At 45.1% G+C, this 71,414-nt stretch overlaps 4 protein-coding genes across 5 annotated transcripts in view; 1 reads left to right on the top strand and 3 right to left on the bottom strand.

Moving 5' to 3' along the window:
- Positions 1-6,423, bottom strand: part of GNAZ (G protein subunit alpha z) — a 52,141-nt gene extending 45,718 nt beyond the window's left edge. Inside the window, exon 1 of one of the 2 annotated variants that reach the window (XM_059408924.1) lies at positions 6,206-6,423. The gene's annotated coding sequence lies outside the window, so the exon portion shown is untranslated. Of the gene's footprint in view, positions 1-6,006; positions 6,084-6,205 lie in introns of those variants that run through there. The other variant, XM_059408925.1, reaches the window with a different exon arrangement.
- The window catches only part of RSPH14 (radial spoke head 14 homolog), a 76,767-nt gene extending 59,915 nt beyond the window's left edge, over positions 1-16,852 (top strand). Inside the window, exons 5-7 of the mRNA XM_059408940.1 lie at positions 12,656-12,881; positions 14,638-14,774; positions 16,579-16,852. Of these exons, the coding sequence (XP_059264923.1) occupies positions 12,656-12,881; positions 14,638-14,774; positions 16,579-16,817 (602 nt within the window). The 3' untranslated portion in view covers positions 16,818-16,852. The remainder of the gene's footprint in view (positions 1-12,655; positions 12,882-14,637; positions 14,775-16,578) is intronic.
- A 7,423-nt stretch (positions 16,853-24,275) lies between these two features.
- LOC132023772 (sodium/glucose cotransporter 1-like) lies at positions 24,276-69,981 on the bottom strand. Its single transcript, XM_059409913.1, is given in 13 exon segments — positions 24,276-24,380; positions 26,840-26,974; positions 26,976-27,051; positions 30,082-30,173; positions 30,175-30,247; positions 40,663-40,813; positions 42,283-42,393; positions 45,093-45,158; positions 45,161-45,212; positions 51,971-52,170; positions 66,103-66,181; positions 69,259-69,290; positions 69,960-69,981. Coding segments are annotated over 13 exon segments (1,194 nt in total).
- Positions 32,586-33,548, bottom strand: LOC132023858 (heterogeneous nuclear ribonucleoprotein A1-like). The gene has a single exon (XM_059409980.1). It carries the CDS (start codon positions 33,546-33,548, stop codon positions 32,586-32,588), a length of 963 nt encoding a protein of 320 aa, XP_059265963.1.
- Positions 69,982-71,414: the final 1,433 nt, after the last annotated feature.

Below are 71,414 nucleotides of genomic sequence, written 5' to 3'. Positions count from 1 at the left end.
GGTATTACTAGCTCAGGTCATCAGGACTTGATGGAGCCAGGGTGAAGGCTGTAGGTGTCAAGTCCTCTAACCCTTGGTCAAGGAGGGTCTTCAGAAGTCCCTCTGGGCAACTGGAGCAACTTCCCATGTTCGCCCTGGTGAAGCTGCGTGAGCCGCCCCATGGCTAAGGTTTGACACAACCACCTGACCCCACGGGATGGTCCCCTGACCCTCCTTTGTCATTCCCTCCTTCTGCCTGCACTGTCCTCACTGCTACAACACCATTTTTGTGGTCACCTGGGGTCCTAATTCCAGACAGCCTACTGCCTGTCCTACTGCCAGGATCTTGACTTGCTCTCTTAGGACAGCTTCCCATGGACATGCCACATGTCACGACCATTTGAAATGCCCATGTCTGACCAAGGCCTCATCCAGGCACACCCCAACACTGCAGGGCCAGGTGTCAGCCAGAGGCCTCTGATTTCCAGTGGCAGGGACCTGTGTCTGTGATGGCAATTTGAGAAGCTGGACAGCCACCTGTCTTGGCTTGGGAGTCAACCACAGTCGGGCCTCACTGGCGCCCAGCCAGTGGTGTCCTTCTGTAGGTGGTTTGTGTTTGTCCGTCAAACCTAAAGCCCGATCACACATTGGGGACCCAAAAGCATAACTGGGGAGTGGAGGACTAAGCTAGAGCAGTGGTTCTCCAGTGTGAGGGCTCCAGCCATCTGGGGGTGCCCAGCCTCTGCATGAATGTGGCACAAAAGCTCCTGTTCGCCCTGTCTCTTCACCAGTATTTACTTCCCCCTCCAACGGTGATTTGCTGAGACCCTACTGTGGCAAGGCCAGGCTCTGGGGGCTCGATTGACAGTGGCAAACAGCAGACAGAGGTCTTGACCTCCTGGAGCTTACATTCAGATTCAGGAGAGATGGTAAACACAAATAAGACAGGTAGTAGGTGACGTCATGATGAATGCTAAGGGGGCAAATAGACGCAACCACCCACCGGGGAAAGCCACCCTATCTTCTCCCCATGTCTCCATCTCAACTGTGAGGACAAAACTGAGGTAGAATTCAGCCCCCTCTTGGAGAAACTGGTAGTAGAAGTGAGCCGAAGGCACCTTCCCGCTGTACTCCACAGCAGATCCCGCTGCTGTCCCAGTGAATGCTTATGTCTGGGCTCTGGGGGAAATGTGCACAACTGAGCCCACTGTCCTCTGCTCCAACACCACAGCTTTGACCTCCATGACCCAGAGTGGCATGGGGCCTTGCTGAGGGTGTTAGGGCTCAGGTCCCAGAAGCTGGTCTGCAGCATTCTGCATCCCAGGGGTTGGGGAAGGCTGTCAGTGGAGGCAGGGTCTCTTTCGGAAAGGTTTGCTCAAACCACTGTCCGTTCTGCCGGGAGAGCCACGGTCAGCCTGGACGAGCCCTCAGGGATGAGTGTGTTTCTGGTTAGAGGCTGCTGGAAGGAATGTGGGGCTTGACACTGTGAGGCCTCTCCCTGCACCGTGGTTTTTAACAGTCTCGCTTCTTAGCACTTTTTGATGGATTCTCCAGGGATGTCTCTAAGAGAGAGTTATACCTTAATTTAGAAGCAAATAACTTAAAACTCTGTGATGTAGCAGATTCCTTTGGAAAAGAGATGAACTCAAGGAAGCCACTGTTGTGTGAAGCCACCCGCCATGCTCACCTGGGTCCTTCCAACGGACTGCCCAGCCCTCAGCCCTCAAGTTGCGCCCCCTGCCCAAGGCCACAGGGGGTCAAGGGACAGAGAGGGCAGAAGCAACACTCACAGGAGGCCAGGGTGAGGTTCGCAGGCTGGCTCCGACTGACCCTAGTGGCCCCAAGTGCTAAACACAGCCCACATGCCCCCATGGCACTGCCCTCCCAGTGCCAATGCTCTGTTGTCTTGAAAGATTTAAAACTTAACAAGGGCCCCACAAATTATGTAGCTGGACCTACCCACCATGTTGCTTAGTCCACATGCACCCCACACATACCTCAATGTTTGCCTCTAGAGACCCGCCCCCTTGGGAACATCCTCTTCCGCACTGCCCCCACCCCCCTTGGCAGCAACCTGTCCCCCATCATGTTGCCACCATGATAGTGCTTCTACCTTACTTGCTCATCCATCTTTCTAAATCTCTACTTTCTGGAAGCTCCTTCTCAGCGCATCTTCTCAGTGGTGAGGGCCTCGAGGCCTGACTCAGTCCCTCTAGACCAACTTACCCTTGATCTCCAAGTACCCTTGGCCAGTCCCACACACCTGGTGCCAAGGACTCCAGGTTTCTACCTCCAGCCTTGCTCTCTCCCCTTTGACCACCACATAACAGCCATGTCTACCAGGGTCTAAGCCAACTGCCAACTTCCCGCGTCTTTCTTCTCTGCCAATGCCACTGCCATCCCTCCAGAGCTGTCCTTGCCTCTTCTCCATCAGCAAGTCCTCCTTAAAATAAATCCTCAACCAACACTCTTCATGACCCCTACTGTTTCCACTGCCCTGTGTCAGCAGCCTCCTCCCCCCAATTGCTGTAACGGCCCCTCATGGCCCTCTGGTCTTGCCCCCATGCCCATCAGCCACACAGGTCTTTTAACAGTGGAAGTAGTTTGAATCTCTTCTCTGCTCCAAACCACCCCAGGGCTTCCTGCCTCACCAGGGCCTGCAGAGTCCTACCTGAGCCACTCCATAAACCACCCCACCCTATGGGGCTCTGGCTACCTGGCTTTCTGGTGGGGCCCCCAGCAGCTCCAGTGCCTTGGCACCTGCCCTCTCCCTCCGGATGCTCCCCCCCATCAGTCACAGCTCACCTGCTGCTCTCCATGGTACTATGCCAATGGCCCCTCCACACAGCGGCCCCCTGACCCTCCCTCCCTGTACTCTCTTCTTTAGTTCTCTTCATGACACCTACCTTACCTGGCAGTCAGTCACACAGGTGTTGTGCAAGCCTCCCTGAGTTTCCATGAGGGCAGACACTGTGTCTGTCCTGCTCCTTACCTTACCCCGTGCCTGGCACAGCACCTAGCACCCGGCAGGTTCTGGTAAATATTACCCAAAGGAATGAATGTATGCACGAACCATTTCCGTCACCTCGGGCTCTGGACAGAGGGCTGACATCTCCTGTGTGTTCCAGGAGTGGTCAGACAGTCCCTGTGGTTAGTTCCTGTGAGTTTACTCCTGTGAAGCATCTCCCCTGCCAGTGTGGACCTGTGTAAAGGGGCGAAATCCACAGGGAGGACCTACGTAGGGACTGGTACAGGGACCAGGCAGGGAACTCCCGGCTCTGTTGATGAATGAAGACAAAGGAACTTAGTCAGGATAGGGGTGACAGGACCAGGGCCTGACCCATGTCTTTGGAGGCCTTGACTGGAGGCTCTCCCCTCCCCCAGGGGAGTCTGGGCCTTCCCATGTCATTCCCCGGTCTGCCTAAGCTGTATCAGGCCACCACTGTGGGGCTTGTCCTCAGCATCTGCCCTGATGCCTCTATCCATTTCCTTTTGCCCTCTTTCCTGCCAACCACAGTGCCTGTTGGCCTGCGCCTGGAGGCTCAGTTACCCCAGGTTTCCTTCCTGGGGTTGTGGGAGAGCAGTGTGCTAATCTACCTCTTCCAGAGTTCCTGCAAGCCCTGCTATAGTCAGCAGCAATGAGAATGCCCTAGGGCCACATGTCATTTTAGGTCTTCTGAGGGCTGGCAAGGGGACAGTACAGGGCTACCTCATCCTCGCATCCAGGGAAGGAAGGCACAGTACACACTGTCATCACATGTGTGTACCCATGAGAAAACCACACAGCTAGGTTGAGGCTGCTGAGGCCACACCCTGAGTGTCAGGCCAGCCTTCCCACCATGCTGTTCTCTATCCCATTAGAGTCCTACAGGGGGTCTGGGTAGCCTTGCCAAGTCCACCTGGTTACCCAGAAGTTCCTGGAACCACCCTAGAAGCTCCTGAGATCTGGACCAAGGAATTCCTGAGATTCCAGGAAACAGAAGAGCTGAGAAGTTGGGGTCAAAGGGAGGGATTCACTCTGTGTCCCAAATCTAGAATCCCAAAGCAGGTGCCCAGAATGTGGCCTGGCAACAGGGACAAGAGTGAAGCGGCTCTGTCCCTCTTGGTCTGGTCCGTGCCCCTACGGGGACAGGCAGGCCCTGCTTTCACCACAGCAACATGAGCCTTGGCGAAAAGACTAAAGTAGGTGTGTGTTTGGGGGCTGGGGGATTGGCTACACAGATAAGTAATAAACAGCCCCTTCAGAGGGAGAGTGAAAACATCCCTGGGAGCAAGCAAGCAAGCAGATCTAGGGTGGGAAGTGATACTGGCCTTCCAAGGGAGAGAGACTATGTCTTATTCACCTCCTGTTGCAGAAGATCGACGTCTGTTAGAGAAACACACCAGAGTTTTAAATCAAATGTCAGAGTCTTATCCCCGGAGCATGAGGAATGCTGAAGCCACACCACTTCATCCCATGAGATCAGCCCCTAACTGGAGGTTCTCAAGCCTCTTTGATTACTATTCACAAACATCCACGCCCCAAAGGGGCAGAGTCACCAGCTAAATCTCATTCTCCATCCTGGCTAGGAAGTGGGCCAGGCTGGTTAATCCAGTACCCTGACCCTCTCCATGAGGCAAGGTGCCTGGAAGGGGAGTCCTAGGCTGCAAGGAGCCTAGAACTGGAGTCTTTCAAGCTCTTCCCAGGCCCACACCAGCCCCTAGGTCACAGAGCTGCTCCTCTTTACAGGTGAAGAAACTGTGGCCTCCATCAAATAGCCACTGCTAACAAGAAATGGGATGTTCCATTTCCCCAGCTCCGTCAGCCCCTGGGCATCTCCCACCAACCCTTCCCGCCATACCATCTGTGCTTTCCCAAGCACATCTTATGCTCCTGCCAGACCTAACTGCCTGAGTGCCCTCTTTGCGCTTTGGTCCATTTTCTCCTCTCTGTCCACAGTGCCCACCCCAGCTGTGCTCACATCCTTCAAGCTCTAGTTCAAATGTCACTTTGCCCATAAGCCTGTCTAACTCCAGCCCAGGTCATCTCTGAGGTCCCTCCAGAGGCCACCAGCATCCACGCTCAGGTTTGGGTTATCTGAGCAGAGATGTTTCTCCCCTGTGGGGTGGTGAGTCAGTCCTGGGAGGGCAGGCCCAGTCCACTCCCACCTCAGCGCCAGGCTCTGGGGGAGCAAATGCTCAGTAAATATTTGTTTAATTGAATTTGGCCAAGAAGCCTCCTCCAGACAGAACCCAAGGCAGCAGGAGTGAGTCCCCAGGGCAGGGAAATCACTTGGGCAGGAGGGAGCCCATCAGGGGCTGGGCTGCCTCACCAAAACAGGCAGACCTCGCCTACCAGGCGGGTCCTTAAATCCTGAGACAGGGACTCCAGGGAACCCTGGTCGCAGCACTGCCTTCCCATCCTCTTCTCTCTTGTGACAGAGAACCCCAATTCTTGGCCTAGGCGGATTCCTGCCATCATCACCCAGGCAGGCTCAGCACCGCCCTGCAGACAGAGCCCCCTTGGATCTCCCGCAGGATATGGAGCCCCAGCTCAGAGGCCCTTACATCTCTCCCCCCAACACCCCCTAACACCCCCACCGCCTTTTAAGGGAAAAAAATATTGAGCCAGGAACATATGACAATCGCAGCAGGTCGATACTCATCTCTTGCTCTAAATGCCTCCAAGGAACCTGTTCTCTACAAGACCGATGACGGAAAACTGCGAGCCACTCGGCCCCGGGCCCAGGCCTCCGGGGCCCTCTCCTCCGTTTCAGCCAAGGCCACGCGTCGGCGCTCCAGCCGCCCAGGGTCGCATCCTCCCCGCTCCCCTGGGAGAGAGACCCCGCCTCAGAGCCTCTCCTGCAGGTCGTCTGGCCCCGTCTCCGCACCCGCGGCTGTTCTGGGCGGGGGGGGGGGGGGGGGACACGGCATCCCTGGCAGCCCCTGCCCACCTCCCGGGCCCGCAGCCGTCCCATCCCTCCGGCTCCTCGGCCGAGTGGTGCCCCTTCCCAGCACCTGCCGGGCCTGCGGTCGCCCCCTGCCCACCTCGCGGACATCTCCGTCCCGGTCGCCCACACCCCGGTCAGGCATCCCTTTCGCTGCTCCCCGGCGCCCCCAGCCCGGGCGGATCCCTAGCACAAAGGCCCGGGCGGGGCCCCGGGTGGGGGTGGGGTGGACGCCCCAGCCGCTCCCCCAGCACCCCAAGGTTCTGCCGCGCGCCGCGGCCGCGGGTCCGCTCACTTACCTCCGGGCCGCCGCACGGTGCATCGGCCGAGCTGCTCCGGGTGGGGCGGGGCGGGGCGGGGCGGCGAGCGCGGGCCGCGGCGCCCTCGTTCCGCACTACGCGGGCGGCGGCACCCGCGCGGGGACGTGACCGGACCACGGGCGGCGCACACCCTCCGGCCGGCTTGGCTCACTCCGCCCGCTCTCCCGCGCCGCCCGCCGCCCGCCGCCCGCCCGCGGGTCCACCCGCCCCGCGCCGCGCTGCCGCCGGCAGGGGGCGGAGCCGCGAGTGCAGCGCGTTGCCGGGCCAACCGCGGGCGGGGGTGCCGCGCGCCTGTCGGTGACCACGCGCTGGGCGCCACCGCCCCGCCACAAGCGCCGGCTCTCTTCTCATTGGGCAGGAGTGGCTGACGGATGCATGTGAGGTCCAATGGCAACGGGTAGGGGCGGGGCCGTGGCTCCGGCGCGCCGCAGTCCGGCACGCGCTGCCCGCACCGGCGTCTTTGGGAGTCTGCTGCGCTGAAGCCGCGGAGCTGACCCAGCGGGACCGCTTCTCGCAGAGCCGGAGACTGAGCCTAAGAGTGTCGGATGGCCCAGGCACCCTCCTCCAGCCGCTCGTCTCCCTGGGTTTGAATTCGAACGCAGTTCGGCACTTTATGAGCTCCGCGACCTTGGGCAACCAACTGACCTCTCTGAGCCTGTTTTGCAAAGTGGGGCTAGTGGCACCGGCTTCTTTGAATTGTCTCGACAGTCCACTAGAACGCGTAAAAGGCTATGCAAACCCTTAAGGTATACACCGGTGAGGCTGGTGCAGCGATGGGAGGGACATTAGTCATCTTTGCTGCACATTCCCCCAGCGTGTAGGGGCTCTTCAGGGTCCCTGGCAATCCTGGCTACGGAAGGTTGCCTTGAAAAGGAGGAGTGGGAGAAGGGCCCAGGATATGTCCCCCAGATCAGAGAGGTGGGAGGCAGCCGGCTCCGGTAAGACCAGGATCCCCCATTGCCGCCTTGGAGAAGCTGGTAGAAGGTAGAAGTCATCCCATGGCCAGCAAAATGCACCTGAGCCAGTCTGCCAAGTTTTGCTTTCAATTTCAGCGGGAGCCCATCTGTGGGCCTCAGAGCCAGGAGGGCCCTTCACTCCTGTGCTTAAAAGACTTTGGCCAGAGAGCCAAGATATTAATGCCTCTGTCTTTTCCATCATTATAACCTGAATCTTTCTGTATTCTAGAGCATCCCTGGTAAAAATGTCAGATTCCCCCAGTTAACACCTTCCTTATCACTTTACATCCTCATGGGCACATTATAAGGATCACCCCACACTGAGCAGGAGCACTGGAATTGACCATTGACAGGGGCAGATTGGGTGGTAATCCTAGTCCAGGTTTGTGGTCAGAAGGCAGGGCTAGGGGTCTGGTTCGGCAGGCTGGGCACTGTGGCATTGCAAGATTATTCCATTACTGCTCTGGGAATGTTTCCTCTGCTGAGGATGAGATGAGAGACTGTTGAGATGGAGATGTTGAGATGGCGACTGTTGCACTACTTGCCCCCCACCCTCACCCCATGACTGACATACCCACCTGTGAATAAGTTACCTAAACTGTCAGGGACAGGACAGATGCTAGTGATGGGCATCGTGAGGCGAACCTAGACCTGGCACAGTGCTTGCTGGGGGGGCCAGTGAGAACCAAAGGGAGGTGGCCAAAAATGGAGGGGGGCTTCTCTGGGTGTGTGCCTTCAACCCCCCTGGTTGGGTCAGACTGGGCCTCTGCTCACAGGACCACTCAGAGGCCAATGGCTGTGATACCAGTTAGATGGCAGGCACAGGCCCGGCCCTGGTGTGGATCAGAGGTGAGAGGGGGTAGGAGGGAAGCATGGACTGGGCTCTGTTGCCTGTACACCCTTGGGGTGGGGTTATTTCACCTGGATGAGCCTCAGTTTCCTTCCCTGTTAAGGGGGACTCTAGTAAAGGGTCCTTGGAGAGTGATTCTGAGGGGAAATACATGTGGGCACAGGATTAGAGAGGGGTAAGGGCAGTTTCTGTTGTAGGATCAAGGTCCGAATGGAGCTGTTTGCGGGCAAGGCTAGAGGTCAGTGTAGGGTGACCCTCTACTGCAGTCCAGGGTGAGATCAGCAGCTAGCCCATGAAATAGCCTAAAAGGGCTTGCTGCTGCCTCCCTCACCTGAGTCTGGTGGCCACCAACGATCGCAATTCTTCATACAACAATCATTTACTTTGACCTCCTCTGCACAGGCACAGTTCTGGGATTTAGACCCCTGCCTGGTAGACCTTCCTGTCTGTGGGGCAATAATCCACCATTATAGTTGTGTGCAGCCTCATGGAGGAGACCCACTAGGGCCCTGGAGACATGTGGCAGGGGGAGAACTGGGCACTGGGAGACACCAGGATGGAGGTGGCCTATGACCTGGGGCAGCGGAGAAGCATGTTTCAAGGTGGGAAATGCACTGGGTGTGATGGAGCCATGATGCCTGCAGGAACCCATGGAAGCTCAGCTGGAGTGGGTTGGAGCCAGTAAGCAGGTGTGGGTGCCAGAATACAGGGCTGGAGTGGGGACAGTCACACCAGGCTAGTGGCCCTTCTGTGAGATTGGGGATGTCAGCCTAAGAACCACTGGAGAGTTTTAGGATTAGTTTTTTTAAATTTGGGAAGGAGGATGACAAGTTTTGCTTCATATTTGTTTGCTGTATGTGTGGTCCCATTAATGTACATTGTCCTAATATACAGAATCAAGTAACAAAATGTCAACTAGTCAGCCCTCAGAAAATAAGAAAGCAGAGATTCTCCATGAAGCCAAGTTCAGTTTAGAGTTGTAGAATCACTGAGCGACAGCAGGTGTATGGCTGCAGCCAAGATAGAGGGATGGAGTGGGGGGCAGAGTGGGGAGGGCGGGGGCCATACAGGAGGCCCACATGATAGGAGATGCTGGAGGAAGGATGGTGCTTGCTAAGCAGATGGTGGACCAGTGGGAGAGGTGGCTGGGAACCAGCGAGTAGAGGGTCCTGGTACCTTGGGAATAGAGTGTCTTGAGAGGTGAGATGGGGTCAGCCACATCATATGCTATGAGAGGCCACATAAGCTAAGGACAGGGATGTGTCCCCAGGAGCAGAGATAGGCACAGGAAGGGGGTGTGTTGGCATGCCACCAATTCAGGGAATGGGGGCCACATGATTCTAACCTTTGGTGGGTGGGTTGCAGTGAGGTCTGGATGCTCTGAGGCAGGGGCTGGCACTCTGTCCTCAGTCCTTATTGGCCAGGAAAACAGGACCAGGAGACAACAGTTGGGACCCTTTTGATGGAAAGAGGAAGGCCCTGTTCATTGAGCCTCATACTTCACCAATCCAGCAGGGACAGATGGCCGAGCGGCCTCTCTAGGTGCTATCAGGCTATCCTCCAGGAAATGACCAAACCTCAACCACAGGGCATTTTGTGCCCTGGGCATCATGTCCCTTCAATTCCAGAGGGATTGGTGGAGCTTTCTTGGCCATCAGCCAATGAATCCATCCTGATGCACCAGCCATGCCAGACCCAGGGCCTTCCCCAAGTACATATACCTCATACCTTTGCCCTGCTGCCCCATGGATTCCAGCCTGCCTGGGCCTCTCTTCCTGCATGTTCAGAATCCCTAGGACCCTGGAATTCCTCATCTACTTGAGTACGAACCTGTGTTGTCATGACGGGTCCTGGCCGACTGCCATTTGTCTCCCCACTACCCAAGGATGGGGGTGGTGGCTTCTTGCTCATCTCTCGATGCCCATAGCACCATCCTTTCTGGCTCTTCTCCCAGCTTGATCTGCTCTCCTAAGCCCCGCTGACCAATTCTCAGGCTGTGGCAGGACTGAGTGGGTTTCTCCACTTTGTTTCCTTGGGGTCTGTGCAGCCCCCCAACCCCAATTTGAACAAGCCATTGCAGATCTGGGTTAGTTATAAATAGCCAGGCCTGCAACTCTCCTTTTAGCTGAAAAGCAAAGTGAACGAGTAGAGAGGCACACCCGGCACGCGTTTTATTTTTAATCTTCTCCCTCTGTCTCAGAATGAACTTGGGTCCTGGTGCTCAGCATTTCTAGGAGTGGAAGCCCAAGACAAATGCCTGCGGGGAAAAAAAACCCAAAGTAGCCCAGGGCCCTAGCTTTACCCCGGTCTGCTGTGTGACCTCAGGCACTTGAATTGCTTCTCTGGGCCTTGGTTTCCTCACCTAGGGAGGGAGCAGTGGAGGTGATGGCCTCCAGCAGTTTGACTTCAACTCTTCCTCACGCTCCTCCTCTGAGCCTGTGCCCAGCAACACCTATGGGAGGAGGGAGTCTCTGGAAAGCCCAGATCCAGGTGCAAGTGAAGCCACAATCAAGCTCCTGTTTGATTATGCACAAATTCCTCATCCCCAGGCCTTTGCTCAGGTGTCCCCCAGCTAGGAAATTTCTCCCTCTATGCAAAATCCTTCCAGGCAGCAAAATCCTTGGCAAGTCCAGCTGTCATCTGCCTGCAGTGAGTTGGGGAGGAGCTGTCTGGGTCAAGTTGTGGTAGAGTCAGACCAGTGGCTGGGGGAGGTAGGGAGCCTGTGGGGCAGGTGCCCCAGTGGGCAGTGGAGTTAGAGCAGAAGGCCAGGTGTGTGGTCTGGCTGGGGCCTGATGGGGAGGGTGAGGCTGAAGGGGAGAGAGGGGCTGTGTTCCCGCAGGGCAAGGGTGGTTCAGCTTTTGTCTTTGCATCCCACTCCTCACATGCCTTTGCTTGTAACTGGGTCTCAGTGGTGGTGGAATTCCTTATGATGCTAGGTCCAGATGTTCTGGGCTTATGTGATAGTCCCTTCCAGGGAGCATGCTCCCACCAATCATTACCCCTTGGCATTGCCCAACTCCTTGCCGGCTAGGCTGGTTTGCATATCGAGGAAAACAGGCTCCGGGAGGTTAGGTAACTTGTTTAAGATCACACAGCAGAATACATTAAGGAGACCAAGCCTGGCATTTTTTGAAATCTGCGTGTATTGAATTTTAAAAAGTGCAGTGCTCTTAAAGCAACGGGTAGCTGCTCTTCCTGTGTTGCGAATGCCCTGAGAACAAATGTGGCAGAGCTGGTTGCTGTACTGGGACACCCCAATGAGAAGCTGGTCAGGGGCAGAGGGAGCCACTGGACATGCATCTATGCCCCTCCACCTCCCTCACCCTGGGGCACCTGCCATTTGATGTCCTCAGGAAGTGAGGGAGGAAGGTGGAGTGATGTCTTCAAAGAGGAAATCCCTGGTGCTAATTGGCACTTAGAGACCTTTAGGCTAATTAACCTGTTGATTTGTCTCTCTAGAGTAAATTAGAGGGTTTAGCTGGGGAGGCGGAAGAGAGAGATGTTGCTGATGGCCACCTCCATGGGGGCTATATATACTCGGCCTCTCAGTGGGTGGTGTGGGCCACTGGGGAGTCCAGGAAGAGGGCGGGATGGGGGGAGCAGCGCTGGGAAGAGGGAGTGTGCCCTCCCCAGCATCGCCCTGCTCACTCCCCAGGGAGCAGTTCTGAATACAGGGGAGCTGAGCCCCTCAGGAGTGCTGCCTGGACCTGGTTCTGGGTTCCCCTCGGACATCCCTCAGGAGGGAGAAGGAACTGAATGGAGGGAAGTGGAACCCATTCTTGAGGAGCCTCGCCTCCCCACCTTCTCCTAGTCCTGGTGTTCCAGCCACGCTGCTATGTAGAGCCCCCCCTTCCTGCGTTTTTTTTTTTTCTTTTAGATATTTTTAATTTATTTGACAGAGAAAGAGAGAGGTCACAAGTAGTCAGAGAGGCAGGCAGAGGGAGAGGGGGAAACAGACTCCCTGCTAAGCAGAGAGCCTGATGCGGGGCTCCATCCCAGGACCCTGGGATCATGACTTGAGCCAAAGGCAGAGGCTTTAACCCACTGAGCCACCCAGGTGCCCCTCCTGTGGGTTTTTTAGACCCCCTTGGCCAGATTTCCTGCTACCTCTGGTTGGAGGCACAGCTCTTTTTTGTATATAAGATGGTGGCCTGTTCATTTGTGCCTCAGATTTGATTCCAAGCTTTTTCCTTTCCCCAAGGGCTGGCAAGATTGATCTGGGGTTTCTAGTGGCTTAGAGATGTAGGTAGGAAGGAGGAGGTTGGCTGTTCCCCCCACCTTCCTTCTTGTGCAAGGTAGTTCCTCCTATGCCTGGGCCCTGCAGGGATGGCTGCTGCTTCTCAGGCTCCTGAGCACCTGTTGAAGGCTGATGCTCTCCCCCCACCCCCGCGCCCCCCAGTTACAGGTGACCAATGGCACTTTGGGGGGTCCTCCAGGGCTGTGTGGTATCCACCCTAGCTTGTCATCCCCAGACTCCTGCTAGCTGCTCAGGGGTCTGGCAGCCAGGGGCATTTGCGAATCTCCTCTCCCCTACCAGCTCTGCAGGCCTCGCCTCCCCGCTCTTGCTGCCCAGAATGGGTCGGGGTGACTGGCCCAGCCTCAGTGCCCTTTCCCATCGTGTAGGAGCCCAGGGCATTGTCAACAGTGGCCTGATCCCCTCCCTGGTGTGGAAGCTTCAGAGGGAGGAGGAGGAGATCCAAGGGCTTCTCCTGGACACACTGGCCGCCTGCCTGATGGTGGATGCCACCGAGGCGCTGAGTAGCGGTGTGGTGCCCTTCTTGAAGCAGAAGCTCCTCAGTGCCAACAATGACATTCGCAGCAAAGCTGCCCGCACGCTCATTGCAGTCAGGTGAGCCTGGGTCCGCGCGGATGGAGTGGGGAGGGCGGGGGCGGCCAGCCTGGAGCCTTTTGCTTAGGCTCAGAGAAGGCACCTGAGCTGCCTTCCGGCCCCCCAGGGAGCCAGCCTGCCCCAGAGCTCCCTGTCCCCTGGGGTAGGAGCACTGTCCTATTGGCCTGTGAGCTTACCACTCACGGTTCCATACCCCCAGAAGAAGGCCCCAGTCCTGGGCAAAGCAAGATGGTTTGTCCCCCCTCCTTGTGAGGAAGGCAAGCACAGAAGTGTGGTGATGTTCGAAGTTACTAAGTTGTCTATAGACGCCAGTCATTATCTACAAGCGGTTCTCTTGCAAGGGGGGTGATTACCTTTTATAGGTAAGGACACGGAGGGCATATGTGTCCAGTCGTTGGTGACCCAGGGTCATACGGGTTCAGAGTCTAAATCCTGGCCTGGAAACTGAGGGAGCACAATGCCTCAGAGAAGGGAGGGATGGGGGGCAGGGAGGACATATGTGATCCCAAACAGAGAAGTTTTCTGAGGGCAGAGGTCCCTCATCCCCCCAAGTCTATATCTTAGATATGGCCACTGCCTACATCCTGGCGCCTTGTGCCTCCCCTAGCCCTGACTGTCCCTCCAGCTGGCATTCTTTCTAGAGACCTGGGCCAGCATTTTGACAGGTCTGGCCCCCGATCCAGACCCTGGGGAGCTTGTGAACGTGGAGATTCCGGAGCCCCATCCCAGATCGATCACCATCTGGACTTTGCTCAGAGGTCTTGCAGTGAAGCCTCTGAGGACCCTACCTGCTCTAGAAAGTGGTAACCTCCACCAGTCCTGCCTGTGTCTTTCACCATGCCCTCCTTTTCATATGTCACCCCTCAGGGGAGCTCCTGAAGACAGGGCTTTGCTCTGGTTGCTGGTGGAGAGCAGGGCTTCGAAACAGAGGAGCTTTGGTCCCCTGGGAGACAGACAGCACTGTCTGGAGACATTTCTGGTTGTTCTAAATTGAGGGAGAAGGGCCCTCCTGGCATCGAGTTGGGGGAAGCCGGGGATGCTGGTCAGCATCCCACAACACATGGGACTGCCACCACCACAAAGAATCATCCAGCCCCACGGTCAGTTGTGCTCTTGTCTCCACATCCCGGACCAGGTCCCGCCAAGGTGCTCGTCAGCCCTGGCCGTGGGAATGAACGAACACACAGAATCCCTGCTGGCGCGGCCCAAGACTCTACATCTTTGATCAAGTTCCCAAAGGGAGCCCGTGGGGAGCCCAGCACATTCATTTTCACAGCTTCATACAGTGCCAGGATTAGAAGTGACTTACAGCGTCCTCTCCCCTGAGGGTGGCTCTGCACGGGTGTCTCCCTGGCAGCTCGCCACTTCCGTGCCTTAGCCCATCTCTGGCAGCTCTGGCTCCTGCATGGAGTCAAAATGAGTGTCCCTGGGTCCTGCTGCTCCCCATCTTAGGGCCGGGAGAAACACGTCTGGTTTCTTCTTCATGGGATACCTTAGGGCCAGTCTCCATCACCCCCTGGCTCCTATGCAGTTTGGCCTTCGGTGGCTGCGGGCTGTGCTCCCAGGTTGTCCCAGCATGGGGGGAAGACCCAAACCTCACACCAGCACTTGCGCCCTGGTACCGTACCCGGCCAGGCCCAGACCCCAGGGTGGTCCCAACACAAGTTCTCCTGCTGTCCCCTGGGGTGGTCCTAGGCTCCCCAGCCCCCTCCTCTTTGTCAAGTGAAATCACACAGCTGTCCCCTCTCTGGCCCAGCATTCCTCTGGACGGCAAGAACCAGGTGTGGCAGCATGACGTCATCCCCATTCTGGTGCACCTGCTGAAGGACAATGTGGAGGAGGTGCAGGCCAATGCTGCTGGGGCCCTCATGTATGCCATGGTCACCACCCAAGGTGAGGTGGCCAGCTGCATCCCCTGTGCAAGGCGGAGGGGGGGGGTCACTGCAGCCTCCAGCATGCTGGCTGCCCCTGCGAGTTTTCCAGAACTCTTGTTTTGTGCTCAGCATCCCGGTAATGCCCTCTCCCCGCCCTACCAAAATACTTCCCCTGGTCTATTGTTGAAGTCTTTCACTTTTGGGCCAAGGCTCCACCCTCCCTCTTCTTCCTGGCCTCAGTAGGTCACCTACCTGTGGCCCTCCCTGGTCACTCCAGGGAGGGGACCTCTGTCCCCTCCTATCAGGCTATTCCCTGGGCCTGGAATTCCTGCCTCCAACCCAGGCCCCTTGTATGCCTCAATTCTGGGATGAATTATGTAGTTTGCCATCCTTGATTTGGTTATCCTGAGGCCTAAACAAACACTGGAACCCTTGCTTCCATGTTGTGTTTTGATCAAAATTACTTTATTTTCAATGGGTAGGGGTGGGGAGCAAATAAGAGTATGAACTTACCTCTCCCACCTGGGGACCCCCCTGCCCCCAACCAGTCAGGCTTCCATGCTAAGTCATCCAATCCTGGCCACAGGAGCAGCTGGGGTTGTTTTCCCCACTTGGAGGCCAGGGTGGGTCATCCCATGTGACTGCTGAAAGCTCTCAGTCTTTCCCCATGCATACAATTGCCCACACCAGCCCTGTGCCCTGTGCCCTGTGCTTTCTTGATGTTCCATGGAGGACTGACTGGGTCTCTGATTCTCAATCAGCATACAGCATACAGCAAAGCTCCCCCAGAACTGGGGCTCTCATCCATTCCCCACTTGATGCTAATGGTGGAATTTGAAACGTACCAGAAGAGGAGAGGTTGGGGACTTCCCCACAGCCACAGCCCCCTTTCAACTGTGCAGTGAAGACACTGACTACCAAGGCAGGGGCTCCCCTTTTGTGTATATCCCTCTGGTGGGGAGTCTTCAGTGCAGTGTCTTGTTTGGGCTTTCTGCTGGAGCTCTTGGTGGACCAGAGCTCCCTGTGGGCCCAGGCAACACCTGGAAATTGGGGATGTGAAGCCACTTTTCACTGAGCTGGCCCTCCAGCCAAGGGCCCCTATCCCCTGCCAGGTGCCAGGCCCTGTGCTGGGTGGTAGGGACCTAGACCCTGTATCTCAGCCTCCTGCAAACAGTTTGGGGGGAGTGGCAGAGGGTTGATGATCTAGAGGAGAAGCATAGCATGCAGCAGGCACAGGGCAGGGGCCAAGCCTCCTCTGGGAGGGGCGTGGGTAGTGACTTAAGGGACAGTGGAAATCAGCAGGGCCGAGGGTGGCTGTGCAGGTTCTAGCACACAGAGAATAGTACACTGAGCACGGCAGGAAACCGGAGAGTAGGGGGCAACTACCTGGCCTTTTAGCAGGCCAAGACAGCAGAAAGATGTCGAAGGTTCAGGAGGGGTGTCTCCTTTACTGATTAATGTCTGCATCCTCCACTAGACTGTAAGTACCAGGAGGGAAAGAACTCTGTGAGTTTTTGTGCCTGGAGCAGAGTAGGTGCTCAGGAAATACTTGCCGCATAAACAAACAATTGGATTTTAATTTTTGTGTTGCCTTAGAGAACTGGATTGCAGGACAGGCATCAGGGTGGGTGGGGAGAAGCCAGTTGAGGGGCAGGAATGAGGAGGCCAAGACTGGAGGCAGAGGAAGGTGCCACCGCCCGCACTGGAGTTAGGGAAGGTACCTCCCCTGAGGCTGCACAGGCCAGAGGCCAGAGTTGGGCTGGGGTGGGCGGAGGTGGAACAGGATGGTTCCCTGAGGAATGCCTGGTGTTGGTGGCCCACAGGAAAGTATGCCGCCTTGGACACAGAAGCCATCCACCCACTCCTGAACCTGCTGTCCTCACCCTTGAGCAAGGCACGTTTGAATGCCACCAAGGCCCTCACCATGCTGGCTGAAGCTCCTGAGGGCCGCAAGTTCCTGCAGTCTCGTGTGCCCATCTTCCGCACCCTCGAGGAGGACCCCAGTGAGGCAGTGCGGCGGGCAGCCCAGATCGCCATCAAAGTCATTGAGTGGAAACCCTGAGCCACTTGCTGGGCCAGACCTGATAAGCTGCTTGCCTGAATAAATGGGCTGAATCTCTTTATATTGGGTCTGAATGGCATTTTATGGTCCTAGAGTGTGGCCACATCTTCCCTCTCTCCTACAAAGTGGAAATACCCGGCCCTGAAGGACTGGGTCATGGTGGCCCTGCGAGAAGGCATGGGCTAAGTCCAAGGCCCAGGGATGGAAGGATGGCATACCAGCTCTCTGTTGCATCTAAGGGTCCCTTCAGAATGTAGAGAGCAGGGCTGGGCTTTCCAGGTACAAGGAGGAGCTAGGAGTTATATTGGGGGAAGGAACACAGCTGGATCTGGCCCACCCAGGCTTTAGATACTTGAGCGACCAGGCCCTTGGGTGTGGTTGGGCACTGCACTGCTTAGCCAGTTCTTCCCCCCTCTCTCAGGAGGGAAGGTTGAAGTGCAGCTCATGTGGGCTCTTTCAGGAGGAGTGTGAGTTGTATGAGGCCCCCTAGGCATGCGTGCCCAGGACAGGGATCTTCCCAGCAGCACAAAGATGTCCTAAGGACAAGCTCCCAGCTGGCCGAAGCCAACCACTCCCTAGCCCCAGGGCAGCCCTCTTGCCAGCCTTCTACCTGAGCCTCCACCTGCCTCTCTTGTTCCCCAGATGAAACTAGCAAAGGAGGCTGGAGAGCTTGAAGGCACTGGAGGAGAAGCCAGGCTGCAGAGGGTAGGAGGCCTGGGTAACATTTAACCACCCTCAGACTTCCCTGCCTGGTCTGGCAGGATGATGGTTCTTAAACCAGTTCTGACTCCTATTGGAGAAACTGCAGGAGGGGAGCTCAGCTTCAAGGGAACTTTTTGAGGCTCCCTGCCTCAAACAAGGTTTTTCTCATTATAGCACCAACTGGCAGCCATATTTCCTATGGGACAGAGCATCCCAGGCTTATGGGATTCCCAGTCCTTCCAGAATAAACATCAGGAGAACCAGAACCCTCAAGCGAGCACCTTCTTATAGTTCTTTTATTGACTGGGGCCTTCACTTTCCTAGAAGAAACAGAGAAGTTTGTGTCGCTGGAATTAGAGGATTAGCCCAAGGGGACTGGCTGCTGAGCCCAGTTGGTATTTCAAGGGAATATTCTCAAAATAGGCTCCCAAAGAGGAAACCTTTTCTCCTTCAGTAAAACAGGTGGTTGAAGACCTTTACTTCCTCAGGGCCCCATTTCACTTCAACACATAGCATGCTGGTTCCACCTCTACTGCTTCACGGAAGGGCTCTGGCCAAGGCCACTGGCCAAGGTTACTGACCATCTTGCTACCAAGATCCTGTACTCTTTGTGCTTGACCCATGCTGTGGCCCAGGTATGGATGTTCCCTTTCTTTAGTAGCTGTTTTGGGCCTCCTTCCAAGGCTCTTGCTGTGCTCTCTTAGGTCTCCTTTGTAAAATCCTCTCTCTCCACATGACCAGTAGTGTTCATGTTTCTCACAGCTCTGTCTAGGCCCTCTCTCCTCCTGTTCTCCCATACAATCTCACCTGCCTGGCTGTGGGCTCCCTCTACCAGGTTCCCTTCTCAACTAGGCCTGCCCACTGCTTTGTCTCCCCCAAATCTGGGTCTGTAGCCCCAGCCTCTCTCCTGAGTTCTGGATCCTTCTATCCAACTTAATGTCTACCCTTAAATTTTTCTAGGCAATGATTAAGAATCCTTCACAAACTCTTCTAAAAAATAGAAGGGGATGGGACACTTTCCAACTTATTCTGGGGTGAATTTTACCAAAATTAGTTGATACCCAAGCCAGACAAAAAGAACTATAGACCAATATCCTTTATGAATAGAGACATAAAATCTTAATCAAATATGATCAAACCAAATCCAGCCACATTTAAAAAGCATTATACTGGGACCCCTAGGTGGCTCAGTCATTAAGCATCTGCTTTTGGCTCAGGTTGTGATATCAGGGTCCTGGGATCAAGCCCTGCATCGGGATCCTTGCTCGGTGGGAAGCCTGCTTTTCCTTCTCCCTCTCCCCCTGCTTGTATTCCCTCTCTTGCTGTCTCTCTCTGTCAAATAAATAAAATCTTTAAAAAAATGAGCATTATATTCCATGACCAATGGAATTTATCCCAGGAATGCAAGGTTGGTTTAACATTTGAAACTGAATCAATGTAATATATATACACATACAATAAAGGATAGAAATCACATGATCATCTTAATAGATACAGAAAAAGCATTTGATGAAATCTGATATCCATTTCTTAAAAAAAAAAAAAAAGAGAAAATCCAAAAAATCCAATATGGGGTAACTTTTGCAAAAAGTCTTAGCTACCATCATTCCCAATGGTGAGAGACTGGGTGCAGTCCCTTGAAGTTCAGAAACAAGACAAAAATGTCTGCTCTCACTACTTCAATTCAACATTGTACTGAGGGTTCTAGCCAAAGCAATTAGGCAAGAAAATGAAGTCAAAGGCATCCAGATTGGAAGGAAAAAAGTAAACCATCTCTTTTTGCAGATGATGGGAACTTATATATGGAAAATTCCAAGGTATACACTTAAAAGCTGTTAGAACTAGTAAACAACCTTAGCGAAGTTGACAAAGAAAACAACTCCATTTACAATAGCATTGAAAAGAATAAAATACCTAGGAATAAATTTAACAAGAGAAGTGCAAAATTTGGACACTGAAAACAAAACATTGTTGAAAGAAAGATATAAATAAATGAAAAGACATAACATGTTCACAGATCAGAAGATGTAAAATTGTCAAGATGACAGTAAGTATCTTCTTGCATCTCAAACTCAACATGTTCCAAGTGGTGCTCAACTTTTCTCCCACATCTGTTCCTTTTCCAGTGTGGCCTGTCTTTAGAATTGGTGTGCCCTTTGCCCACATGCTTAACTCAGAGAGTCATTCTGGCCTCTCCCTCTACAAATCAAGTTCTATTACTTCTAATTGCTGGCCTCTCCCTTAATCAGTTAAGTTATATTATTTCTAATTGCTGGCTTCTCTTGATGCCATTTTCTCTCTGCCACTAACTTGCTTGGATTGTTCTAAACAGTCTCCTGGTGGGTGTTCCTGCCTCCTTTTCATCATTTCAGCAGTAGTAGAGCAAATCTGATCCTGTCACTTCCCCACTGAAGCTCCCAGGGACTTAGGATCCCAAATTATATAAGGCAAGTCAGGCTCCTGTCCACCTTGCCCTCCCCATCTCCCATGGTTCTTCTACGCATAAGTCATGTCTTGGCATCCTCAAACATGCTTTGTACTCTTACCTCATGTCTTTCTGCATGTTGTCCAGCTAATTGAGCTCCTTCTTTGGTCATAAGAGGCCTTCTCTGACTCAGACTAGGTGGGCCTCCCTGCAGTATACATGACATGTGGTGGGCCAGTGTGTGGCCTTAATGTCAGGCAGGGCTGTTCCAGGCCCTATGCCCATTCCCAGTGTACTTAATTTCCTTGCCGAGTCTGTTCCCTTCCCTGTAAAATGTGGTTAATTTCTAGTACTTCCACAAAGGGTGATTCTGTGTCTTGAAAGTGATAATGCCGTTACCCCTGGCAGCAAAACCACAGGCTGCACTAAAAGCTGGCTGTCACAGCTAGTGTTTCACTTTGGTGCCTATGCTCTGTTAGCAGCTATTTTCTTGCAGTGGCTGGCACATAGTAGGCACTCAAAAATCTCAGCTGAAGGGATAAACTAGGGGGGAGAGACTACATGTGAATGTGCCTTCAGAATGTGATTTTTGCGATGCTGGATGGGCCTCTGCCAAATCACTTCAAGGCACCTAGAACTTTTTCTAAAGACACAGATAGTTTATTTTTGAGAAGAAGGAAGAGGAAGGAGCAGCTTAGGGAGTCCTTGCGGAAACACAGCCTGGGAGTGGCCTATACTTGACAGCTAAGGGAGTCTAGCTCCTGGCCCCAATGCCCAATAACATGCCAATTGCAGGCAGACTGGGAGGGACTAGAAAGAGCTCTGGAAGGAGGAAGGTTTCCCCTCCCCCTGCCTTTCAAGGGTGCAGTGTGACTGTAGCCAGACAGTGCTGAATTGTTGGAGGCCTGCTCCACTGAGCAGAAACTGCCTCAGCTCCATCAGTGGTCCTGGCAGGAGCTAAAGTCCCACCCATGGGCAGCCTTGGCTCCAGCTGGCATGGGAGGTCATTGGCAGTGGGCATAACACTTGTGGTGGGAACCCCATGTGGGGGTGGGGCTTGTACTCCATGGGATCTTTGCCAGCAGGGTATACCTTTAAAAAGGAGGAGAGCACAAAGCAAATGGAGGCTGGGTATAGGAAGGAAATGGTTACAGTGAAGTAAACACAAGCAAAAAATCCCAAATATATCTAGAAATAAAAAGCCAAAATTAAATTTAAAGTGAAAGTCAGTGTTTATGCAGTAGAGCCATTTGGAGAAAATGACTCATTTTGTAAAGGAACAGATGTTCTCATTTGCATAGTCTCTGGAGTCACAAATGGACTTCACCCTGTCCCCTCAGCACACATGCCCTGCAGCTGGTGGCACTTGACTTGTGACACTGAAAGAGTGTTTACATTAGTGTAATCCTTGGTCCCATAGCCACTGGTCTCCTGGTAGGAAAGACTTTCTCTACTGGATGATGAGGGAGTCTGGAAGAGGCTGTGGTTTGCCTGCTCTTCCCAGATACCCCTGGGCCCCAGCTGCCTTAGTAGTAGTAGATGTGCAGTAGGACTTCAGCTGATATCGAGAGGAACCCGCAGGCATTGGCAATTTGTCTCCAGAAGGGTATCTCTGACATGTCAACGTACTTTATCCCTGCCCACATGTCATTGTGTTCTGTCCCTTTAGATGTGTCACAGCACTCTGTCTCTTCCAATGTGGCACCGTGTTCTGTCCTTTCAGACATATCATGGCACTTTGTCCCTTCCAACATGTGCTCTATCCTTTCAGATATGGCAGCACTCCCCATACTCTCTTTGGCTACCTCTTTTGGGGCCAGTTTGGGGCCTGGCTGTGGCTCCAGCCACAAAACACATACTAGGCCTTTCAGAGGCAGCCCTGGTCCTCCTTGAATACATCTGGAACAGAGGGAACAGGCAAACATCAGGACACAAGAAGGACTTTCTATGGTGTCGCATCTCAGTGGTCAGTCCCACAGAAAGACCGAAAGACTCCAAAATGAAGATCTCTCCTGAGCCCCCGCCACAGAATACCTACCACCATACTCAGAGACATGGGAGAGGTGGGATAAGGGGCTAAGGTATGTGTGGGGGTGGGAACTACCTGGGGTCATGCTCGCCTTCCACTGGTAGAGCCTTCCACTGGGTCCAGATCCTGGAGTGACCACCCTTCTCTGTCTTAGGCACATGCCCGAACACAGCTGAATAGGACTAGAGCAAGTGACTGCTCCTCTGAATCTGCCTCCCCAGTCACTACTCTCCAGAGGATGGAAGAAATCCCCTGATTTCTGGAATCAGATGCTGATCTCTTTGGTAAGCTCTCAGGTAATGTCTTCAGGCAGGCATCAGTCTTGCAGTCTGGCCCAAAATAAGGCACTCAGGGCACTTGAATGGGAAGTCACTGATGTTTTCCAGGAGGCAAAGGAGGGAAGTCTAGGAATTATAGGAAAGTTTCTATTTAGATTAGTGAAAACACCTTCTGGGGCTTGCTCAATTCTGTTGGTTCAGATCTGGCGGTCTGCTCGTTGGGCCTGCTCAGGCGCAGGTCAGCACCACGGCTAGCTCCCACATACCACAGTAGGTGCCTCTGCCGCGTGGAAAGTTTCCTCCTTGATGACAAGATGAGCACATTTCTGTCTGAGAGCAGGCATCCAGCTGTGTTCTCTGTCTCATTCTGTTGGGCATCCTCCATGCCAGCTGTGTCCCAAGGCTGAGGCGGCACCAGCAATGATGGAACCCATCAGCTGGGGACAGAGGACCTTCTGTTACAAGGGGAGGGTGGCTGCAGCCAGGGTACCCCAAAGTCAGGGATATAATCTCTGCTGCCAGTGCTGAGAAGTCCATATAACATGGACACCCATGTCATATCATCATGTAGGTGCCAACCCCAAAGAGGCTGCTGTATCTAAAAGGCAACTGATCATTTGATGACAGCCCCCAGGCTATATGATGGGGAGTGGTAGGGCCATTGACCAAGAGCACACATTTTAGAGTCAGACTTGGCTGTGTTCAAGTCCCAGCTCCACCACTGCCTTGTTATCTGTGGAGCCTGGGGCAAGTTAGTTAACTGTTCAGTGCCTCCGTTTCTCCATCTCTAAATGGGGATACTAATTGTACCTATCACACAGAGGTATAATTTTGACACTGCCTGGCACATCGCAAGTGGGCAGTAAATATTAGCCACTGTCATTATCATCATCATCATCATTCCCCCATGACTGTGGAGGGAGAAGAGGAACTGGGAGGGGTACCAAGGACAAGTACCTGGCACACTGTGGGCCCCCGGTAGGCTCGTTTCTCCCACTCAGAGAAGAGAAATTCCCAGGGAGCCCTGTATCCACCAGCTGTGTGGATCAGCCATGCTCAGGAGAGTTTACTCCCTTGCTCTGCACCTGTCCAAGGCCTCCTCTACAGAGAGCAGGAGGGAGCCCAAGGCCTCTTTGGGCTCTAAAATTCCCTAGCAAGGGTGAAGGGGGCCCCAGATTGTTGCCTCCTCCTCTAAACTCTCAGCCTCCCCAGGCACTCTCCGCCTGAGACTCAGGACTAATCTCATTAAGCCTTTATCCCTGTTTGCGTCAGGGCTGCAAGAAGCTCAGGTCACCCTACCCGGTGGCCCCAACACTTCCTTTCTGACCCCATCTGCTGAAAACCTTCCTCTGGGCTTTCTGGAGCTCCTCCCTGCAACATTCTATCTCTGCTTGCTGGGACTGAACTCGAACTGTCTTCAGATTTCTTCCCTGGAGCACCCCTCCTTCTTCTCCCCCAGAATGCTCTTATTGAGGTACATCACCATCTCTGTGTGGCTAATTCAGTGGCCAGTCCTAAGGCCTCATCTTTCTTTGCCCATCAGTGTTTGTCTTCCCTCTGCTGGCTCCTCCTCATCTCCTGGAGTGCCTTTTGCTTTCTGCTTGTGCCCAAGCCCCAGGATATAATCTCTGCTGCCAGTGCTGAGAAGTCCATATAATATGGACACCCATGTCATATCATCATGTAGGTGCCAACCCCAAAGAGGCTGCTGTATCTAAAAGGCAACTGATCATTTGATGACAGCCCCCAGGCTATATGATGGGGAGTCAGACCCCTTGTCTCCTCCCCCTACCTGCCCCTCTACGGGTGGCTCACTGCATCTGCTGCTTCTCCCCAGCCCAGAAGGCTCCACACAGATGTCTAGAGATATCTCAGCCTCAACAGACACCCCAGAGGGGACCTCTGCCTGGAAGAACATTTCTGGAAGGGGAGACATGGGTGCCAGAGTGGTAGCTTAGGCCACACCTACCTAGGACACTTTAAACAGGACCCCCTGCAGGGTTTGGCTCTTCCTTCTCACCTGGCTATGCTTGGGACGCTTGGGGTGCAGGTTTCTTCACTTGTATCTCTTCGTCCAGATCTACACTTGCTTCTTGGATGTCTCGTAAGCTCCAAAAGAGCTGGTGCAGCTGGGGGGAGAGCAGGGCCATGTTACCACCCAGGGCCCTGGATCCTGTCACACAGACAGGACCCAGCCATGGCCAGCAGCTGGGCACTAGGGTCTCCAAAGACTGAGAGGAGACCTGGTGGTTCAACTTCAACAAGAGACTGAAGGAACATGGACTGGGGAAAAGTGTGGCACTTAGGAATTTCAGTTGGATTTCAGTTCTGGCTCTGGTACCATGTGCTTGTGTGGATTTGGCACAGAGTGACACAACCCGCCTGGGTCTGTGTCCTTCAGCGGTATAGTAAGCAGTGGTAGGCAATGTGCTCAGGGCTCAGAGAGTCCAGGAACCTTGCCCTTCAGGGTGGGAGCAGCTGCCCATCCCCCCTGGTCTGCTTCTTTGGGTGGAGGAAGAGGCCCTCCGACCAGAGGAGTGGACAGGGCAAACCAGAGAGCTGCTTTCCTTCCAGAATCTCTTCCTAGCTGTCAGAGTTGAGCACTAACCCAGTCAAGAAGAGGCTTTACCTGGTTTACCTGGCCTGCCCTGAGCTGAGTTGCTCAAATTCAACAAGGCATTTGCATATGCAGTGGGCAGCTCCCCTCCCTTCTGCTCTGTGATTTTGTTCCTTTTCGGAAAACTCACATGGAAACTTGGGGAAGTAACAAATCTAGCCAATTGTTGTTGCTTGTTTCTGAAGTGTCAACAAGTGAACAATTCCACCAAACCTATCCTGGAATAGATTTTGATCCATTATATTAGGCTCGTTGTTTTTGAATCCCAGCACCACCAAACCTAACATATGCCAGGGACATGAATGGGCTGGACAGGCTCCTCCCCAGCCAACCCATTTTAAGACTTGTTTGGAGCCCCACCTCTCAGACTAAAACGTCAGAACTAAAATTCTGTTGTGCTAATGACAGAGACGGGGTTTAGCCTTTAATTGCTTCCTGATGATGCCATATGTATGCATTCGCCTTCCCAACAACACTATCAGTCCCCGTGGAAGAGGTTGCTGGGTGTGCTGGAAGAGCTTGGCTTCGTGTGCAATCCCTGTTGTCCTGCCTCCTCTGGTAGGCGGTGAGGAGAGGGCGTGGCCCGCTGACACTGATCCAATTTTCCTGTTCATCTCTCCCTCCCCTCTGACAGCTGCTTTCTGTACTCCAGAGCACCTGGCATACTGGGAGGCAGATAGGAAACACTCAACAAGTACTTGGTTGCTTGAGAAGTGGGCACAACTAAAAAGTTGAAGGGCGCCTGGGTGGCTCAGTGGGTTAAGCCGCTGCCTTTGGCTCAGGTCATGATCCCAGGGTCCTGGGATCGAGCCCCGCATCGGGCTCTCTGCTCAGCAGGGAGCCTGCTTCCTCCTCTCTCTCTGCCTGCCTCTCTGCCTGCTTGTGATCTCTCTCTGTCAAATAAATAAATAAAAATCTTTATTAAAAAAAAAAAACGTTGAGAGGAAGAGAACAGGAGAAAAGAATGCAGACCATCTAAACAATTAAGACCCCAAGCAACAGGAAATCAAGTTCACCACCCACTGCCAGTTTTTCAAGGTGCTGGGACCAGGGAAGTCTCCCTGCTGTCACTGAGGCAGTGGGCGTGCACATCCCAGACAATCCTGGCTGTCTTCCCCAGTGGTCCATCCCTTTCCCAACTGGGCTCTGTGCACAGGAGAGGAATGAATCAAACAGACACTACAGAGCAAGAAGTGTTGCCAGAGAGCGAGCTTAAGTTTGGGGGTGGGGTGGTGGGGGTACCAGGAGGTAGTCTTCCAAGTTTATGGCTTTTACCCAGATCCCAGGAAAAGCTGCAAGACAGGCATGTAGATCTCACAGACCCATCTCCCTACTGAGCTGCCCCCTAAACTTTGGATGCTATGGGGCTTTCTGGCTTGGCCAAGTCCCTGTAGTGAGAAGCCGGCTGGTCATGCTTATGGAGGTGATGTAGTGGAGCCAGATTGGGGCCCAGCCTTGCCACTTACCCAGTTTTCATACCTTGGACAAGAGACTTAATTTCTCTGAGTCCAGACTTCCAACTGGGGTGACTGATCCCTGCCTCCTAGGAGGTTGGAATGGCCACGCAGAAGGAGGCTGAGAGTCATCTAGCCCTGAGCCAGCCACAGGCGCTGCCCGTATTCCTGTCTCCTCCCCCTCCTGCTGGCTTAATTCCCTGACCCTGATTACATTAAATCATACTTAGGTTAGGGAACTTAACACTTCTAAGGAAAATTTGCATTTTAAAAGCCAAACTTCTCATTCTGAGTGAATACCTAAATGGTGGATTGTTGAAAAGCTTTTCAGTTTAGTTTTGTTTTTGAGGCAGAGCCTATTTCTGACCCATCCTCCACTCCCAGCCCCCAGCCCTCCCCTTTCAAAAAGAATGCAGGAATTCAATCACTCTCTCCAAAACTAGTGGAGCCAAATTACTGCTCCTTGGGACGCTGGGACTGAAGGTTGACCCCAGAACATCCTTAGGGCAGCACTTACATGTTTATCCAGAATCAGGTCTGTGAATAAGGAGATCCCCTGGAATGTGAAATGACTAATTATGAAGAGAATTACAGCAAAGTAGAGGTAGTGTACACCGCAGATGATCAGAGGGTTCTGTAGGGGGGATCCAGGGTCCATAGGCAAACTCAGAGAACATTGGAGAGAAGCCAATCAGAAATCCTCTGGTCAACCCCCTGAAGGCGTCCGGTCAAAGGAGGAGCCCCAAGGGAGTCACGTGGAGGGAGATGGGTGGTGAGACATAACCTTCAGCCACTTGCCCACTAGTTGAGTTCTGAAGTTAAACTCATCACAGCAAAGGCTTTAAATACCTTGTGGAAGGAAGCAGAATGTAAGCACCAGTGAGGAGGCCATACCTTCCTGTGCTGACACCTGCAGTCTCTCTAAGGTCAATCAGAAAACTTAAAAAACTTTGGAAACACTTCTATGTAAGATAATGAATAGGGGGCACCTGGGTGGCTCAGTGGGTTAAGCCGCTGCCTTCGGCTCAGGTCATGATCTCAGGGTCCTGGGATCGAGTCCCGCATCGGGCTCTCTGCTCATCGGGGAGCCTGCTTCCTCCTATCTCTCTCTCTGCCTGCCTCTCTGCCTACTTGTGATCTCTCTCTGTCAAATAAATAAATAAAATCTTTAAAAAAAAAAAAAAAGATAATGAATAGGTATCTCAAACATTATGTGTCCAAAAGGACCCCAGTCTTCCCCCATTGCTGTGGGTGACAGCTCTATCTCCCTGGTTGCTCAGGTTGAGACCCCAGGAGTCATCCCTGCCCCATTTCTTTCCATTTGGCACTGCCACCAACCCTTTAGCAAATCCTGTTGGCTCTGCCTCTTAAAATGTGTCAGCATCCCACTACCCTATGGCTACCACCCTAATCCTGAACTGCTATCTACTCCTACATAGTTGGCTTTCCTATCTGGCCTCTTGCTTGCCCACTGTCCCCACAGAAGCCAGAGGGATCTCTTCAAAGTATGTATTAGTAAGTGCTTTGCTTAAACTCTCCCAAAGCTTCTCATGGCCCACCGTCAGAGTCAAACCTCAATCCTGCCCCTCAGCTGACCTCACCTGGCTCTGCCACTATACCCTTGGCCATTCCACTTCAGCCACTGTGTGCAACCTTCCTCCTGCATGTTGAATCTGCCCATCTTGCTCTTGGCACAGGACTTTGTGCTTGCCCTTCTCTCTGGGTCTCTGCCTAGATCTTGGTATTTCTGGCTCATCCTTCACGGTTCAGATTCAAGGTCATTTTCTTAGAAGTCTTCTCCTACCACCTTGGCTAAGGTTTTTGTATAGCTCCTGCCACCAGAGCCTGCCTTGTCTCCCTCCACTACCCTTTTTAAACTTTTAAACAACACTGCATCACTATCAGAAATCCTTTTCTGCTTATTGGGTATCATCTGTCTCCTCCAATCAGACTATCTACTCTTTAAGAGTAAGGACTTCACCTTGGCTCTGGAGCTGTATTTGGAGCCTGACTTAGATGGGGATAGATGTCAGAGGAGACAGTATATGGTATATGGGCAAGTATAGATAGTATATGGTATATGGTCAAGCATCTTGGAGAAAAACCTAAAACCAAAAGCCAGGTGGGGAATCCACAGGAACCATTTATTGAAGGAGATGTGCAGAAAGGGAAGATCTAGAAACAGATGGGCAGCAAAAGCCAGATAAGCACACCATCTGAAGCAGAGTGGGAGAAAGGGCCTGGAGAAACTCTTTAGGTCAAAGACGGTACCAGCAATGTAGTAGCAGGAGTAGCAGGGAATTGCTGACCAGATCCCCAGTTCTCCTTGGCAGTAGGCTCCAATAACTCAGTGTTGTTGTCATTGATGGAAGGCAGATTCTCATGACAACCTGCCTCTCTTGCCCCTGTCCCTCCCAGCAGATCAGAGAGAAGCAGCTTGGACATCTACAGAGCCCAGCCACCCTCCCCCCACATTCGTGGTACTAAATTGAGTCTTGAACTGAGCAGAGCAGGGAGCACTAGCAGGTTGGTCTGGAGGATTGGATATCTGAGATGGATCTATAGGGAGCACCAGCCTGGTGGAAAAGGAAAAAGATATTCTTGGCAAAGTGAACAGTCTATGCAAGTGAAGGGAGGCCAGAGAAGGCACAGGGCAGTTAGGTAATCAGCACTACAGATGGTTAAGAATGGCTGGGGCCTGAGAGCTGTGCATGGAGAGGGCAAAGGCCAAGAGTTAGGGGCCAAATCATGTAGCACCTCATACACTGTGCTCAGGAACTTGTACAAGGCCCAGTTACTCAGTGCTTTTAGGGGAAACAGGTTATGATTAAAAAAAACTAATGAAAATATTCTGACAAATTATGCTTTCAAAGGCTTGTGGATGGGATGCCTGGGTGGCTCAGTTTGTTAAGTGTCCAACTCTTGATTTCAGCTCAGGTCATGATCTTAGGGTTGTGAGATTGAGCCCCGTGTAGGGTGCTGTGCTGATATGGAGCCTGTTTAAGATTCTCTCTCTCCCTCTCTCTGTGCCCCCTCCCCAAACCCCCCTCTCTCTCTAAAAAAAAAAAAAAGTCTTATGGATAAAATGATTGAATCATTAATTGGGATCTTTTATTTTTTTAAAAAAATTATATTCATTAATTTATTGGACACACGGAGAGAAAGCATGAGTGAGGGAGGGGTAGAGGGAGAGAGAGAATCTCAAATAGACTTCCTGCTGAGCAGGGAGCCCAACGCGGGGCTCCATCCCGGGAAATTGAGATCATGACCCAAGCTGAAGGCAGACGTTTAATCTACAGAGCTACTCAGGCACCCTGGGATCTTTAGTTTCAAGTATGCTTAGAAGAGATGGTCTTCACTGCAGGAAAGGCAAAAGGAGTTCATGACTGTACATCTCCCTGTGAGTATGAAATTTCTGAGTATGACACATCCATGTACAGAGGCAGCAGAACAATATTTTCTTACACCCAGATGTGTATGAGGGAGGAGGATGCACACTGCATCATCTATGGCATAGTTGAGTGGATTATATTGCAAAGGGAGGAAAACAAATCAGAGTTTACCTTTTCCCTGCACTCATGAAGGAATTCAGACCAAATCTGCCCAGGAGGAAATCATTTCTTGAAAAGCAAATGATACAATGGTGTGAACTCTTGAAGCATAAAAGACCCTTCTAGGGCAGCTCTTGCAACAACAACTATGATATGAAGGCAAACCCTCACACTGTGTCATGCAGTGGCCTTGCCAACACCTACTTGTTCAGTGACCCTCTTGAAAAATATAGCAAGCAGGAAGATGGCAGCAATGGGTGGGGTCAGGTAACTCATAACGGCATGTGTGTATTCAAACAAGTTGCTCACTGTATTCTGTTTGTATAACAGAGACCCAGATGATGGTGATAGTAAGTAATATTATAACAAAAAACCTCTAAACTAAATCAATAGTCAATAGCAATTTGATAAGATTCCTTCCCTCCCCCGCCAATAAAATATCTATAAGCCATGCTATTAGCTCAATTATACTTAGGTTAAATTCAGATGCCCATTCCTAAGTATGGGACAGAGGAGACAGCCACATAAGTCTTCAGATAAAAATCCTTTAAGTTCTGAACAAGTAAAATGAAGTGTCCATTTGTGTGTTCCTGGATCCTGGATAGATTTTCACATTTGGAGGCTGTGTTTCGGCAGTTATGCTTAAAATTCCATGGAAAAATATTAATTTCTTGAGGTTAACATGTTTTAAGGAATTTCAGACAGATTAGTATAGCACATGATTTTGGAGATTTCAACAAGTTCGGAAACTTATTTAAATTTTACTGAAAATTTTTACAAAACTGAGTACAAGCTCCAAATGTTCATTGCTTTTGCTAAGTAAAAGATTTAAAATTATGTGTTCATATATAAAATTACACTAGACCAAATGTCATCCCAAAGATGAATAAATCTTAGTTCTATGTCAACAAGAGCTTAAAAATTATTATTTAGAGTGATTGATAAGCTATAAAGGACTAATTCTTTGATAGTCAAAGAAGACACAGGATGTGAATTCCCACCTGAGTAATGATGGGATATTTGCCTGGGACTAACCCTCCCACAGATAACAATGACAAATTGTGGGCCAAATATAAAACAACAACACTGAAGGGAGCCAAAAGCAGGCAGAGATGAAAGAGAATTTAATCCTTGAAAAGAATATAATCATATTGGGTGCTATCTACATTACCCAGCTTTTCTTCTGAATGCCCTCCCTAGTCTGCATGGCATGGGTGGCTAGAAGTTAGGCATAGAGCCTCACTCTTACTAGGCAGAGGTGTTAGAAGATGGAGGTTGGGAATTTAGAGTGGTTGGAAATATTGGGGGAAAAATTCTAGAAATGAGGGAGCCACAGAGCAAGGAGATCCAAGCTATACATAAACTTTCCTTATGCCCTTGGCTGATCCCTGAACTATGCATGTTTGGGGAAAATAAGACCCTGGTGGTAGGAGAAAATAGTGTCAACCCCAAATTCTATACCCAGAAAAAGTATCCTTCAAAAAATAAAGACAAAATAAAAACATTTTTGAATAACCAAAGACAGAGAACCTACCAGCAGACCTGAATTATAAGACATGCTGAAGAAAATTCTTCAGAGTGAAGAGAAATGACACATATTGGAAACTTGAACCTAAAAGTTGCAATAATGAGCACCAAAAAGATAAAATATATGGTAAATATAAAATGCTACATATCTTCTTACAGCAAAAATTATATTGTTATCACTGTATTATGGGGTTTATATGCACATAGGTATAAAATATATGACAGCTATAACACAAAAGATGGAAGGAGAAAATATACTATTCTAAGGCATTTATGTTTTACATAGAATAATACAGTATTAACTCTAAATAGAAAAAAGATAAGTTAATCATGCCTATTATGATGCCGAGAGCAACCAAAAGAAATTAAAATCAAATATTAAAAACCGTTTCCAATCACATTGATGATATTAATACAGATGAATTTAACTCTTAAATGAAAAGGCAGAGATGGTCAGAGAAAAAAAAATCAAGGTCCAACTATGATGTGGTCTACAAGGGACTCACTTTAAGTATATTTAAAGGTTAAAAGTAAAAGATATTACAAACACTAAACATAGGAAAGCCAGGGTGGGATATATTATTAACAAAATAAGCCTCAAGACAAGTACTATTATTAGAGACAAAAAGGGACATTTCAGGGATAAAGGTGATATGGTACATATACATGTACATATACATATATAAGTCATATGGTATATATACAATGGAATATTAGTCAGCCACAAAAAATGAAATCTTGCCATTTGCAACAACATGGATGGTAAAGGGTATTATGTTAAGTGAAGTAAATCAATCAGAGAATGACAGTTATCATATGATCTCATTAATAGGTGGATTTTTTTTTTAAAAAGACACATTTATTCAGCGTCATGATCAGACTATTACATTAAGCAATTAACAGCATGGGTGCAAAAAAAAAATCTACATTAAAACCCTTTGTTGGAATGCTTTACACTTTCCACAGAACAGAAACTAAAATAACCTGTTATACAATTAGTCACAAATACAGTCCTCAAGTTTTTTTGCCCATACACATGAGTATTGTCTAAAACATGTCTTCTTTGTAGCAGCTAGGCCCTGCCACCACTGTGCTTGGCTGAGTTCACAAATCTGTTGTAACCTGTAGTTTCCCTGTCACTTCTCTGGCTCTCCTCTCCTCCTAAGCTTTGTTTCCTGGCAGGAATTAAAACCTCCTGCCACTGCCATAGCTGCTGCTGCTGCTGGAACCACCATAGCCACCTTGGTTTCGTGGTTTGGCGAAGTATTGGCCTCCACCACCATAAGGGCCAGAGCTTCTGCCTCCCAAATTGCCTCCTTTCATGGGTCCAAAATTTGAGGATTGATTGCTATAATTGCCAAAATCATTATAGCTTCTGCCACCTCCAGAGTTGCTTCCATCATTACCAAATCCGTTATAGCCATCCCCACTGCCACCATATCCACCACCACCTCGACTGCCACCAAAGCCACCTCGACCACTGAAGTTTCCTCCACGACCAAAGTTGTCATTCCCACCCAAACCACCTCCACGACCACCACCAAAGTTTCCAGAACCACTTCGACCTCTTTGGCTGGATGAAGCACTAGCCATCTCTTGCTTAGAGAGCGCTTTCCTTACTTCACAGTTGTGGCCATTCACAGTATGGTATTTTTGAATGACAATCTTGTCTACAGAATTATGGTCATCAAATGTTACAAAAGCAAAATCCCTCTTTTTGCCACTGCCTCGGTCAGTCATGATCTCAATCACTTCGATTTTCCCATACTGTTCGAAATAATCTCTTAGATGATGTTCTTCAGTGTCTTCTTTAATGCCACCAACAAAAATCTTTTTCACAGTTAGGGGGGCACCAGGTCTTTGAGAATCTTCTCTTGGGACAGCCCTCTTTGGTTCCACAACTCTTCCATCCACCTTGTGTGGCCTTGCATTCATGGCTGCATCCACCTCCTCCACAGTGGCATATGTGACAAACCCAAAGCCTCTGGAGCTCTTGGTGTTTGGATCTCTCATTACCACACAGTCCGTAAGTGTTCCCCATTGCTCAAAATGGCTCCTCAGACTCTCATCAGTTGTTTCAAAGCTCAGACCTCCGATAAAAAGCTTCCGCAGCTGTTCAGGCTCTTTGGGAGACTCTGACTTAGACATGATGGCGGTGGGAGGGGAGACTTTAACGATGCTTACTCAGCGGCGTCCATGGACAGAAAAGCGATATGTGGAATTTAAGAAGCAAAAGAGAGGATCATGGCGGAAGAGAGAAAAAAATAAAACAAGACAAAACCAGAGAAGGAGACAAACCATAAGAGACTTAATCATGGGAAACAAGTTGATGGCTGCTGAAGGGAGGGAGGTGGGAAGATGGGGAAATGGGTGATGGACATTAAGGAGGGCACATGATATAATATAATACAATAGGCACTGAGTGTTATATAAGTCTTTTGAATCACTGACCTCTGCCTCTGAAACCAATAATACATCATATGTTAATTAAATTTAAATTAAAAAATAAATTAATTTAAAAAAGGGACATTTAAAAAATAAATTAATTTAAAAAAGAAACATTAAAATAAATTTAATAAAAATTTATTTAAGCCATATTAAGTTTAATTCTGATATGTGACTATAATTCTAGATGAATCAAAAATTTATTTAAGCCATATTAAGAAAGGTGCAGCTGATACAAATGATGTGTGATTGGCAATCCACTGTCATGTTGACCACTTTTTTTAATTATAAAGACTTTATTGTTTGGGGCATCTGGCTGGCTCAGTAGTTTAAGTAGCTGACTCTTGATTTTGGCTCAGGTCATGATCTCAGGGTTGTGGGATCTAAACCCACATCTGGCTCCCTGTTTGGTGGGGAGTCTCCTTGAGATTCTTTCCCTCTGCCCCTCCCCCACTCACATGTGCTCTCTCTTTCTCAAATAAATAGATAAATAAATCCTTAATAAGGCTTTATTATTTTATCTTTCACAATCTGATATACAACAGATACAGATTTTGTGTATGCTGTGAGGTAAGAGTTAACATTCTTTTTTCCATGAATAGCCAAATAACCCAGGACCATTTATTGAAAATCCTTCTCCCCATCACTTTCCCTACTACATTATCCTGAAATCTTTACCATAAATCAGGTGACTATATACCTGTGGGCCTTCTGTATTCTGTACTTTGTTTCTTTGATTTGTCTATATTTGTACCAAAACCATACTATCTAATTAGTATCACTTCACAATAGATATTGGTATCGCTTAACAAATCCTCCAGCTTTGTTCATCTTGAAAAATTGCTTTGGCTTTTCTTTTCTTTTCTTTTCTGTTCTTTTCTTTCCTTTCCTTCTCCCCCGACCCCACCTTGACTATTCTTTGCTCTTTGCATTTTCTCTCTTAATTTTAGAACTGGTTTGTCAATTTTTACACACACACAAAAAGCTACTGCAATTCTGACAGGGATTACTCTGAATATATAGAATAACATAGAGAGAATATCTTGTCAATACTGAAACTTCTAACTGATCGATATAGTATATTCCTTTATATACTTAGGATATATACTTTCCTAAGTATATACTTACCTATATACTTAGGTATATATTCCTTTATATATTTATGGTATATTCCTTTATATACTTAGGTCTCACTAATTTCTCTCAACAATGCTTTGTAATTTTCAGGAATTTTCTCATTTTTGTGAGATTTATTCCTAAGTATCTGATATAGTTCAATGACATTATAAATGATAATATGTAAAATATGATTGATTCTTGTACTTCTACCTTGTAACAGTTTTGTTAAATTCAGTTTTAAATTTTAACAGTTTGTCTACAAAGTCTTTTATGATAATTTTATTTCTATCCTCATGACATTTGTCTCCTTTTCGTACCTTTAGTGCAGAATAGCATCTCCAGCACAACGTTGAATAAAAGTGGTTATAGTGGACATATGTGTCTAATTCCCAATCTCAGGGAAAATGTAAGCATTAAGTATGATACATCTAAGCTTTTAAATATATATAAATAAATATATATATATTTATATATATATTTAAATATATATATATTTAAAAGCCAGTGTAAAGAAAATCTTTTAAATTTTCTAAGATTTAAAAAAATAAATAGGTATTAGACTTTCTAAATTCTAAATTCATCAGTTGTGGTGACTATATGATTTTCTTCTGTTTTCAGTTAATGTGGTCAAGTACATTGATTGATTTTTGAATAAAAATAAATCTATTCTTTCACTTCTGGAATAAGCTCCAGATGGTCAAGGTGTATTTTTCTTTTTCTATGTTGTTGGATCTGCTAATATATTGTTTAAAATTTCTGCCTCTATGTTTCTATTGGCATGGTATGTATTTTACCATGTTTTCTGTAAGCTTTCCTCAATCTTATTTTAAAAATGTCTCTTTTCAATGAAATTTCAGGATACAAAATCAACATACAGTAGTGTACAAAATCAGTAGTATTTCTATACACTAACAGTGAGTCACCTGAAAAAGAAATAAAGAAAATAATTCCATTTACAATAGCATCAAAAACAATAAAATACTTAGGAATAAATTTAAAGAAGTAGGTGTAAGATTTCTACACTGAAAACTGTAACATTGTTGAAAGAAATTGAAAAAGAAACAAATAGACAGAAGGATATCTTGTGTTCATGGACTAGACAAATCAATATTATGAAAATGTCTATATTACCCAAAGCCATCTATGGATTCAATGCACTCCTTATCAAGATTCCAATGGCATTTTTTACAGACTTAGAAAAAATAATCTTAAAAATTGTTTGGAATGACAAAAGACTCCGAGTAGCCAAAGAAATCCTGAGGAAGAAAAACAAAGCTGGAGGTATCACACTTCTTGATTTCAAACTATATCACAAAGCTATAGTAATCAAAACAGTATGGCACTGGCATAAAAACAGATGCATAAACCAATAGAAAAGAATTGTAAAGCCCAGAAATAAACCTATGCATACATAGTCAACTAATATCAGACAAGAGAGCCAAGAATACCCAATGAAGAAAAAACAGTCTCTTTAATAAATGGTTCTGGGAAAATAGGATATTCACAAGAAAAAGAATGAAACTAGACTCTTACTTTACACTACTTAGAAAAATTAATTCAAAATGGATTGAAGACTTAAATATGAAATCTGAAATTATAAAACTCTTAGAAGAAAATGTAGGGAATAAGCTCTTTGACGTGGGTCTTGGTAATGAGTTTTTGGGTATGACTCAAAAATCCCAAGCAACAAAAGCAAAAATAAACAAGTGGGACTACATCAAACTAAAAAGTTTCTGTGCAACAGAGACAACAAAATGAAAAGGCAACCACAGAATGGGAGAAAATATTTGCAAACCACATATCTGATGAGGGGTTAATATCTAAAATATATAAGGAACTCATATGCAACTTACGAGCAAAACAAAACAAAACAAAACAAAATACCAAATAATCCAATTAAAAACTGGGCAAAGATCTGAATAGACATTTTTCCGAAGAAGTTATTCAGTTGGCCCCTAGGTACATGAGATAGTGCTCAATGTTACTAATTGTCAGAGAAATGCAAATGAAAACCACAGTGGGCTGTCATCTCATATTTGATAGCTATTACCCAAAAGGCAAGAGATAACAAATATTGAGTACTAAGGAGGATGTAGAGGAACAGGATATACTGTTGATGGGAATGTAAATTGTTGCAGTCATTATGCAAAACGGTATAGAAGTTCCTCAAAATTTAAAAATAGAATTACCATATAATATAGCAAAATTACTTTTGAGTATATATGCAAAGGAAAGAAAATCACTGTTATGAAAAGATATCTGTAGCCCCAGGTTTACTCCAGCATTATTTTTAATAGCCAAGCCATGGAAACAATTTAAGTGTCCACTGATGGATGTCTGGATAAATAAACTGTGATATGTATTTACCGTGGAATACTATTCAAGCACAAAAAAGAAAGAAACCCTGCCATTTGTAACAACATGGATGGACCTTGCTATCCATGGAGGGCGTTATGCTAAGTAAAATCAATTAGACAGAGGAAGACAAATACTGTCTGATCTCACTTGCATGTAGAATCTAAACAAACAAACTCCTAGAAACAGACAGCAGATTGGAGGCTACCAAGAGGGAATTGAAGAAATGAATAAAGGAGGTTAAAAGGTACAAGCTTCCAATGTTAAGAAAAATAACTTCTGGGGATATAATGTACAGAATGGTAATTATAGTTAGCAACACTGTATTGTATATTTGGAAGTTGCTAAGATGGTCAATTTAAAAAATTCTTATTACAAGAAAAAAGTCTGTAACTATGCGTGGTGATGCATATTAACTAAACTTGTGGTGATCATTACACAATGTATACATATATCAAAGTATTATGTTATACACCTTAAACTTAATATTATATGTCAATTATATCTCAACAAAACTGGAGAAAAGATGTCTCTTCTAAGGAGGATATAGTTTTTGTTTTTTTTTTTTTGATAGTCCGATAATCTCAACATTTTAACTCAGGTGTTTAGTCTACTTACTATTCATGAAATTACTGATACAGTTGGGTTTATATGTGCCATCCTATTATTATTATTATTTTAGTTGACTTATCTTTTATGTTCTTTTATATTTTATCCTTTTAATTTCTTGGGGGCTAATCAAATAGTTTATGAGTTATTCCATATTTTTCTTTAAGCAAGTTGTCAGCTAAAAATTCTTGAGAAATTCTTTTTTGCTCATTCTAGAGATGAGATTACAGGCACCCTTGCTATATTATAGTCTGGTATAAGTTTTGTGTTTTACCACATCTGAAATTAAAGTTCCATTTTGCCTCTGCTTATTTTCTCTGCTACTCTTGTTAGTATATTTTGCTTCCACATGTTATAAATCCCACAGACATTTTTCCTTTTTGATATTTTCAACAGCTTATATCCGTTTATATTTCCCAGATATTTGCTCTTTCTGGTGCTCTTCATTCTTCTCTGAAGTTCAATTCTTTTATCTGGATTATTTTCCTTCAGCTGAAAGAACTCCCTTCGGTATTTCTTATACTGAAAATCTAATGTAATAAATTCTCACAACTTGTGTTTATCTGAAAATATGTTACTCCATCTTCATTTTAGAGAATATTTTTTGATGGGTATTGGATTCTATGTTGGCAGTATTCCCCCTAGCACTTGAAAGTGTAATTCCATTGTTTTTTGGCTTTTATAGTTTCTGTTGGAAATTCTGCTATTAGTGTCATTGGTCCTCTCCTGAAGGTAGTGTGATTTATTTTCCTCTGGCTGCTCTACAGGTTTTCTCTTTATCTTCAATTTTCAGCAGTTTCACCATAATGTAGTCCATTTCCTTTGTATTTATCCTACTCATAATTTGTGAAAATTCTTGAATCTCTGAATAACTATCCAACAGTTTTGGAAAATTCTTTGCCATTATCTTTTCAAAATTGCTTCTACCCAAATAGTTCCTCTCTTTCTTTGATCACAGTGATACATATATATTATTTTTCTGATTGCATTCCACATATATATTCTTTCTGTGTGTGCGTTTTGGTTTTGATATTGTCATTCCATCAGTGCCACTCCATTAACATGTCATCTGCTATATCCAATCTAGTTGTTAACCCATCCATTGAGTTCTTAATTTCAGATTATTTACTTTTCAATTCTAGAAAAACTGTTTCATTTTTGTAAGTTTTAGTTATCTGGCAAAATTCTCAAGTTTTTCATCTGTTTTGTACACTTCCCCCTCTGTTTTCTTATACATGTTAGTCATGCTTATTTTAAATCCTAGTCAGGGGGCACCTGGGTGGCCCAGTGGGCTAAAGCCTCTGCCTTCGGCTCGGGTCATGGTCCCAAGGTCCTGGGATTGAGCCCTGTATCGGGCTCTCTGCTCAGCAGGGAGCCTGCTTCCCCACTCTCTCCCTGCCTCTCTGCCTACTTGTGATCCCTGTCTGTCAAATAAATAAATAAAATTAAAAAACAGTCTTAGTCAGCTAACTTCATCTGTTGATCTTCTTATATATATTATTAATATAAACATAGTGGTAAGGGAGGGCATTCTTGCCTCTTCCTTTCTAGCACCTTCATTAGGCATGATGCTGGCTTTTAGGGTGATCTAGACATGTTTTACCATGTTGAAAGTTACCTATTTTACCAAATACTTTTTCATCATCTGGGAATAGATACACATGATTTTACTCTTTTGATCTATTAATATGGTGAATTATATTATCCATTTCCCAATATTGAATGATCTTCTGTTTCTGGAAGAAAGTCCCCGTTGGTAATGAGATAGCATTCTTTTAATATTCTTCTAATATATTGTTAGATGTGTGTCTAATATCTTATTTACAATTTTTGCACTGATATATAAAAGTGACATTAGTCTTTAGTTGCAATTTTTGGTGCCATCTTTGTTAGGTTTGGCCACATCCATTTCTTGAGTTTCATAAAATGAATTTAAGTCTTCGTTTTTTCCCCCATGTTGTAACAATTTAAATAAAACTGGTTCTGTTTCTTAAAATTTCTCAGAAAAGTGATTTTAAACTATGGAGTGCTAATCACATGTAAAATCAAGCTCAAATGCAGGGGTTAGACAGATTAAATAAATGAACACTATGCATCTTGATACGAGATAAAAGAAGTGTTTCAGACACAAGGTAGGCCAAGTTAAATGTGTGCGTGCCAGATGTGGTCTGTGGGCAGCCAATGTGAAACCTTATGGAATAAAGACAGGAACCATGTTTTATGCATATGCATTCACCACCTTATGCTAGCGTGGTGCCATGTGGTATCATGGTTAACAGCATGGCCTTGACATGGACATGTTCTCCTCCTTATACTATGTGATCTCAGTTAGACCAGTTCTTCTCTGAGCCACTTCCCCCTCATTGGTACAGTGAGAATAAAAACAGTGAAACCTACCTTTAAAGGTTGTCAGGAGGACTAAATGAGACAAGAAGATTATGTAAATTTCCCCCCAAGGACTATTTTGGGGGGTACATTAAACTATGCTAGCATTTTTTTTAATCATTGTGATTATTACTTGTTTTTTTTTCCCCAAATGGAAACACGTTTCTTTGTGATTAAAAAAAAAATACATCTTCATTGCAGAACTGCAGGAAGATAGTACAACCATATTGTATTTAAACAAGATAATTCTATCTATATACAGTATGATAGCCTACATTTTTCACATAATTCTGGTGGGCATTGTTTTCATTAACAGGCAGTAACTAGTGTGATTAGAGGAGTCCTTCACCTTCCTGTTACCATGAGCTCCTTTTCAGAGGCTGTAGGCCGAATCTGGTTATAGATGCCCATTGTGAACAGGGCGCTGGCACAGTTGAAAATAGAAGTCAGGGAGGACATGAGAGAGGCCCAAAGTGCAGACAGCATCAAGCCTTGTATGCCTGGAAGAGAAGAGACGTTTCCTGGACCTCCAGCTTTCTGGCCATGCCAGGAGATGCCTCAGGCCTCCTAAGGCACTTTTCTACACACTACAAAACATTCAAATTTTATTTGGAGTGGCATTCCATCTAAGACAGATTAAAGCGTTATATTTATCCTTGCTTTGTGATGGGACTTACTAGTGTCCTGCTGGGTCTTTATGTAATGAGGAGAGCCGCTAGCTCTTGAGTGGTTACTTTGTGCCAGACTATTTTCTTGGGCGTTATCCTGTAAAATCCTCTCTACAGCCCTGTGGGATGGACACCTCTGCTGTTCTACTTGTCCAGATGAGAATTCAGAGGCCCAGAGAAGGTTTGGAATGGAGGCAAGGGATGTGACTTCTTGTGCCTCAGTGTCCTCATCTGTGAAGTGGGCATAAAGGTATCTACCACACAGGGCTGTTATTAAGATTAAGATAAATTAAGTGGACAGATTAACATAATGCCTAACAGAGATCAAGCACTCATGAAGTGTGAAGTATAACATAATAATCCAGTATTTTCACCTTTTGAAAGGCTGCCATACTGCAGGGACTTTGCTCCACAGAGAGATTTCTATGTATTGATGGTTGAGGCTGGAGGGTAACTGGGGCCTGAGCTGGAGGCCTACCATAGCAAGGCCCCCACTGTATTCAGTGGGCTACTTGACCAGGCAAAGCCTGGTGTCCTTATAGCTACTTCCTTTCAAGTACCCCACTGCCTACCCTCACTCACAGTCCTGGGTACTCAAGGACAGATTTAGCTGCAGAACATGGACAACTTTCTGTCTGAACTGTGGGGATGGTCAGTATTACCCTCAGTCAGATTCCCCTCTCTATTGGATTTTTATGGAAACATCTCAATTTTGATCTCTAGAGCTCCTATCACTCTTCAGAGCTACTGTGTGATTAAAAAAAAAAAAAGGTACTATTTGTTTGGCCTTTTCTCTGGGATTTGAGGAGACAGCTGAGATGAATTCATGGGCTCACTGCAGTGAAAGCCATTGAGCTGCCTGTCTCTTTAGTTCCCCCCACTGGACCTGAGCTCTGTGAGAGCAGGACTAGGTCTTGTCATGTCTGTGTTCTCATGGCTTAGGACCCTGCCTAGCACAGAGTGCAGCCCTCCTGCGGAATGAAAGAGCGAAGGCACAAGCTAAGCTGGTGAAGTGAACAACGTAAATCGTGGGCATAGGCTGTACCTCTAAGAGTGTGTGCACCTTGTGTGAGTGTGTGAGAAATGAAGAGGGAGGAGGCCTGGCTCCTTCCCTCAGGGCAGGCGAGCCTCCCTTTACATCACTGATATCCCTCTTACTTCACAGTCAACATTTCTACCAAGAAAGATGGACTGCCTGGTAGATAAACCATCTGCGGCTCCTTTTCTCCTAACCATCCACTTAAAGACCAAGGGCACATAGGCTCCAATAGGAAAACAGATCATGGGGGTCCTTCCCTTACCTTCGGGCAGCAGCTTTACCACCAGCACTGGGTAGGTGATGGAGCTGCACCCAGTTCTGATGCCACAGTACTTCTCACATAATGAAGGTACAACGCCACATGCCACTTTATCTGTAAGAGAGGTCGCAGTCACACCAATGTGTCAGCCTTAGAGCTCTAAAAGGGAAGCAAATATTAGATTATTCTATGTGTATGTGTATGTCAGATTTTTGATCTACTCGTGACTGCTCCAGTTCATGATCTTACATTCCTTGGGATCTTGGGGCTGGGAATTAGGTGCCTAGGAGCCAGATGAAACAGTACTTCTACTAATGGACTGCTTGACTCCAACGTTAATGTGACCTAGACAAGACTTTCAGGGATGGCCGCTAGGTGTCAGGAAGGCAGATGTATTATTCATCCACCTATTAATCCATGAGCCACCCCAAACCTTACTTGCTTGGTCTTCATAGGAGTGTTATTTCAGCGTGTTTGGAAGAAATTCTGGACAAAGGTATATAAAGGGAATGAATGTGATGTCCTTCAGGAGCTTAAATTAGGGATATAAAGTTACCATCTGAGAAAAAACCCCAAACGACAAAGCAACTTAGATGATGAAGAAGCAGGGGACTGTCTTGGTTTATGGGTAGAGCTGTTTGACTGGGGATGGCTTTCCAGTTTAAGCACTGGTTACCAAACATCTTGAGGAAGACTAAAAACTCAGGGGCAGCTGCATGCATTTACATCTGCCCACGCTCCTTGTAACAGAACCTCTGTGACACTCAGCGTAGTATAAGAAGGGCCCAGGAACCAGGCCTGACTATTCTGGAAATTCCTTCTCCTTGGCTGCAATAACTGGTCCTTATCACTCAAGTGAGTTCACTGAGACTCATTTGGGATTTTTGCTGAAACAATTGGGGAAGGAAACACTTGGTGGGTGTTGTTGAGTTGGTGGGATAGAAGTCTGGTGCTGTTGGCAACCACCTTGCCACCAGATGGCCTGAGGGTAACACTTGCTCAGAAGGGAGAGGAGCTAAAAATGTACATATTATGTTCTACCAAAAACTCCAAATAATATAGTGGCCTACACGGAAAACCAGATTTTGAGAATCACACCTTGGCAGCTGGCAGTGTCTGGCCCCCAGCTCTGGCCAGGGGAGAGACTCAGAATCTAGGGCCAAGATCATTTGGGTTATTGGAAAACCATACTCTTCCAGGAACATGGACAGGTGCCAAACTTCCATGATAAATGGCTCCCTGGTTTTATACACCTGGCATGTGCTAATGGATACGTGAGTCTGGCCATTTCTGACGGCTAAAGACAAGTGACTCCAGGTTCTTCTCACCCTAAGGGCTCCCCACCAATGTGTTCCATCAACTCTGTTCACTCCTTGGTCAGAAGGCTGGAGAGAGTCTGCGTTCTTGAAGCCCACTCTAGCTAGAGAGAGAGAGGCCATTCCCTCATCTTTTTTCTACTTCCCTTAGCAGCTTTCTATCTAGAGTCCAAGATAAATGTGATTCTGTGAGTCTTCTTCCTCAGTGAGTAGGGAAATCTGTGCTGGGAAGTGGGGTAGGGTGGGGTGGGGAAGCAGGTTTGCAAAGCCCAGGGCACTCTAGGTGTCCTAGAGAGCACAATAGTGTATTTCCTAACCTATGAGGAAGCACTACCTATGAGACCCCAAAATGTCACCTGGCAGCCAAAGACCAAATCTGGGAATGTTGAAACAAAACCTTTCTCTCTGTTAAAGCTGGAAGGGAATTAGGATTAAATAAAAAAAAGGGGGGGCGCCTGGTTGGCTCAGTGGGTTAAAGCCTCTGCCTTCAGCTCAGGTCCTGATCCCAGAGTCCTGGGATCTAGCCCCACATTAGGCTCTCTGCTCAGTGGAGAGCCTGCTTAGCCTGCTCAGCAGGGAGCCTGCTTCCCTTCCTCTCTCTGCCTGCCTCTCTGCCTACTTGTGAGCTGTCAAATAAATAAATAAATCTTAAAAAAAAAAAAGAAGAAGAAGAGGCATATCTTGGGGCAGACTGAAGGATGAATTAGACTTAGAGAAGTCTCCTACACATGTTACTTAGCAATAATTAGTGTTTTGTATTCTGTCTGGCCTTGTCAAAGCTTAGCCACAGAAGACTCCCATGGAAGCTACCTGCTTTGTCCCAGTGGCTGCACCTATCAGAAAAAGCACTCCATGTAGGTTTAATGAATAAACAAACTAGATACTCTGAGAGACAGTACAGATAGTAAAGCTAGGTTGAAATGGGAATGAGAGACATCCACAGAGTTATGGTAGCTCATTAAGAGAAACAAAGATGTTTTGATAGCATTTATGGGGAAGAACATGGACCTGAGCCAGACCCACTTTGGGGGTTTACATTGAGCTCCCCCTCTGACATTCCTCATCTGTTCACTGAGGCTACAAAAGCCTCACGATCTGAGCCAGTATTGACAGCATCTATCACGTTCCCAGTACAGTGCCTGCCACACAGGCGTGTGTGTCATGGTGATACACATGATTCAGGAGGAGCAAGTGAGCCTTCCTGTAGATTGTGCCTCCAAACCCTGGACAGGACTGAGCTCTGGCTGCATGGAGCCTTGGTTGGTTCTTCCCTATCCAAACTTCTCTCATGGAATTTCTCTCTTGCCGCCTCCAACCATGGTTTCTGCCAGACTTTTGCTCAGCTGCACTCTTAATTGGAACTCTTTAGCTCCCTTAAAGGCAATTGGGGCATCTCAATCCCCACACTGTGGGGGGCCTTATGACCCCAAATACTTTCTAGGTCTCTTCAGGAAAAAGAAGGTGATCAGCTTGAACACATCAGCATTAAGGATTTACCTGGGAGTAAGACACGGCTGATCACTCCTGGCATCACTTTGCTGAACATGGGCAGCGGCTTACTCAGCCGCCTTTCACATGAGACATGTTCTTCCCTGCCAGGGATTGCTGGACAAAAATCTGCCAAGGAGGGAAGCCTGGGTGGCTCAGTGGGTTAAAGCCTCTGCTTTCGGCTCAGGTCATGATCCCAGGGTCCTGGGATTGAGCCCCGAGTCAGGCTCTCCGCTCAGCAGGGAGCCTGCTTCCCTTCCTCTCTCTCCCTCTGCCTGCCTCTCTGCCTACTTGTGATCTCTGTCTGTCAAATAAATAAATAAAATCTTTAAAAAAAATCTGCCAAGGAAACACAGAGGGGTGAGAGAGGGGATGATGGCTCTAGCAAAGCGTTTCAAGCCTGGGCTACCTCATTGTAGCAGAGAGGACAATTGTGACCTGCTGCAGCGGCAGGATGTGCCCTCTGGTGGGTTTTTGCTGAGCTGCTCACCCCAATCATCCAGGCATCTCCAGGGCATCCAGGGCCAGAGGAGGCTCATGTGACCAATGAACATGTTTTGCTCAGTGCACAGTTGCCTGAGGGGACAGGAATGGTGTGCGCGTGACCTTGGCCTCATTGTCAGCACTGCACACCAATTATGGAGGCACAGCGCTTACAAGCTGTCCCCTGGCAAGGATGAGACTCCCTTCTAGAGGCCACAGACTGCCCCTGCCAGGTAGAAGGAAGAGGCCCCTCATGACATTAAAGCAAAATTGGGTCCCCAGCATCAAAAGGGTTCTCAGAACTGGGGGCGACTTTATTCATCTAAATTGAAATGAACTAGAACTAGTGTAGACCTTGTAAGTGCAAAATCTCCTAGGAGATGTTTCACGACCCATTTCATGGTGCTCCTGCCATAAGAAGCAGTGTGCACTCAGGCCGAACAGAATGGTACAGCTGGCAGGTGGAGAAGCATTTAAGAAAGTGCATAAAGACATGGTCCAGTGAATCACAACAAGGCAGTATTATATATGTACTGAAAGTATGTTTCTGCAGAACATTTAGATAATGGAAAAAATGCTCACAGTGTGATGGTAACTAAGAGGCATACAGGATACAGCAGCAGCATATACACTGTGACTCTACACCGAGAAAAAAGTGCACAGGAATTAACTGACATGGTAATAGTGATTCATGCTAGCATGGTGAAATTAACAAGCAGGACTGTCATTTTCCTCTTTAGGTTGTCTTTATTTTCCAAATGCATTATTTCAATACTGGGAGGAAGAACCCCAAAGTGGTCCTCTTCAATCAATAGGTACTGCTTCTTGGGAGGTCCACTGGCATCTGGTTGCTAACATCTCAATGTATGTGGGCTTCTGTGGAGCAGGTGGGGGTGGGCAGCCAGGCTGCACTTCCTGGTCTTTGCTTAGTCCCATGCACATAAGAATGGGTCTCTCAAGGGAGGGGGTGAAGGAGTAGGGCAGGGGCAGAAATTCGACTCTCCTTCTGAGGGAAGGGTGATTATAAAGGCAATGCAGAAATTCCATGTAGAAAGCCCTAAGTACTTTTGTTTAGTGTCATATTACAAAGTGGGGCAAGGAAAGGATTATCATTTAAAAATGATAGTGGGCCAAAGTTAACAATTTTCCTTCCATCAGTTTGTTTGCCTCTCTTTTAATTAACAATTTTTCTTAATTTCAAATTTTCTTTACAAGTTTGAAGGTATATATTGAACTTCCGTGTTTTTTAAAAGATTTATTTATTTAGTTGAGGTGGGGGAGGGGAAAAAAGGGAGGGAGAGAGAGAATCTCAAGCAGACTCGTGCTGAGCTTGGAGCTGAATGCGGGGCTAGATCTCATGACCCTGAGATCATGACCTGAGGTAAAATCAAGAGTTGGACACTTAACCGACTGAGCCACCTAGGCACCCGACTACTAATAATGACCCTTAAAATTTTCATATAGATACAATTTCAAGTCCAAAGTAAATCAACATCTCCACCCTTCTGAACAATTTAGAGTCCACAGACAGATTTAACTCCAAATAGTGGTACAATATTTCAGTTTTGCCCTGTTTTTCACTTCTTGTATTTGTAATTCTTATTCTTCAGCCCATTTGCTCATGTACCTATTGATATCTTTGCTAACTATTCCTTCTTACTCATGAGTATTTCCTTTTTCTTTATGTACAACTTTCAGTCCTTCTTTAGGGAAGGTTATGTCTTGATTTTGCCCTTGGTCATGAATAATACCTTAGCCGGGCATATATTTTAGAAGTGACATTTTCCTTAAGGACTTTGAAAATTTTACACCTCTACCTTTGGGTTACATTGTTGAAGCTGAGAAGTTTGTTGTTGGTATAACTGTCTTCTTTTTATCAGTAATCTTTCCCCTCAGGTGCCCTTTAAATTCTCCTTGTCTTCCATGTTCTGGACTTTCAATATGGTTTCATTACATTTCTTTGTGTGGATTTGTAAATTATCTATGCTTGATTCATTGTGATTCTGGAGTCTGATGCTTCCTGCTCTTTCAGCAATTGTAAAAATTCTCATCCACTTTCTCTTAAAATATTGCTTCTCTCTCCTTTTGTTTTGGAACTCCAGTGAAATATATTTTAATCCTGATTCTCTCTTCCGTGTCATTTTGTTTCTCTTTCACACTTTCCAGTTTTGTGCTTTCAATAGTTTCTTCAGTTCTTGCTTTCAGATAACCATTTCTTCCCTTCAGCTGTGCTTAATCTGCTATTTTTTTAAAAAAGTTTATTTATTTATTTAAGTAGTCTCTACATACCCAATGTGGGGTTCAAGCACATGATGGAGATCAAGACTCATGTGCTCCTCTCACCAAGCCAGTCAGGCATCCCTTTAATATGCTATTTTAATAGTTACAAATTTTCACATTTCAATGAGCATATTTTTCACTTTTAGAAGTTTGAGTTTTCATATCTGACTGTTTTTGGTAGAAAGGTGTTAAGGTTTTCAGTTCCATTTTTATTTCTTTACTTTTAAAAAGATTTTATTTTTCAGAGATGTAGAGAAAGAGAGAATGGCAGGGAGAGGGAGAAGGAGGCTTCCCACTGAGCAAGGAGTCCAATGTGGGACTTGATCCCAGGACCTTAGGATCATGATCTGAACCAAAGGCACATGCTTAACTGACTGAGCCATCCAGACATCCCTTTTATTTCTTTATACACACTTTTAAAAAAGTTATGGTATCTAATACCTCAGTTTTCTGAAATTTGGGGTACTAATTCTGCTGTTTCTTGCTCAAGGTGGTTTGATTCTTCTGTATTTTCTAATTTTGTTTTAGGGGCTCATGTTGTGCAGGCATTTATTTATGGGAATGCTGCAAGACCTTGGTTGAGGGTGCATCCTTCCAGGGAAATCTGCCATTACTCTTGCCAGGTTTGTACGCAACAAATTTTGGATGAGTTTATGTTCATTTCTTCCCATGGGCTTTTCCTGATAATACAGGGAATTAAGTTAAAATTTTAATGAAAACCCGAAATGTATAGGAAGGCCAGCCTGCCCTTGTGAATCCTTAGGGGAGACTTCTTTCCTTCTCCTGGGACTCGGGTTGGGGCATTTTGTTTCTTTTTGCTGGTGGGCAGCTATTTTCCTGGTCTACCTTTTCACTGATGGTACAGCCTTCACTCTACACTACTCATGAACTCAAGGCCTTTCTCCTGTTCTCACCTGGCCAGTTAAATCTAAGCCTTGGAAATCCTGGCTTGGTAAATACTGTCAGGGCACCATCAGTGTATCTGTCAGCTTAACTCTCTTGAGTTCAGTTCTCCTTGGTTTTTCAGTCTCCAGGGATTTTCTTCCTTCTTACGAGCTTTGCTATGACTATAAAAAGATGTTTGTTATATTTTACCCAATAAAACCAGAAAACTTTGTTTTTGGAGGTAGTTTAGGAAATCTAGTTTACCCACTGTCAGATGAGGAAGGTTAGAGGCAACTTTTAAAGTTGTAGAAGAAACTGAAAAGTAAAATGTAGAAAGATTTTTCTTATCTTCTAGGTAAAGAAGCACCATTAAACATAATAAATGGACAGGAATACAAATTAAAAAAACCCAGAGCTACATTATAGAGAATACCCACATATAGTGCTCTGGATCTCATATTGTTTCTTGTCTGTCCACTCACTACATTTTAAAGACCTATCAGTTTTGTATCATCTAGCTCCTATGACAGCATAGTATTCCACAGTATTAATGCCCTCCTGCCATTTCATCTACCCATGTTGGAGTAACCAGCACAGTCAATGATCACATGGTGATCAATGCCTCATATATAATCCCTCATGAACTTGCATGAAGATATTTTAGGTAGCTTCTGAGGAGCACCACTGCTAGCTCAGAGTACAGTATAATTACTCTTATCAAATACTGCTGGATTACCTTCCAGAATAGATTGCACCAGTCTATACTTCCATCAGGAGTTCACAAGGGTTCTTAAACATTCATAGTGTCTCCAACACTTGGAATTACCAGTCTTTCTAATTTTTGCCAGTTTACTTGTGGTTTTGAGTTTCACTTCCCTCATAACTCTGGTTATATGCTGGTTTTATGCTTGCCTGAATTTCCTTTCTTTATAAATTGCCTATCATGATCTTTTACCCACATCTCTACTGGATTCCTTTTTCTTGTGGCTTTGCTATTAGTCTCTTGTTCATAATAAACATTTCTAATAATCTCTAATCTGTCATCTGTCAACTTTTTCCACAGTACTTTTTAAAAAAGTACTTATATGTAATGTGATCAAATCAATATCATTTGTACTCTCCCCACTCTGTCTCAAAAATATTCCGTCACCCTCCCTTAAAAATGTCTAGCTTTTCTTTCCACATTTAAGTCTTTAACCCACCCAAAGTCCACCTTTGTACTAAGTGTTAGGTGGGGGTGAAGAATTGTTACTCCAAATAGTTCCTTGGTTTTCTAACATCATCAAAGGGTATGTGTCTCCCCCATTGATTTCTGAAGCCTGTTGGATACATATTGAATTTCTATAAGTACAAGAATCTGCCTGACCTCTTTATTTTTTCCCACTAGTCTATGTATCTATTCTTGGATGTTTCAAACTGTTTTTATTGCTGCTACTTTGTAGATGTTTAAAATCTGGTTTGGCAAGTTCTCCCCCTTTGTTCTTCAGTTTCAAACTCAGGCTAGCAATTTGTAGCATTTTACTCTTCCATAAAATGTTTAAATCTTTAAAAAAAAATCATTATGTAACACATGAAAGCACACTGTAGCACATTAAGAGCATATACTATAACAACCATCCAAATTCAGATGGAACATTATAGGTATCCCAGAAGCCTTTCTGTGGCCTTTTTTTTTTTTAATTGAGGTGAACTTAATGTAATATATAACAAACCATTTTAAACAATTCAGTAGCCCCCAGTGAATTCCCAAGCTTATGCAATCACACTTCTCTCTAGTTTCAAAACTTTTTCATCACCTTGGAAGTACACCCATGTCCATTAAGCTGTTCCCTCCATTTTTTCCTCTCCCAACCCCTGGCAAGTACAAATTGGATTTCTGTCTGTGGATGTGCCTACTCTGGATATTTTGTATAAAAGGAATCATACATTAGATGATTGCTTGTATCTCACTCCTTCCACTTAGGATAATGTTTTTGAGATCCATCTAAGTTATAACATGTGTCAGTACATAATTTCTTTTTATGTCTGAATAATATTCCAATGAACAGAAGCACATTCTGTTCACTCATTCATGAGTGAACATCTGGGTTGTTTCCACCTTGTGGTACTTATAAATAATGCTTGCCATGTGACTTATTCTTTTTTCTTTTTTAAGATTTTTTCTTTATTTATCTGACAGAGATCACAAGTAGGCAGAGAGGCAGGCAGAGAGAGAGGAGGAAGCAGGCTCCCTGCAGAGCAGAGAGCCCGATGTGGGGCTCGATCCCAGGACCCTGGGATCATGACCTGAGCCGAAGGCAGAGGCTTAACCCACTGAGCCACCCAGGTGCCCCGCCATGTGACTTATTCTTTTCATCTCAACCCCTTCCCTTGCTCCAGAAATGATCACTTTCATGATTTTCTTTCTTATTTGTTTGCCACTTACTGTGTATTCCTAAATGACATAAGTTAGCACTGCCTGTGGTAAACTTTATAAAAATGTATTCATTTTTATTCAATGCCTAGGTATCTGTATCTAGCTTCTTTTATTTGGCATCAAGCTTGAAGATCATCCAATTTATTGTGTGTATCTGTACTTCCTTTTCATTTGTTTATTGCCTTTGCACCATATGAATATTTCATAATATATTTAATGATCTACCATTGACAGTGAGCCAAATAAGTTTTAGAATAAGTTTTGAGTCCTTAAAAAGCAAACTGAAAAACTGATTGGTTGCATTAATTTATGGGCACAGTTGGGGAGAACTGACATATTTCATATCCAAAAAGATTTTTTTTAAGATAATGATAGTAAAGAAGAAAAAAATTAAAAAGTTGATATATTATAGAAGGGGCTGTGAAATTCCTCTAATTTTTTTAAAAAAGATTATTTATTTATTTATTTGAGACAGAGAGAGAGAGAGAGAGAGAGAGCGCATGAGAAAGGAGAAGGTCAGAGGGAGAAGCAGACTCCCCATGGAGCTGGGAACCTGATGCAGGACTCAATCCCAGGACTATGGGATCATGACCTGAGCTGAAGGTAGTCAACCAACTGAGCCATCCAGGTGCCCTGAAATTCCTTTTAAACAGAATTTCTTATCAAGTTCTTTAGACAATAAATCAGGACTGGAAGGGACCCCTGATCACTGAGTGTAGACAGACCAACTGTTGCCTCTGGTTGGAGAGACTGGGAAAACCTGGAATGCACTGAGGACCACAGCCTCCAAAGCAGCCACTTCAACTGTACCATGCCTAGTTACCTGATCAGTGCACCAGTAGTATAAGGAGAGAGGAGAGACACTAAAGATGATTCCAGGCCATGGGAGGTCTCCAGTGATGGGATCTCGGAAGATTTGGAAAAAATCCAGGTGAGGACTAAAACATTCTGCCTCGGCAGTCCAATTTCCTTTATGGATTAGGTCTGGCTTACTGTCTGGGTATCCTCCCACTTCCCGAAAAGCTTGAAACACCATAAAATTTATCAGTACCCAAAACTATACAGTAACACATGTTTGAAGACCCAAGATTGCAAAGTGAGTCCCAGTTTCATGGACTGTACCTAGTATAAAAAGCACAGTGGATTGAAAAATAGTCAAGACTAAATGTATCTAAGAAAAACAACACCTCTTCCAAGGAGAAACAAGTAGAGTAGATAATCATGGTTGTATGCCCACACCCCACCTCCTACTTCTGGTAGCAGAACCCCTCTTCCCAGTTGCAATCCATCCTGTGTGGCTTAGGTGGGCCTCATCAAACTGTCCACATGCCCTGGGGCCTGCCCAATACTCTCTATGCCATGGACAACAACTGATGTGTCAGGAATGGATATGAGACCCAAACTGGGCTAACTGGAATCTGTCCCAGGAGTCTTCAGCTTAAGGAACCAAAAGTTCCTGCTTCCGTTCTTTGCAGTTCTAAGCCAGTTTAACAGTTTGAAGCTCTCTTGTCTACCTGGTTCATTCAGAACCCTGGATCTAGCCATCACTAAAGGTTGTGTGCTCCTGGAATTTTTACTTACTTGAGTTAAGAAGGTACTTATTTGCTTATATTCAGTTTTTAAAAAAATTTTTTTCTTTTCAGCTTAACAGTATTCATTGTTTTTGCACCACACCCAGTGCTCCATGCAATCTGTGCCCTCCATAATACCCACCACCTGGTTCCCCCAACCTCCCACCCCTGCCCCTTCAAAACCCTCAAGTTGTTTTTCAGAGTCCATAATCTCATGGTTCACCTCCCCTTCCAATTTCCCTCAACTCCCTTCTCTCCATCTCCCCTTATTATGCTCCACAAATAAGTGAAACCATATGATAATTGACTCTCTCTACTTGACTTATTTCACTCAGCATAATCTCTTCTAGTCCTGTCCATGTTGCTACAAAAGTTGGGTATTCATCTTTTCTGATGGAGGCATAATACTCCATAGTGTATATGGACCGCATCTTCCTTATCCATTCATCCGTTGAAGGGCATCTTGGTTTTTTCCATAGTTTGGTGACCGTGGCCATTGCTGCTATAAACATTGGGGTACAGATGGCCCTTCTTTTCACTACATCTGTATCTTTGCGGTAAATACCCAGGAGTGCAATTGCAGGGTCATAGGGAAGCTCTATTTTTAATTTCTTGAGGAATCTCCACACTGTTTTCCAAAGTGGCTGCACCAACTTGCATTCCCACCAACAGTGTAAGAGGGTTCCCCTTTCTCTGCATCCTCTCCAACACATGTTGTTTCCTGTCTTGCTAATTTTGGCCATTCTAACTGGTGTCAGGTGGTATCTCAATGTGGTTTTAATTTGAATCTCTCTGATGGCTAGTGATGATGAACATTTTTTCATGTGTCTGATAGCCATTTGTATGTCTTCATTGGAGAAGTGTCTGTTCATATCTTCTGCCCATTTTTTTGATATGATTATCTGTTTTGTGTGTGTTGAGTTTGAGTTCTTTATAGATCCTGGATATCAACCTTTTGTCTGTACTGTCATTTGTAAATATATTCTCCCATTCCGTGGGTTGCCTCTTTGTTTTGTTGATTGTTTCCTTTGCTGTCCAGAAGCTTTTGATCTATATTCAGTTTTGAACTAAAGTTCTATCACAAGCTCTCTTAAGAATCTTGACCAAAACTAATATTAACTTTCCTGCAATGCCAACAAAATATTTATCAAATGTCAAACTTGAAAATTTCTAAGTGTTATACAATCTTAACAGTAAAGAAATTTTTTTAAAAAAGATTTACTTGTTTTAGAGAAAGTGGGGTGGGTAGTCAGAGGGGAAGAGAGAATCCTCAAGCAGACTCCCTGCTGAGTGCTGGAGCCTGCCACAGGGCTAGATATCATGACCCTGAGATCATGACCTGAGCTGAAATCAAGAGTTAACTGCTCAACCAACTGAGAACTCTCTGTGCCCCTAAAGAAAAATATTTTTTAAAAGGCACAAAAACACCCTTAATTCCACTTACTGAACAACAACAAAAAACCCCAACCCTTTTATTTTGGCATATTAAGCCATGTTCCTTTGATACAGACTTGAGTTTTGAAATGTGCTCAGAATCATTTGGAGTCAAAACTAGTCAATAAAAGAATAGTGACTGACTGTAAAATCAATAAGACACTTCATGGCACATCTACAAATGAATTCCATGTGTATTAAAAAAAGGTGAAATAAAAAAGTATGAAGTTATTAGATAAAAACAGAATATCTTTATGATCTTGAGTTAGGGAGTATATTCATAGACAAGACACAAAAAAGAAAAGGCAGGTTGATAAATTTGATCTCAAAATTTAAAATTTATATGACTGAAATCAAGTTAAAATTTTGTCAGGCTAAAAAAAGAAATTTGTGTCATGTATAAAGAACTATACACTGACAGCCAAGGGAAATTATTCAGAAAAAATATGGTATTGAGTATGAATTGGTAATTCACAAAAGAGGAACTACAAATGGTCACTAAGTATATGAAATGATGTTCAACCTCATCAGTATCTGGGAACTTCCAAGTAAAACAAGAATTGATATACTCTTTCTTCTTCACTTATTTGGCAGATTTTTAAAAAGTCTTGAAACATCAATTATTGGCTGAAAAGTTAGGGAACACATATTCTGACATATATTGCTGAGAATACAAGTTAATACAGACACTTTGGAGAGGAATTTGGGATATCCCTCAATAAGCTGGGTTTATTCCATGAATATAAGATTGAGTTAACACTCAAAACAATTCACTGTGTTAACAGAATAAAGGAGAAAAATAATATAATCTTTTCCGTAGAAATGGAAAAAACACTTGCTACAATTCAAAACCTGTTCATGATAAACAATTGTAGCAAACTAGGAATAGAAGAGAATTTGTTAGTCTTGCAAAGAGTATCTATAAAACACTGACGGCAAATAATTTATTTAATGGTAAAATATCCAAAGCTTTCCCTCTAAGTTGGAAGTAAGACAAGGATGCCTGTTGTCTCTTCTCCTACTCTGTCTTCTACTCAACATTGCCCTAATGGCCCTGACCAATATAATAAGACAAGGAAAAGAAACAAAAGCTGTTTGGAAAGCAAGGAAACAAAAAGATAACATCTTGACCTGGATGCTGGTTACCAGAGTGTGTTCAATTTGCGATATTTCATCTAGCTACATATTTTGTCTTGTGTACTTCTCAATAAAGTTTATTAAAAATACAAAACCAAAAAGGTGTAGTAGATCTCTATTCACAGACATAGAAATTTTCCCTAGATATAGTACCAATGGTGGAAAACAGTTTGCAAAATTTTTTTTTGATTCTATCTATCCATCTCATAGATTAAAAAATGATTGTATATATGAAGAATATCTCTGGAAGGATATGCACAAAACTATAACACTGGTTGCCTCTGGGGAGGGGAACTGAGGAACTGAGGGCAATGAGTATTTCACCATGTATATTTTTAAAAAAATTTTTTATTTCTTTTCAGCATAACAGTATTCATTGTTTTTGCACCACACCCAGTGCTCCATGCAATCCGTGCCCTCCCTAATACTCACCACCTGGTTCCCCCAACCGCCTACCTCCGCCCCTTCAAAACCCTCAGATTGTTTTTCAGAGTCCATAGTCTCTCATGGTTCACCTCCCCTTAGCCATTTCTTATTTGATGATGATGATGATGATGATTATTATTTTATAAACATATAATATATTTTTATCCCCAGGGGTACAGGTCTGTGAATTGCCAGGTTTACACACTTCACAACACTCACCATAGCACATACCCTCCCCAATGTCTATAACTCACCCCTCTTCTCCCAACCCCCTGCCCCTAGCAACCCTCAGTTTGTTTTGTGAGATATGATTTGTCTCCCTCCCAATCCCATCTTGTTTCATTTATTCTTCTCCTACCCACTTAAGCCCCCATGTTGCATCACCACTTCCTCATATCAGGGAGATCATATGAAAGTTGTCTTTCTCCGCTTGACTTATTTCGTTAAGCATGATACCCTCTAGTTCCATCCAAGTAGTTGCAAATGGCAAGATTTCATTTCTTTAGATGGCTGCATAGTATTCCATTGTGTATATATACCACATCTTCTTTATCCACTCATTTGTTGATGGACATCTAGGTTCTTTCCATAGTTTGGCTATTGTGGACATTGCTGCTATAAACATTCGGGTGCACGTGCCCCTTCGGATCACTATGTTTGTATCTTTAGGGTAAATACCCAGTAGTGCAATTGCTGGATCATAGGGTAGTTCTATTTTCAACATTTTGAGGAACCTCCATGCTGTTTTCCAGAGTGGTTGCACCAGCTTGCATTCCCACCAACAGTGTAGGAGGGTTCCCCTTTCTCTGCATCCTAGCCAGCATCTGTCATTTCCTGACTTATTAATTTTAGCCATTCTGACTGGTGTGAGGTGATATCGCATTGTGGTTTTGATTTGTATTTCCCTGATGCCAAGTTATATGGAGCACTTTTTCATGTGTCTGTTGGCCATCTGGATGTCTTCTTTGCAGAAATGTCTGTTCATGTCTTCTGCCCATTTCTTGATTGGATTATTTGTTCTTTGGGTGTTGAGTTTGCTAAGTTCTTTATAAATTTGGGACACTAGCCCTTTATCTGATATGTTGTTTGCAAATATCTTCTCCCATTCTGTCAGTTGTCTTTTGGTTTTGTTAACTGTTTCCTTTGCTGTGCAAAAGCTTTTGATCTTGATAAAATCTCAATAGTTCATTTTTGCCCTTGCTTCCCTTGCTTTTGGCGATGTTCCTAGGAAGATGTTGCTGCGGCTGAGATCGAAGAGGTTGCTGCCTGTGTTCTCAAGGATTTTGATGGATTCCTTTCTCAAATTGAAGTCCTTCATCCACTTTGAATCTATTTTTGTGTGTGGTATAAGTAAATGGTCCAATTTCATTTTTCTGCATGTGGCTGTCCAATTTTCCCAACACCATTTATTGAAGAAGCTGTCCTTTTTCCATTGGACATTCTTTCCTGCTTTGTCAAAGATTAGTTGACCATAGAGTTGAGGATCTATTTCTGGGATCTCTATTCTGTTCCATTGATCTATGTGTCTGTTTTTGTGCCAGTACCATGCTGTCTTGATGATGACAGCTTTGTAATAGGGCTTGAAGTCCAGAATTGTGATGCCACCAACTTTGGCTTTCTTTTTCAATATCCCTTTGGCTATTCGAGGTCTTTTCTGGTTCCATATAAATTTCAGGATTATTTGTTCCATTTCTTTGAAGAAAATGGATGGTACTTTGATAGGAATTTCAATAAATGTGTAGATTGCTTTAGGTAGCATAGACATTTTCACAATATTTATTCTTCCAATCCAGGAGCATGGAACATTTTTCCATTTCTTTGTGTCTTCCTCAATTTCTTTCATGAGTACTTTATAGTTTTCTGAGTATAGATTCTGTGCCTCTTTGGTTAGGTTTATTCCTAGGTATCTTATAGTTTTGGGTGCAATTGTAAATGGGATTAACTTCTTAATTTCTCTTTCTTCTGTCTTGTTTTTGGTGTAGAGAAATGCAACTGATTTCTGTGCATTGATTTTATATCCTAACACTTTACTGAATTCCTGTACAAGTTCTAGCAGTTTTGGAGTGGAGTCTTTCGGGTTTTCCATATATAGTATCATGTCATCTGCAAAGAGTGATAGTTTGACTTCTTCTTTGCCAATTTGGATGCCTTTAATTTCCTTTTGTTGTCTGATTGCTGAGGCTAGGACTTCTAGTACTATGTTGAATAGCAGTGGTGATCATGGACATCCCTGCCTTGTTCCTGACCTTAGCAGAAAAGCTTTCAGTTTTTCTCCATTGAGAATGATATTTGTGGTGGGTTTTTCATAGATGGCTTTGATGATATTAAGGTATGTGCCTTCTATCACTGTACTTTGAAGAGTTTTGATCAGGAAGAGATGCTTTACTTTATCAAGTGCTTTTTCAGCATCTATTGAGTATTATATGGTTCTTGTTCTTTCTTTTATTAATGTGTTGTATCACATTGATTGATTTGCAGACATTGAACCAACCTTGCAGCCCTGGAATAAATCCCACTTGATCGTGGTGAATAATCCTTTTAATGTACTGTTGAATCCTATTGGCTAGTATTTTAGTGACTATTTTTGCATCTCTGTTCATCAAGGATATTGGTCTGTAGTTCTCTTTTTTTGATGGGATCCTTGTCTGGTTTGGGGATCAAGGTGATGCTGGCCTCATAAAATGAGTTTAGAAGTTTTCCTTCCACTTCTGTTTTTTGGAACAGTTTCAGGAAAATAGGAATTAGTTCTTCTTTAAATGTTTGGTAGAATTCCCCTGTGAAGCTGTCTGTCCCTGGGCTTTTGTTTGTTTGGAGATTTTTGATGACTGTTTCAATCTCCTTACTCATTATGGGTCTGTTCAGGCTTTCTATTTCTTTCTGGTTCAGTTGTGGTAGTTTACATGTCTCTAGGAATGCATCCATTTCTTCCAGATTGTCAAATTTGTTGGCGTAGAGTTGCTCATAGTATGTTCTTATAATTGTCTGTATTTCTTTGGTGTTAGTTGTGATCTCTCCTCTTTCATTCATGATTTTATTTATTTAGGTCCTTTCTCTATTCTTTTTGAGAAGTCTGGCCAGGGGTTTATCAATCTTATTAATTCTTTCAAAGAACCAGCTCCTAGTTTCATTGACTTGTTCTATTTTTTTTTTTTTTGTTCCTATTTCATTGATTTCTGCTCTGATCTTTATGATTTCTCTTCTCCTGCTGGATTTAGGGTTTCTTTCTTGTTCTTTCTCCAGCTCCTTTAGGTGTAGGGTTAGGTTGTGTACCTGAGACCTTTCTTGTTTCTTGAGAAAGGCTTGAACCACTATATATTTTCCTCTCAGGACTGCCTTTGTTGTATCCTACAGATTTTGAACCATTGTGTTTTCATTATCATTTGTTTCCATGAATTTTTTCAATTCTTCTTTAATTTCCTGGTTGACCCATTCATTCTTTAGAAGGATGCTGTTTAGTCTCCATGTATTTGGGTTCTTTCCAAATTTCCTCTTGTGATTTAGTTCTAGCTTCCGAGCATTGTGGTCTGAAAATATGGGAATGATCCCAATCTTTTGATACCAGTTGAGGCCTGATTTAGGACTGAGGATGTGATCTATTCTGGAGAATGTTCCATGTGCACTAGAGAAGAATGTGTATTCTGTTGCTTTGGGATGAAATGTTCTGAATATATCTGTGATGTCCATCTGGTCCAGTGTGTCATTTAAGGCCTTTATTTCCTTGTTGATCTTTTGCTTAGGTGATCTGTCCATTTCAGTGAGGGGAGTGTTAAAGTCCCCTACTATTATTGTATTATTGTTAATGTGTTTCTTTGATTTTGTTATTAATTGGTTTATATAGTTGGCTGCTCCCATGTTGAGGGCATAGATATTTAAAATTGTTAGATCTTCTTGTTGGACAGACCCTTTGAGTATGATATAGTGTCCTTCCTCATCTCTTATTATAGTCTTTGGCTTAAAATCTAATTGATCTGATATAAGGATTGCCACTCCTGCTTTCTTCTGATGTCCATTATCATGGTAAATTCTTTTCCACCCCCTCACTTTAAATCTGGAGTTGTCTTCGGGTTTAAAATGAGTTTCTTGTAGGCAACATATAGATGGTTTTTTTTTTTTTTTATCCATTCTGATACCCTGTGTCTTTTGATTGGAGCATTTAGCCCATTAACATTCAGGGTAACTATTGAGAGATATGAATTTAGTGCCATTGTATTGTTTGTAAGGTGACTGTTACTGTATATTGTCTCTGTTCCTTTCTGATCTACTACTTTTAGGCTCTCTCTTTGCTTAGAGAACCGCTTTCAATATTTCATGTAGAGCTGGCTTGATGTTTGCAAATTCTTTCAGTTTTTGTTTGTCCTGGAAGCTTGTAATCTCTCCTTCTATTTTCAATGATAGCCTAGCTGGATATAGTATTCTTGGCTGCATGTTTTTCTCATTTAGTGCTCTGAATATATCATGCCAGCTCTTTCTGGCCTGCCAGGTCTCTGTGGATAAGTCTGCTGCCAATCTAATATTTTTACCATTGCATGTTACAGACTTCTTTTCCCGGGCTGCTTTCAGGATTTTCTCTTTGTCACTAAGACCTGTAAATTTTACTATTAGGTGACGGGTGTGGACCTATTCTTATTGATTTTGAGGGGGGTCTCTGCACCTCCTGGATTTTGATGCTTGTTCCCTTTGCCATATTGGGGAAATTCTCTCCAATAATTCTCTCCAATATACCTTCTGCTCCCCTCTCTCTTTCTTCTTCTTCTGGGATCCCAATTATTCTAATGTCGTTTCATGTTATGGTGTCACTTATCTCTCGCATTCTCCCCTCGTGGTCCAGTAGTTGTTTGTCCCTCTTTTGCTCAGCTTCTTTATTCTCTGTCATTTGGTCTTCTATATCGCTAATTCTTTCTTCTGCCTCATTTATCCTAGCAGTGAGAGCTTCCATTTTTGATTGCACCTCATTAATAGCTTTTTTGATTTCAACTTGGTTAATTTTAGTTCTTTTATTTCTCCAGAAAGGGCTTTTATGTCTCCCGAGAGGGTTTCCCTAATATCTTCCATGCCTTTTTCAAGCTTGGCTAGAACCTTGAGAACTGTCATTCTGAACTCTAGATCTGACATATTGCCAATGTCTGTATTGATTGGGTCCCTAGCCTTCGGTACTGCCTCTTGTTCTTTTTTTTTTGTGGTGAAATTTTCCACCTTGTCATTTTGTCCAGATAAGAGTATATGAAGGAGCAAGTAAAATACTAAAAGGGTGGCAACGACCCCAGGAAAATATGCTTTAACCAAATCAGAAGAGATCCCAAATCGTGAGGGGGGATAAAGGGGATAAAAAGAGGTTCAGAAAGAAAAAAAAAAAAAAAGAAAAGAAACAATTAAAAAAAGAAAACGGATAAAGAAAAAATATAAAAAAGAATATATATATACTAGATAAACTAGTTAAAAAAAGTTAAAAAAGAAAAGGGTAAAAGTTAAAAAAAATTAGCAGAAGAAGAGAAAAAAAATTGAAAAAGAAGAAAAAATTAAATTAACTGCAAGACTAAAGAATCATGGGGAGAAAGCCATGAGTTCTGTGCTTTGCTTTGTCCTCTGGAATTCTGCTGCTCTCCTTGGTATTGAACCTGCACTCCTTGGTAGGTGAACTTGGTCCTGGCTGGATTTGTTGTTGATCTTCTGGGGGAGGGGCCTGTTGTAGTGATTCGAAAGTGTCTTTGCTCCAGGCAGAATTGCACCACCCTTTACCAGGGGCTGGGCTGAGTAATCCACTAGGGTTCCCTTTTGGGAGCTTTTGTTCCCTGAGTGCTTTCCGTAGAGTTCCGGAGAATGGGAATGAAAATGGCGGCCTCCTGGTCCCCAGCCTGGAGGAGCCTAGAGCCTGGGCCCCACTCCTCAGTGCGCCCTCAGAGAACAGTGCCCATTTGCTTCTGTCTCCCTGGCCTCCGGCCACGCTCCGAGCTCACTGAGCCTGCGACCGGTTCAAGGTAACCCCGAGCTGTGAGCTCACTCCTTGGCTCTGTCTCTGTAGCCGGCTTCCCCGTTCTAAAACCTGCAAGCTCTGCGACACTCAGACACCCCTGATGACCCCGTGTGGGCTTCGCCCCGGTTTAGCCTCTGGAGCGATGTCCCTCAGCAGAGCCGACCTTTAAAAGCCCCAATTTTGTGCCTCGCTGCTCTGCTGCTTGCCAGGAGCTGGCCCCTCCCCCCACGGCCTAACTTCCCGTCGCTTTGGATTCAGTTCTCCGCCAGTCCTACCTTTCAGAAAGTGGTTGTTTTTCTGTTTCTAGAATTGCTGTTCTTCTTCTCTTTGATCTCCCATTGAATTTGTAGGTGTTTGCACTCTTTAGATAACCTATCTAGCTAATCTCCTGCTAGTTGAAGTAGTCTCAGCCTGCTTCTTCTCTGCCATCTTGACTCCCAACCCTCTCACCATGTACATTTTTATTTGTTTACCTGTGTGAGTTTGTTAAAATGTTTATCCTTCCATGAGCAATGTACACTTTCAATGCCATCACTATTAAAATACCATTGGCATTTTTCAAAGAGCTAGAACAAACAATCCTAAAATTTGTACAGAAACAGAACAGACCCCAGATCACCAAGGGAATGATGAAAAAAAAAAAAAAAAAGCAAAGCTGGGGGCATCATGTTGCCTGATTTGAAGCTATATTACAATGCTGTCATCACCAAGACAGCATGGTATTGGCATAAAAACAGACACATAGATCAATGGAACAGAATAGAGACTCCAGAAATGGACCCTCAACTCTATGGTCAACTAATCTTTGATAGATCAGGAAAATAATATCCAATGGAGAAAAGACAATCTCTTCAATAAGTGGTACTGGGAAAATTGGGCAGCTACATATAGAATAATGAAACTAGACCATTCCTTTACATTCTACACAAAGATATACTCCAAATGGATGCAAGACCTCAATGTGAGACAGGAATCCATCAAAGTCCTAGAGGAGAACATAGGCAGTAACCTCTTAGACATCAGTCACAGTAACTTCCTTCAAGACACGCCTCCAAAGACAAGTAAAAGAAAAGCAAAAATGAACTTCTTGAACCTCATCAAGATAAAAAGTTTCTGCAGAGCAAAGGAAACAGTCAACAAAACTAAGGGGAAGCCCATGGAATGGGAGAAGATATTTGCAAATGACATTATAGATGAAGGGCTGATATCTAAGATCTATAAAGATCTTCTCAAATGCGGGGCGCCTGGGTGGCCCAGTGGGTTAAAGCCTCTGCCTTCAGCTCAGGTCATGATCCCAGAGTCCTGGGATCGAACCCCACATTGGGCTCTCTGCTCCGTGGGGAGCCTGCTCCCCCCTCATATCTCTGCCTGCCTCACTGCCTACTTGTGATCTCTGCCTGTCAAATAAATAAATAAATAAAATCTTTAAAAAAAAAAGAACTTCTCAAATGCAACTCTCAAACACAGACACAATTAAATTAAATTAAAAAAATCTGGATAGCCATTACTCCCCCGCCACCCCCAAAAAAGATCCAGTCAGAAAATAAGCAGAAAACATGAACAGACACTTTTCCAAAGAAGACATACAGATGGGTAACAGACACACGAAAAAATGCTCAGCATCACTAGCCATCAGAGAAATTCAAATCAAAACCACAATGAGCTACAACCTCACACCAGTTAGAATGGCAAAAATTAACAAAACAGGAAACAACAAATGTTGGCGAGGATGTGGGAAAAGGGGAACCCTCTTATGCTGTTGGTGGGAATGCAAGCTGGTACAACCACTCTGGAAAACAGTATGGAGGTTCCTCAAGATCTGAAGAATAGAGGTACCCTATGACCTAGCAATTGCGCTACTAGGTATTTATCCCAAAGATACAGATGTAGTGAAAAGAATGGGCACATGTACTCCAATGTTCATAGCAGCAATGTTCACAATAACTAAACTGTGGAAGGAGCCAAGATGCCCTTCAACAGATCAATGGATAAAGAAGATGTGGTACATATATACAACGGAATATTATTCAGCCATCAGAAAAGATGAATACCCACCATTTGTACTGACATGGATCAAACTGGAGAGGATTATGCTAAGTGAAGTAAGTCAAGCAGAGAAAGACAATTATCATATGGTTTCATTCATATGTGGAACATAAGCAATAGTTTGGAGGACCATAAGGAGGGAAATTTGAAGGCAGAGAAATCAGAGAGGGAGATGAACCATGAGAGCCTATGGACCCCAGGAAACAAACTGAGGGTTTCAGAGGGGAGAGGAGTGGGGGGAGGGGGTAACAGGGTGATAGGTATTAAGGAGGGCACATGCTGGGATGAGCATTGGGTGTTATACATAACTAATGAATCATTAAACACTACATCGAAAAACTGATGATGTACTAAACATTGGCTAACTGAACATAATAAAAAATAAAAAATTATAATTATATATACATGGGGTCTCGTGGTGACTAGTTTGAATAACACTCATTTGGGTGTATAAATTCTTGCATATTTTTTTTAAAAGAAAACAATTATTCCAATACTTTAAAATAGTTTACTTACCAGAAGAACTAATATGAATGCCCCAATTTTAAAAATCCCATTACATTTCTCAGAAAATGTCAGTCTGTTTGGGCTGCTATAACAAAATACCATAGATTGAGTGATTTATAAACTATATATTTGCTTCCCACCACTCCAGAGGCTAGGAAGTCTGAGATCAAGTGCTGGCTGATTGGGTGTCTAGTGAGAATCTCCTTCTTGGCTCACAGATGGCCATCTTCTTAATGTGTCCTCAAATGGTAGAAAAGTGAGGGGGTTCTCTAGGGTCTCTTTTATAAGAATAATAAAGCCATTCATGAGTGCTCTGCCCTCAAGACCGAATCACTTCCCAAAGGTACCACCTCCCATCACAATTGGGAGTTAGGATTTCAACATATGAATTTTTGTTGGGGGGACACAAATATTCAGTCTGTAACAGTGAAGAACATATAGTTATTTAGAGATATAATTGCTAACATTAAATGAAATATTCCACCTGCTCTTAAAGTTTAACTGGATGTCATTTTCAACTATTGGGGTGAACTTGGCTGTTTTAAAAAATGTTGATATTTAATACTCGTATGCAATTAAATACAATGACTTTGTGTGTTTTATAGTTTAGACAGTTTTGTCACTCAAATTATTTGCTGCTTCTCAGTTCATTAAAAAATTCCTTGGCTCATGCCTGACATGTATTTTGTGTTCCAGCAATAAGGCACTTAGTATCCTTGATGGCACACAAATGCTTACTAAATGGTAAGACTGAGGATTATGTGACTCTGATTCTATCATTTCTGATTCAGTGGGGCTCAACAATATGCTCTATGGAGTCATAGTCCTTCAACCATATTCACATATCATTTCAATAATTTTTCAACACCCAAGCCAAGAGTTTTCCCTTCTAGATTTATGTAAGATCAATCTCTGACCCATGGAGCAGTGCGTAACACCAACCTCACTAAGGTCATTATCTCACCCTAGTGGAAGGAAACTTTCATATTAAGGTAAGTGTACCTGCCATTATAGATACTATATTGTATTAGATCACCTGTTGAACTTTGGTGCTTAGAGATCAGCTATGAGTTCTGCTCTTAGTGTTCTCATGAGCAAGTTACTTAACTGAGTAACTCCTTTTCCTCATCTGTAAAATGGGGATAACAACAGCAGTAATGCGTCATGGTGGCTGTGGTGATTAAATAAGGCAATACCTAGCAGTACCTGATACTTGATTCATATTAGCCATCATTTTCATTCTTACTACTTAATAAGCACCAATCATGTGTCTCAGACTGCACATTATGTGCAGGATACAGTGGTTTTTGTTCTTAAGAAGTTTGAGAGCTGGGAGGTATGATTTGTTATGTGACACAATCAATGAAGAATCAGGATATGTATCACAGAATATTAAGTGGTATGTGGTAGTGATGTGAGTCCACAGGAAAAAAGACATGTGGATGGAATAATCATAGAATCACAGCTTCTCGGGGGAGGTTGGGTGGATCTTCTGTTGACATTGATGGGTGGATTTAACCACATGGATGAAATAGTGAGGGTGTTCTACTTAGAGGGAAAGAACATGGACAGAGGCATAGAGGTGGGGGTGAGTGTGTTGGGCCACTTGACACTGTCCCAAAGCACTAGAGTTTATCATTGCCACTCCTGTTTCTTGACTCTTTGACTCTTTGGTCTTCTGAAGTGAGCAGAAGTTCCTGCCCACTTCCCGCCCCCAACTTCTTGGGTGATCTGAGACAATGCTCTTGGGTTCTGAGGGCTTCAGTCTCCTTGTCTGTGAGAAGAAGGTGCTGAAGTGGCCCTAGGTGACAATCAGATTCAAAGATTCCGCTTATGGGGCCCAGTTTTCCAAGATTAACTTACCAAAACCCATTAATATGATTGATTCCAGGACCATAATAACAGCATGTAAGGTATCAGTAAACCACAGCTGCAAAACAACCTGAATAGGTAGAAGAAAGAGAAACAAAATCCACATTTGAGACTCCCTGCTGAAAGTCATTTCTGTGTCTCTATTCTACAGTGTTGCTTCCTCCCAGATTGCTCCATTTATACCTTCTGTACCTTTAACTCAGTAGGTCTTATAATACAATGTTCAGTCTTTGTACATCCTGTTTTCTCTCTTTAATACCTCTCATGATCTTTTGCTGGATTCTTTTTTTTTTTAAGATTTTATTTATTTATTTTACAGACAGAGATCACAAGTAGGCAGAGAGGCAGGCAGAGAGAGTGAGAGGAGTTAGCAGGCTCCCCACAGAGCAGAGAGCCCCATGCGGGGCTCGATCCCAGGACCCTGGGATCATGACCTGAGCCGAAGGCAGAGGCTTTAACCCACTGAGCCACCCAGGTGCCCCCTTTTGCTGGATTCTTATCTTGCCCTTCTATGTTCCAGTTTCCCTTTACATTCCCCTTTTTGGATTAATGAAAGCTGGTAGTTCTCCTAAGGAAAAAAAGTACATTTCACTCACAAAATCTCGGTTTGGAAGCAACAGTTAGCAGCATCCCTGGCTTCTTTCTGCTAGAAACCAATAGAAACCACCCCTCTTCCCAGTTGTGAATGCTGAAAATGTCTCCAGGCATTACCAAATGTCCCCTGAGAAAAAGCCCCCAACTTCCATTCCCTTGTGCATTGACAGCCATTGACTGAGTACATTCCATTCCCAGCCTGCTTCTCCCCATTCAGATAGTGGTGGACTGCCAGGGATACTCACCAGCATCTCAGATTTGCGTTGTGGCTGGAAAAAACAAGTGATGAGATCTTCCACTCTCAAAACGTAGGGCGATACTCTGGGACAGAACCGCCTACATAAAAGATCCCATCTGACGGCCCAACCAGCTTACCAGGTGACGGGGATGCCGAGAGCTGCTGCATCTGCCTCATCCCCTCTCTGCTTCTACTCCATTACCTGGCAGTCTGAAGTGTCAGGCCGTGGCCCACCTCACACATGATCACTGCCCTCCTTGCCAGTGCCCTCGGAAAGCTCCCACAGGCCTGATCTGATTTCTAGAGGTAGGAAACCAATTAGGTACCCCACCACAATTATTTTCACTGTTCCACCCCCTTGGGTCTAGCAATGTGATCTATAGACTTAGCAAAAATGCAAAAGCTGGAGACTCCCTGCTTCAATGCCTACTACCACTCCACTATAAGAGGAGAGCTTTTGTGTCAATATAAATATGTGCATGGTCATAGTAACCTCATCTGTGATGGTATAAACGCCAGTAACTGTCAGCAAGACTATGGTGGCCAGATAGACATCTAACCCCCAAACCAGTCTCATGAACATGGCACCAGTACAGATCTCTACCTGAAATAAGTGCACAGGCAACAAGCTGCATTTTCATTTCCAGCTCATTCAACAGCAGTATCATAAAGACCCTAGAAGCCATTTGCAGGAAGTGGTCTATGATTAGCACACCTACTTTATTGCTAATGGATAGAGACTAAATCTACCCAAGTTCTGTTGGGCAGAAAGACTTGTGCCCCATGAGTTCAGCAACGTCAGCCCCTTTAGGGCTTGGGTTAATCCAGTTAATTCAGTTCAGACAAAACTAAGCCTCTTCCTCCCTGGAGTTGTAGCAGGGAGTGTGTGCAAAGAGAGCCGTTCCTACAGTTCTGCCATTGGGAAAAGGTAAAGAGGTCAGCTCATCCATCAGGCCCTGGCAAGCTTTTTCTCGAAAAGACCAGATAGTAAATACTGTAGGCTCTGCAGGCCACATACTTGTCTCTGTTTTTCATAACCATTTAAAACTGTAAAAAAAAAATTCTTAGATCAAACAAAGGAGAAGACAAGGCTGATTGGACTGCAGGCCAGATTTGTTGACCCTTGGCTTAGCTGGCACTGATTTTAAAGCATGTGCATATCATTTAACTGGCTCTTCTCTTACTTTGTTATTGTGGTCTCCAGAGTAGCGATACAAGGAACCCAACATTCATCTATCCATTTATTCATCAAATGTTTACTAAGTGCCAATATAGTAGATACTCAACAGGGTTTAGAAGACACAAAAGTTACTAAGACTCGGCTGCTGTCCTCAGGGACCCTATATTTAGTGACAGATACTAAATAGGCAATTCTATGCAGTGTGGTAAGTGACACTCATTTGGTTACTAAGACAAAAACAAAAACAAAACAGAAACCCCAAACATGAATCGAATGTCTTAAGTGCTAATCATTTTCTCAGCATAGTGGGTAATGTAGTGAAGAAGCCAGGAAAGGCCCTGGACCTACAGAAGCTCGCACTGAAGTGGAGGAGACAGATAATGATCAAGGAAACAACTCACTTTCACATGGTAACAAGTACTACAGAGAAAATAAAAATCCAATAATGGAGTAGAGATTGGCTGGAATCTCATGATTCATGGAATCTCATGAAACCCACGGAAGACCTCGCCAAGGAGGTGATATTTGAAAAATCTGAGGGAAGAACATTCCAGACACAATGTAGGGCAAGTGTTGAAGGCTTCAAGTGGGAATAAGCTTGGTGGGTTTGAGAAACAATAAGGCAGGCAGTGTGGCCAGAGCCTGATGACGAGGGAGGAGACCAGGAGACAAGGCTGAGAGGCAGGGACAAGAACCCGACATCCTTACAGATCATAACAAGGGGCTTAGGTTTTCTTGTAGGGGTGGTAGAAAACTCTTGAATTGTTTTAAGCTGAGGAATGACATCACCTAATGACATGACACAGGTAAGCCCAATATTCTCTGAAAATACAAAGGAGGGACATATAACCTAGGCTTGGGGCACAAAGAAGATGCCTCTGATTTTATTTTTTGTAAGTATTATTCAGTTATTTTTTTCTCTCCTCTCACTTAGATAGCAGAGGCCGTAAGCAATTTGTGGGGTCCCAGAGTGAACTGCTGAGACCAATCTAGCATTCTCCTGTCTACTGAATTTTTGTTCACCTCTGTTTTCTTTCTTGGGCTGACTTTTACACAACTCACTGAGATCTTATTAAAGATATAGAGGAATAAGTACAGAATATCAAGGAGGAGCTGGATCTGAAAGCCACCAAACCTCTTCCTCAAATATTCTGGCATTGTCGTCACCTGTAAAAGCAAAAAAGAAGTCATCACCAGACAGAGTGCCAGAAGAGGCAGACCCACAGGGATGAGTCTTGCTTGCAATATGCTGATTGTCACCGAGACACAGCTGATGGTAGGAAAGGGCCAGGAATATAAGGTACAGCAGGGTCACTCACTCTGGCTTTGTTAGGATGGGGGAAATAAGAAAGGAGAGGAAATAGTACTGTCTTCAAGAGCCCAGCTTTCTGTGTAATCTCCTGAATGCAGAAGGGAATCTTGCTAACTGAACAGGTCTAATGACAAATCACCTTCACGAAATACTCCACAGAGCAAAATCAAATGACTTATCACATACTACAAATACAACAAGTGCTCAGGAGAGACAGAACTTGACTCAACAGCTCTTGAACCTAGTCCTCTGTACTCATGCTCTTGTGCATGTGCTGGCTGTCCCCAACAATCCTCTTCATTTTGACTTCCATTGTCTCCAACTGTGGGCGCCCCATGGCAGGGAGTGTGCCTCTTTGTTTATTAGATTCCTGGACCCAGGCACAGAGCCTGGCTCGTGGTAGGTGAATAAATAATAGTTAAATGTAAACTGTCCCACCTGCCCTGAGAATCCTCATGTGCACCTGCTCACATGTGTCTATTTTAAGTTCTACCTCAAAATCCATCTGCTTTATGAAAACTTACCTGTGGGCTTTACAGGGACCATGTATCCTCTCCTAAACACCTATGACTTTAATATTTTCACCTTCTGTTTGGTTCTTTTACATATATATTTTTAATTTAAAAATTTTAATTAATTAATTAATTAATTTGACAGAGAGAGTTCACAAGTAGGCAGAGAGGCAGACAGAGGGAAAGGTGTCGGGGGGCAGGGGGAAGCAGGCCCCCTGCTGAGCAGAGAGCTGTTTGTGGAGCTCGATCCAGGACCCTGGGATCATGACCTTAGCTGAAGGCAGAGGCATAACCCAGGCACCCCACCTTCTATTGGGTTATTAATCATATACTGTCATATATGGCTCTTTCTTGGTGATTCTACTTTACACTTGCTGATTGAATTCATTTGCTAGGGCTGCTATCCCAGAGTGCAACAGACGGAGGGGCTTAAGCAGTAGAAATGTTACAGTCTCGGGGTGCCTGGGTGGCTAAATGGGTTAAAGCCTCTGCCTTCGGCTCAGGTAATGATCCTAGGGTCCTGGGATTGAGCCCCGCATCGAGCCCCGTATCGGGCTCTCTGCTCAGCAGGGAGACTGCTTCCCTTCCTCTCTCTGCGTGCCTCACTGTCTACCGTAATCTCTGTCTGTCAAAAAAAAAAAGAACTGTTACAGTCTCATAGTTCTTGAGGCTGGAAGTTCTGGAGGCTGTCAGCAGGCTTGTTTTCTTCTGGGACCAGTGAAGGAAGGGTCCATTCCTGGCTTCTGTCCTTGGCTTGTTGATGGCTGTTATCTTGTGTCTTCCTACCCTCTTACCTCTGTATATGTCTCTGTCCAAATTTTCTCTTCTTATAAGGTCCTACTGGATTAGGGCCCACACTAATGACCTCATTTTTACCTTAGTTACTTCTTTAAAGACCTTATCCCAAAATACAGTCACAATCTGAGGTAGTTTTCCTGGGATTATGGCTTCATCGTTGCAGACACTAAGATGTATGGCAAGTAAGCTTTCCCACATTTTTGATGCCTCTCTACAAATATTTAAAAAATTTCACTGCTTTTTTTTTTTTTTAAAGATTTTATTTATTTATTTAACAGACAGAGATCACAAGTAGGCAGAGAGGCAGACAGAGAGATAGAGAGAGAAGGAGGGAAGCAGGCTTCCTGCGGAGCAGAGAGCCCGATGCGGGGCTCGATCCCAGGACCCTGAGATCATGACCCGAGCTGAAGGCAGCAGCCCAAACCACTGAGCCACCCAGGCGCCCCTTCACTGCTTTTTTAAACTTATTTTATTTAAATTCAATTAGTTAACTTATAGTGTATCTTTAGCTTCAGATGTAAGGCTCAATAATTCATCAGTTGCATGTAACACGCAGTGCTTATTACATCATGCGCCCTCCTTAATGCCTATCACCCAATTATGCCCATCCTTCCTCTACTCCCTCCCAACAGCCTTCAGTTTGTTTCATATAGTTAAGAGTCTCTCATG

The sequence above is a fragment of the Mustela nigripes genome, chromosome 8, assembly GCF_022355385.1.
Source record: "Mustela nigripes isolate SB6536 chromosome 8, MUSNIG.SB6536, whole genome shotgun sequence".
Classification (NCBI taxonomy): Eukaryota; Metazoa; Chordata; class Mammalia; order Carnivora; family Mustelidae; genus Mustela; species Mustela nigripes.
This window is presented reverse-complemented; position numbering and strand designations above follow the sequence as displayed.

Bases quoted from the DNA above. Each gene is read 5' to 3' on its own strand.
- LOC132023858 (XM_059409980.1), bottom strand. From the start codon at position 33,548: ATGTCTAAGTCAGAGTCTCCCAAAGAGCCTGAACAGCTGCGGAAGCTT.